Consider the following 72,089-nt stretch of genomic DNA (forward strand, 5'->3'; position numbering starts at 1 on the left):
TCCCTTTCTTTCTCACTTGCACCCATTTTGTACAAAATCGGATTTTGTTTTAAATCTTCAGAATTTTGGTAGATTTTTGTGGCATGTTGAGCATCTTATCCAAGAACATTCGAAAGACATGCCACCATTTTGGAAAGATAAGCTGTGTCAAGGAAGTGTAGAACTTTCTCAATTTCAACATCAATCAATGTCAGACTTTCTTAAGAAAGTTCTTTGGCATCTTGAACACCATCAACCAAGGAAAGTACCTTTCGAAACTTATTGGCCATTCGCACCAATTGATAAAGATCTTTCCGGGAATTTCCATCTATTTTGCATCGAACCATTTAGTGATTTATATATGGAAAATTTCCTTTTAAACCAGATCGCTAAAAGCTCAGCTTTAACGAACAGTATGTTACAAGCCATTGAAATTACAAAATCATATTCACAACCTGGCTTATCATCCTTCCTATTACGAAGTCATCAATCCATAACAGAAGTACATCCTAATTTTGATGATCCAATAGCTATCCAGTTGGAAAGAAGTTTTCGTGAGAAAGAAATATGAGACAGAATTCCAACTGAGGTCATGCATTCTTATCCCACATCCAACATTAATAGTCCAAGGAAAATTAGGATCCTAATACTGATGTTTGGAGGTTACAAACGGCTAGGAATAAAAATGAAGAGATGGTTCCATTGGAAATATCATTTCACCTAGCTAATTTTTTGTATATAGCTAGAATAGGAGTAGGAGTAATTTAGCTAGGTTGTTAGGTTTGCTTTTGATAATTGATAGGCAAAATAAGAGAAGGGATTATCCCTATTCTATACATAACCCTAGAAAATGTCTACCTCTCATAATAGTTAAATATTTGCCTCCATAATAAGGTTTGCTATGGTTAACAACATTTGACATTTACTAAGGACACCTTTTCTCTGTCAAAAATATTAGACTTCTGCTTCTATGAACAACAAATCTTTTGAAAGCTTAATCTTTATTATCACTAGGACTTTAACCCGGATATGATGCTAGTTTCAACTCCAAGAAATCTAAAGAAAGCTACCTCGGTAAAGAAATTGTTTTATGTCAGTACAATGAAAGGTATCAATAATGAAATAAATATTCTCTGTAGAAACAGTGATTTCCAAACAACTCTATCATTGTCGTCCAGAACTTTCTTAAGGAAAGGAAATTTGACTTCCTCCATGCTAAAGGAGATCACAGCATTCAGAGGAACAACCCAAAAAGAAACACTATATCTCAAATAATAAGAGGTCTCATCACGAGCCGACTTATCATGATCACAGATATTATAACTTGCTGACTTTGCCAATACTGTCTACCAAAACAGGGCAACGACTCGAGATTGTTGCAATCAAAAGACAAGGGGTCTCATCATGAGCCAGCTTGTTCAGCAAAAGTGTAAATCAAGTGAATGACTGTGTCATAATTTGGCCACCAAACCAAGACATTGTTCTTTAGAGAATAAAAAGGAAAAAGTGTCAAAATGGGTTTTTCTCTAAAAAAGCTGTAGATAACCTTAAGCAAGATAAAGGATCATTACTGGGTAATAGGTAACCCTGTCGAGGCTATGGACGCCTGCTGGCAGCAGAGGCTCTACCTGCGACAAAGGAGCATATTTAAAAAAAAAAAAAAAAAAAGGCTGCTACACAGGGGAAACTTTATTTTATGTTTTACAAGACCAAGTAATGGCTGATGTAAATGCAAGGACAAAGCTAAGGATGCAAGTAATCAAAATATAAAAAGGTTGAAACAAAACATCATTGACAGGTTGAAGTATGATATGCTCTATCTTTTTATAATAAAGTTTAAGTTCTCTGAGAATTTTTTTTCAGGAGTTTGAAAACGTCAATAGAAGATCAGAGATAACTGGTTCTCCCAAGTGAATCACCAATTGTTGTGGCCAGCAACAACCCCCCCTAGTTCATTTAACTGTTGACCATAATACTTAAATAAATGGGGACCCTTAGTCAATTTTTAGAAGAAAAAAGAGTTTCCTTCCCTCAAGATAAGGTTACCATCATGGGCTTAGGTAAGTCTTTTGAACATTTTAAAACCTAAGTCTATGATAAAGAGAAAATCTTTGAAGTTGCGTTGCAAAAGATAGGAAATACCTCCATTTCTCTTTAAATATCGATATGCGCAAAATCCTCGTGTTAAGAATGTCATCACGCCGCAACAAAGTAATCCTCATAAAGAAAAAACATAAAGATTCACCGATCTGCGATAACGTCGATCGCAAGATCGCATATCGCAGAAATGAACCGACAGGATTTGGCAAACATCAAAGTTCTGTGATCTGCAATGTTGCGATCGCTGCGATATTACAACCATGCGATTTGCGATGGTGCGATTTGCGATGGGCGACTTGCGATCGCGCGCTATACGAGCTTACATAAGCAAATCATAAATCACTTCATTACGAATCCTTCAGGCACGCCATTCAAAGAAAAGCCACTTACCATAATCTGACTCGAAATCATGCACTTTTAATGATAGTAAATGAATTAGTTGTCAGTTATTAAGTCAATTAAAGACGCGTGCCTTTGTAAAGATTTACTTCACGTAAGGTGGCATATTCGATACATCTGTTGCATTTAAAACTCTCCCATCACCTTTCTGGATCAGTCATTTCCATTTCACTCGTAATTTGCAGGAACAAAGAGCTAAGACGATTCAAACACAGACGCAGGAAGAAATGGGAAAGAAACACAAAGCTCAAAGCTCCGAAGCAAAGGAAAAGACGAAGGAGATGGCGCCTTTGTATACAGACACAGCCTGTAAGAAAGACGCGGGAATACCAACATGGTAAAGCATGTACAGGCTGTTGGAAGAGGAAAATCCTAGAATAATGAAGGTTGCTGCTTCCGTGGGCTTGCACCACTCTTCTGAGGCGTCCTTAGAGGACCTAGCATGTTCATTTCTTCACAGAATAGCGGCAAGACCCAAAATCCTACCATATACGGATATGATCAAATGGATACTGGATGATGCAGACATGAACAACAGACAATTCAAAGTTCAAGGACATGGGCTCATCGGATCATTCGCTGCGCAAGACTTGAAGCTTATGTATCATCTTCCTGAACCACAAATGACCTATAATGCTCAATTAGTTAAGAAGTTCGCGGCGGAGAACCCAGACCTATCAGATACCACCAAAGATTGGTCTAGGAAAGAGAAGCCACTCAAAAAGGACAAAAACGGTATGTACAGCACTGGTTCCCTCACCTCTCCATATTGTTTTGCTGCGGCCATGCTCTGTAGGTTATTTGGTATGCGGGATATCAACAAGTTTTCGTCTCAATGGCTACCATTAATTGATGCTGCCACAAACGCCGATATTGTAGATTGGGCGAAAATTATTTCTGATAATCTTTACACGACTGTTATCAGTTACAGGTCTAAAAGATCCTTGTCTCAAAGGGTCTATCCTCCTTTTTATCTGTCTGCATATGTTATGGATTCTATTTTTCTTGTGTCTAAATTCCCTATTATGGGTTGGAAATGGACTATCCAAGACCCATTGCCTATCCATGTCTATCATAAGGTGTTATGGGATTCTCAGTTTGCCCCTCACTTCTATCAGATTTGCCACGGGCTCATTTTGCCCTTGTATAGAATAATGTCTGATAAAGACCCCCCGAGGTGCTCTCTCGAGGTACAAATCGACATCATCCCCATCGCGAGATGGTTCGGGGAAGAATGGTTTACTTATGTTAGAGTTTTTGGAAGCACTGTACCTCGACATGTCCTACCTCTATATATCCCTGATAAAATTTTGGCTCGGGAAATTGCTTATCAAATTTGTTCAGAAGGCGGTCTGACCAAAGACCTAAAAGACAAAAAGAAGGCCATATGGCCTCAATTTCCTATAGCTTGTGGGGCCTTCTCATAGTTTGATGTAGGAAATGCTTTTGGCGAAGTGGAGAATGTGACGTGTCTTCAATTATTTAAATTCCCAGCAAGGCCATTTGACCCAAATGATATTGCCCAAGAGTTCACAACGAACGTCAAAATAAGAGTGTTCTCTGGGAAGAAAGATTTGTTTGATGATCTATTTCAGAATAGAAGTTTGCTCCAAGAAGTTTTGCGAGAAGCTCGGTCGAGGTTGTCTCCAGATGACCTCCAAAGATTCATGTTATACAGGGAAAGAAGGTTGGCCAATATTCCGCTAGAGAAGCTGCGACTGCCTGCTAGAGAACCAACTCCAAGCATTAGTCTCAGCGAAAACTCTAGCACTTCCAAATCTAAATCCAACACTGCACAAGAAGTGCTTGAGCATCCTAAAGAGTCTGGATACGACCAAGGAAAAATCGAAGAAACAACTAAGGATACAACTCAGTCAAGTGCAATGTCTCAACAACAAGTTATCGCCTCCCCGCCAAGAGATGTCCCCCCTCCTGTCATCGAAGCACCGCTCGTCACAACAGAACTGGACAAAGAATGGGAAACCTTCAATGAATTGATCAATCTTGAAGGGAAAGCGCCGAAAACACGTGTGAACAATACACAGGTAGTGCAAGAAGTGGTCCCGACCATAGTCAGCAATATCACAGCAACGGAGCATTTTCCTATCGCTCCACCTTCTGAGCTTCTACTTAATGTAGAAGAAATTCCCCCACTGGATGTATTCTATAGTCCCCAACACAAAGCAGTTGTAAGGAGGCAGAGGAAGAAAAGAAAACTAGAAAATACACTGCCACAAGATGCCGAACAGTTGGATGTCTTATGGAAAGACCCCAATAATAACCCAACTGAAAACCTCACTAAGCTGTCTTAGATCGCAGGAGCATATGCTTCTGCAACTATTGATAAGGCATCAGAAGTTCAGCAGCTATTGAAAGAACAAGAAGACTAGATACAGCTGCTACAACAACAGTTGCAAGAAGCCAATGCTAACACTGAAACTTCCAAACAGCTCGAGAAGCTGCAGGAAGACTTTCAACAGATACAGATAGGCTATCAAAGAAGTCTCGATGAAAAAGGAAAACAATTGCAAACTTTACAAGAAATGCATAAGGATGAGCCTAAGCTGGCAAAATTTGTTTCAGAAACTATTTGCTTAAATGAGCAACTACTACAACAACAGGAAGAGTTGGGACGTAAAATAGCATAGTGGAGTCACTATTGCGAGCTGAGCGATAAAATCACCAATCAGGTGGTAGATTTGCGGAGTGACTATGATCAGAGTGACATAAGGGTAACGGAATATTTAACTTGGCAGGATGATGATGATGAAGGAAGAAGAGCAGGTGCACCTAGGATAAACGAAAACCATAAAGAACTGCTCTTTAAAAGATGGGACGATCAAATCAGGCAGGCGGAGTAGGCAGCGGAGACAGTGGCTACACAGGCAAGCATTCTCATCGACTGTGTAAATGAAAATTTACACAGGGCCAATTTAATCGCAGAAACCACCCCGGGGTATCTACCAAAGAGGTTACAACTGGAAGCAGAATGGAAGCAGAAAGCACAGGCAAAGGAGAAGGCAATCCACGCATTAGCCAGGTTGAATTGGGAATGTTACTGGACGTACTTAGTCAAGCCACACACCCAATGGATGACGGTGAAATGCATCACAAACGCGGCCGAAAAAATAATGCCAGCTCTCGTAGATGTTGTTTTCGTAGCACAGCTTAGCACCGAAATCAGTCAACCGACTCTTCTTAAGCCTATGTTGGATACTTGCAACTTTAAGGACCAAGTTCAGAAGTAGCCTTACTTAGAATGTTGTTTTTTCTTTTTAACTAGATTAGAAAAAGGATGGTCATTTGAAAACCACATCCTAAATTTTGTAATAATACTATTATTAGAATTAGGAAGTAGTATTTTAACCCTTCTCATGCATTTAGAGAAGGGTCCAGAAATTTGTCAAAAACTTGTCCTCAGAACATGCACTTCTGCACCCTCAGAGGAGGTTTTGATGAATGGATGGATCAAGATTTATTAATGTTTGCATTTAATGTCTGCTACTGATGTTGCACTTTTGTACTCCTAGTAGATGTTAGAACAAGTAGAGGTAAATCGTTATTTCTTGAAGCTTATGAGTGGAACCAGTCATAAATGGTACTTTTATCTCTTGGCATGTTTCTGTTCATATTCTTAAAGTGATATGTAGTTTTTAGTTGTTTATATGTTAATGCATGAATGTGTGGGTTACCATTTGGCACTTCTGTACGGTGGAGTCATTTATTTGTGCTTGATATATGAATAACTTATTATGTGATATGTTGTTCACAACTGTTTTGCTTAACTTCTTACGCAGAATGGTTTATCTTAATTGATTTCTATTCTTATGATAGCTGAATGATCTTTATTACCAGTTATTGTTCAAAAGCTTTTTAGATCGCATAACAGAAGAAATACACCCGGGTTAGCGTAGATTAGATGTGTTGTTTCTCATTAGATTACAGTAGCATAGAGTTAGTTTAGAAGTTTGATTTAAATTAGATTAAAATTACCCTTAGATCAACAACATCCAACTCTACACACACACACACCCCTTAGATTGGGAAACTGGTCCCATCATCCCCAGTCGGACCCGCTATACCAAACGGATAAGGAGCTGCCAACCAAGGTCCGGACCGGGTGGGTATCCCCCTTGTTGTCGACCCGATTTTCGGGGCTTCAACAGGTTTATAATATTAATCCCTTATATTTATTAATCTAATGAGTTTATAATATTAATCCCTTAGATTTATCATATTAATATTATGGTTTATAATCTTTGAGTTTCATATATTAAACTTATAATATATCTTGGTTTTATAATATTGATCCTAAGGTTTCTAATATTAATCATAGGGTTTATATTCATAAGTTTTAAAATTAAGCGTATGGTTTATAATATTAATCTTAGGGGTTAATATCAATTCCTTAACTTTTAATTCTTTGGGTTTATAGTATTAATCCTTTGGGCTTATTAATATGAGGGTTTATGTTCCTACGATTTAATATTAATAACTTAGGATTTACTATTAATACTTTGGGTTTATGACTCCCTTGGGTTTCAATCTGTTGGGCTTTTAATGTTAATCCTTTAGGTTTATCAATCCCTTAGGTTTATAATGTTATTCCCTTGGGTTTAAAAATATCCCCGGAGTTTATAGTCCATTGAGTTTATAATATTAATCCCTTCGGTTTATTAATTCCTTCCATTTATAGTATTAATCTATTGGGTTTATAGTATTAATTCTAAGGTTTATAATATTGATCTTAGGCTTATATTCGTAGGGTTTAATATTAATCCTTGTTTTAATGGTATTCATTTGGGTTTATAATCCCTTGCGTTTTTAATATTAATCCAATGGATTTATTAATCTAATCCAATAGTACTAATTTATTTGATTTTTAATATTAATCAATTTAGTTTATTAATCTAAGGGTTCATATTCCTAGGGTATAATATTATTGATAAGGTTTATAATATCAATCCTAGGGTTTAATATTCATCCTAGGGTTTAATGTTATTCCCTTTGGTTTTTAATATTAGGCCCTTGCATTTATTGATCCATTAGGTTTATAAATAAAAACTATCATTAATACTCATAATTAAAAAATATATATTTAATATTTAACGTTATAAATATTTAATATTTTAATATTAAGTATTTATAATATTAAATATTAGCAAAAGGAATCTTTCTTATTGGATTAATATTATAAATCCATGAGATTAATAGACCTAAGGGTTTAATCCCTTGGGTTTCTAACAATCATTGTCACATTGTTACATTACAAAACTTGGATTTAATACAATGTTTATTTTATTAGTACAATGTTAGTAACACCTTATTAATAATATTGATAATTAAAAAAAATATTTAATATTTGATATTATAAATATTTATAATATTCATTATTTATAATATTAAATAGTAGCAAAAGAAATCTATCTTATTGGATTAATATTATAAATCCAAGGGTTTAATCCCTTTGGTTTATAATATTAATCCCTTAGATTTATTAATCTATTGAGTTTATAATATTAATCCTTTAGATTTATAATACTAATATTAAGGTTTATAATCCTTGAGTTTCATATATTAAACTTATAATATATCTTGGTTTTATAATATTGATCCTAAGGCTTCTAATATTAATCATAGGGTTTATATTCATAAGTTTTAACATTAAGCCTATGGTTTAATATTAATCGTAGGGGTTAATATAATTTCCTTAACTTTTAATTCATTGGGTTTATAGTATTAATCCTTTGGATTTATTAATATGAGGGTTTATGTTCCTACGATTTGATATTAATAACTTAGGGTTTACTATTAATCCTTTGCGTTTATGATTTTCTTGGGTTTCAATATGTTGGGTTTTTAATGTTAATCCTTTGGGTTTATCAATCCCTTAGGTTTTTAATGTTAATCCTTTGGGTTTAAAATTATCCCCGGAGTTTATAATCCATGGATTTTGTAATATTAATCCCTTTGGTTTATTAATTCCTTCTATTTATAATATTAATCTATTGGGTTTATAGTATTAATTATAAGGTTTATAATATTGATCTTAGGACTTATATTTGTACGGTTTAATATTAATCCTAGGTTTAATGATATTCGTTTGGGTTTATAATCCATTAGGTTTTTAATGTATATTTCTTGGGTTCATAATATTAATTATAGGGTTTATATTCCTAGGGTTTAATATTCATCCTAGGGTTTAATGTTATTCCCTTGGGTTTTTAATATTAGTCCCTTTCATTTATTAATCCATTAGGTTTATAAATATAAATTATCCTTAATACTCATAATAATAAAAAAATATTAAATATTAAATATTATAAATATATAATATTTTAATATTAAGTATTTATAATATTAAATATTAGCAAAAGGAATCTTTCTTATTGGATTAATATTATAAATCCATGAGATTAATAGACCTAAGGGTTTAATCCCTTGGGTTTCTAACAATCATTGTCGCATTGTTACATTACATTGTAACTTATTCAATGTCACATTGTTACATTACAAAACTTAGATTTAATACAATGTTTATAATATTACAGACTTTTAATATTTGGTTTATAATATTGAAGTTTAATATTGGGTTTATAATTTGTAGTATTAGGGTTTATAATATTAGTCTTAGGGTTTACCATTAATCCCTTGGGTTTATGAATCCCTTGGGTTTTTGATATTAATCCTTTGGGTTTATCAATTCCTTAGGCTTATAATATTAACCCCTTGTGTTTAAAATTATCCCCCTCACTATATAATACATTAACATTATAATATTAATCCCATAAGTTTATTAATTCCTTGGATTTATAGTATTAATATCTTGGGTTTATAATATTAATTCTGAGGTTTATAAGATTAATCTTAGGGTTTGTATTCCTAGGGTTTAATATTAATACTAGGGTCTAATGTTATTCTCTTGGGTTTATAATCCCTTGGGTTTTTAATATTAATCCCTTGGGTTCATATTACTAGGATATAACATTATTGATAAGGTTTATAATATCAATCCTAGGGTTTAATAAGATTTATAATATCAACCCTAGGGTTTATAATCCATTGGGATTGTAATATAAAATTCTTGGGTTTATAATATTAATTATAGGGTTTAATATTCCTAGGGTTCAATATTATTTCTAGGGTTTAATGTTATTCCTTTGGGCTTATAATCCCTTGGGTTTTTAGTACTAAGCCCTAATGTTTATTAATCCATTAGGTTTATAATATTAATCATAAGTTTCATGATATGAATCTTCAGGTTTAATGCTTATTTTAGGGTTTATGATATTTATCATAGGGTCTATATCCATTTAGATTATAATATTATCACTTGGGTTTAATATTATTTGCTTTAGTTTATAATCCTTTGGGTTTTTATTATTAATAAGTTGGGTTTATTAGTCCGTTGAGCTTATAATATCAAGGGTTAATTACTATAAGATTGTAATGGTACAAAAATGTATCCAACATAACATTATGACAAACATTGTCTCAATATGAAACTAAGTCTAACAATCGTTGTCGCAATGTTACATTACATTGTAACTTATTCAATGCCACATTGGTACATTACAAAACTTGGATTTAATAAAAGGTTTATAATATTAGGGCCTTTTAATATTTGGTTTATAATATTAAAGTTTAATATTGGTTTTATAATTTGTAGTATTAGGGTTTATAGTAGTAAACTTAGAGTTTACTATTAATCCCTTGGGTTTTTTATCTTAATCCTTTGGGTTTATCAATGCTAGGGTTTAATAAGGTTTATAATATCAATCCTAGGGTTTATAATCCATTGGATTTGTAATATAAAATTCTTGGGTTCATAATATTAATTATAGGGTCTATATTCCTATGGTTAATATTAAGCTAGGGTTTACAATATTTATCCCTTCAATTTATTAATTTTAGGGTTTATATTCCTAGGGTTCAATATTCATCCTAGGGTTTAATGTTATTCCCTTGGGTTTTTAATATTAGGCCCTTGGGTTTATTAATCCATCAGGTTTGTAATTTTAATCATAAGGTTCATGTTATGAATCTTCACATTTAATATTTTTCTTAGGGTTTATAATATTTATCATAGGGTCTCTATCCCTTTAGTTTATAATATTAATCCCTGGGTTTAATATTATTCACTTGGGTTTATAATCCCTTGGGATTGGAATGGTACAAAAATGTATCCAACATAACATTGTGACAAACATTGTCTCAATATGAAAATAAGTCTAACAATCAATGTTGCAATGTTACATTACATTGTAACTTATTCAATGTCGCATTGTTACATTACAAAACTTGGATTAAATACAAAGTTTATAATATTAGGGCCTTTTAATATTGGGTTTATAAATTAAAGTTTAATATTGAGTTTATAATTTGTAGTATTAGGGTTTATAATTTTAATCCTAGGGTTTACTATTAATTGATGCGGGAGCACCCAGCAACAAAGCGAGCAAACGTGGACCAGAGGAAGCAGAACAAAGGAAAGTCTGCCTTAAAGCAGAAAGTTAGATTAAAGTGGATAAAGCAGATTTAAAGCGGCTTTAAAGCGGATAAAGGATACTTATCTGTCATGCATGTAGAAAAACAAGGATAGGATCGATGCTATCCTTCTAACACTTCTTGTATATATATGTGTAGTGTGATAGGGTGTGATATAGCTGTTTTGTGAGGCATTTGTGAGTGGGCAAGATGTAGCCGAGCGTGAGCTCGTTCTTAAGGCTGAAATGCCTTAATTTTGTAACCGTTTTGTGCGATATATAAAACCTGGGTTTAGTGTTGTTTGTATACCCTTGCGTGTGTGTCTTATAAATAAGTTAAATCCTTTGTTGTGAGCTTGATCGACCATCGATTGATGGCGATCAAAATATTCATTTAATTATTATATGTGATTGTTTGTAGATGGCAGAATACGTAATTTTGTTACAGAGTGTGGCGCAGGGGAATATTTCTCATCGTAACACATAAAATTGGGAGTAGACGTGAAATGCTTATAATACAGTGGATGGAGGATCGGGTCCGATGTATATCGGACTCCTTACGGGTGTGATGTCGTCCTATCCTTGTGATTTCCGATTGATATCACTTCAGAAACGTGGAAATTTTGTGAAGTTAACGCAGAGTAATTGCGTTAAATTGATAAGATGTAGCGTTAAATATGGAGTTCTGTAATTGCCATAGTGACAGCACATGGTTGAAAGCCTCAGTCAAACTGAATAACGTGAAGATGCATTATGAGCTGTAAATTAAATGGAAGCGTGTAATTACCAGCGAACCATACGTGGAGGTAAGTCATATCATGTTTACCAAACATGCATTAAGCTATTACGCGGAATGGAACTGGAGACTTGCAAGGATCGAAAGGCGTGTAGCTTCATGTAGTCAAATGTTGTTTTTAAATGGCTTGTGTGAACAATCAAATCAACTAGATCGGGGGTGTGTTCATATGTATAGAATCGCTGTAAAACGCATTCAACCGCTGTTTTATGTTTAAAAGTTTCAGAACATTTCTTTACATCAGATCGGAGTTGGGTATGTGGGCTGCCAATGCCTATAGCGATGACCTATTATATTTGAAAGACCTTATATTTCTATATGTTGTATTACCATGTGGCGGCAAGGTTTGAATATTCATAGTGCATGATTGTTTTGGGTTAAAAGGATGATCGACATTTAATATAAATCGCTTCCGATGGGACTGAGTGGGCCATAACCCATAGGTCCAGGATCGAGAATTTTATCTGGGAATTGGGATTTTGGGCAACCCCCAAATTCTCGTCCCATCAGTTTGGTATCAGAGCGAGAAAAAGATTCTATGGAAGGAGGTACAGTTCTTAATAAAGTATGTCTGGTCTTTATATTTTGTGTAGGTAGCAGCAGAGGAAGGTGAGAAGATTGCAATAGCCTAGAGTGATTACGAAAAGACCAGATCCGGAGGAAAGGATTGGTGAGGTAAGATGCAACAAGTAGGACTTGCTGTTGCAGAGGTAAATTGTAGCTCACAAGTTAAAGATATTATGAAGACCAGAAGCATATGACCAGAAGGTCATAAATTTTTGTGCCTCGGGAGTATGATGCAGGAGCACCCAACAACAAAGCGAGAAAACATGGACCAGAGGAAGCAGAACAAAGGAAAGTTTTCCTTAAAGCAGAAAGTTAGATTTAAAGCGGATAAAGTAGATTTAAAGCGGCTTTAAAGCGGATAAAGGATACTTATCTGTCATGCATGTAGAAAAACAAGGATAGGATCGATGCTATCCTTCTAACACTTCTTGTATATATATGTGCAGTGTGATAGGGTGTGATATAGCTGTTTTGTGAGGCATTTGTGAGTGGGCAAGACGTAGCCAAGCGTGAGCTCGTTCTTAAGGCTGAAATGCCTTAATTTTGTAACCGTTTTGTCCGATATATAAAACCTGGGTTTAGTGTTGTTTGTATACCCTTGCGTGTGTGTCTTATAAATAAGTTAAATCCTTTGTTGTGAGCTTGATCGACCATCGATTGATGGCGATCAAAATATTCATTTAATTATTATATGTGATTGTCTGTAGATGGTGGAATACGTAATTTTGTTACAGAGTGTGGCGCAGGGGAATATTTCTCATCGTAACACATAAAAATGGGAGTAGCCGTGGAATGTTTATAATACAGTGGATGGAGTATCGGGTCCGATGTATATCGGATTTATTACGGGTGTGATGTCGTCCTATCCTTGTGATTTCCGATTGATATCACTTCAGAAACGTGGAAAGTTTGTGAAGTTAACGCAGAGTAATTGTGTTAAATTGATAAGCTGTAGCGTTAAATATGGAGTTCTGTAATTGCCACAGTGACAGCACATGGTTGAAAGTCTCAGTCAAACTGAATAACGTGAAGACGCATTATGAGCTGTAAATTAAATGGAAGCGTGCAATTACCAGCGAACCATACGTGGAGGTAAGTCATATTTTGTTTACCAAACATGCATTAAGCTATTACGCGGAATGGAACTGGAGACTTGCAAGGATCGAAAGGCGTGTAGCTTCATGTAGTCAAATGTTTTTTTTAAATGGCTTGTGTGAACAATCAAATCAACTAGATCGGGGGTGTGTTCATATGTATAGAATCGTTGTAAAACGCATTCAACCGCTGTTTTATGTTTAAAAGTTTTAGAACATTTCTTTACATCAGATCGGAGTTGGGTATGTGGGCTGCCAATGCCTATAGCGGCGGCCTATTATATTTGAAAGACCTTATATTGCTATATATTGTATTACCATGTGGCGGCGAGGTTTGAATATTCATAGTGCATGCTTGTTTTGGGTTAAAAGGATGATCGACATTTAATATAAATCGCTTCCGACGTGACTGAGTGGGCCATAACCCACATCGAGAATTTTATCTGGGAACTGGGATTTTGGGCAACCCCCAAATTCTCGTCCCATCACTAATCCCTTTGGTTTTTAATATTAATCCTTTGGGTTTATCAATGCCTTAGGTTTATAATATTAATCCCTTGCATTTAAATTACCCCCCTCACTATATAATATATTGAGTTAATAATATCAATCCCTTGATTTTAGAATTATTTGGGTTTATAGTATTAATCTCTTTAGTTTATTAATATTACACTTTACGTTCCTATGATTTAATATTAATATCTTAGGGTTTATCAATCCCTTGGGTTTAAAATTATTACTAGGGTATAACATTATTGATAAGGTTTATAATATCAATGCTAGGGTTTATAATCCAATGGGTTTGTAATATAAAATTCCCTTGGGTTTATTATTCCCTTTGGTTGATAATATAAATAATGGTAAACCATTGTCAATCATAGCCAAACATCGTCAACCATGGTTGAATGTTGCATTGTGACAAGAATTGTCTCGCGTCAAAATGAACTAGGTTTATTTTAGTATTTGTAGTATTTATATTTGGGTTTACCAATTTTGGTTTTATTATATTAGTCCCTTGGTTGAATGTTGCATTTTGACAAAAATTGACTCACCGTGAAAATAAACCATGTTTATTTTAGTGTTTGTAGTGTTTATATTTGGGTTTAACTATGTTGTGTTTATAATATTAGTCCCATGGGCTTAATATTTTTCCCTACGGTTCATAATACCTTGGGGTTTTTGTATTAATCCATTGTAAACCATTGTCAATCATAGCCAAACATGGTCAACCATGGTTGAATGTCACATTGTGACAAGAATTGTCTCACCATCAAAATAAACCATGTTTATTTTAGTGCTTGTATTATTTATATTTGGGTTTACCAATGTTGGGTTTATAATATTAGTCCCATGCTTGAATGTCACATTTTGACAAAGATTATCTCACCATGAAAATAAAACATGTTTATTTTAGTGTTTGTAATATTTATATTTGGGTTTACGAATATTGGGTTTATAATATTTGTCCCTTGGGCTTAATATTATTCCCTTGGGTTCATATTCCCTTGGGGTTTTAGTATTACTCCCTTTGCTTTATTATTCGTTTGGGTTTATAATATCAAAATTTAGGTTTTTTTATTCCGTTAGGTTTATAATATAAATCGTAGCCAAACATGGTGAACCATGTTTGAATGTCGCATTGTGACAAGGATTGTCTCACCATCAAAATGAACTATGTTTATTTTAGTATTTGTAGTATTAATATTTGCCTTTATTCGATGTGAAGTTTATAATATTAGTCCCATGGGTTTAATATTATTCCCTTGGCTTCATAATCCCTTTGGTTTTAGTATTTATCCCTTGGGTTTATTATTCATTTGGGTTTATAATATCAATCCCTTCGGTTTATTATTCCCTTTGGTTGATAATATAAATCATGGTAAACCATTGTCAATCATAGTCAAACATCATCAACCATGGTTGAATGTAGCATTGTGACAATAATTGTCTCACCGTCAAAATAAACCATGTTTATTTTAGTATTTGTAGTATTTATATTTGGGTTTACCAATGTTGATTTTATAATATTAGTCCCTTGGTTGAATATCACATTTTGACAAATATTGACTCACCATGAAAATAAACCATGTTTATTTTAGTATTTTTAGTGTTTGTATTTGAGTTTAACAATGTTGGGTTGATAATATTAGTCCCATGGGTTTAATATTATTCCTTTGGGTTCATAATCCCTTGGGTTTTTCGTATTAATATCTTATTTATATTATTCCTTGCGGTTTATAATATTAATGCCTTGGGTTTATTACACCCTTAGGTTTGTAATATCAATCATGGTAAACCATTGTCAATCATAGGCAACCATGGCCAACCATGGTTGAATGTCACATTGTGACAAGGACTCTCTCACCATGAAAATAAACCATGTTTATTTTTGTCTTTCTAATATTTATATAAGGGTTTACCAATGTTGGGTTTATAATATTAATCCCTTGGGTTTAACATTATTTTCTTTAGTTCATGATCCCTTGGGGTTTTAGTATTAATTCTTTGGGATTATTATTAACTTGGGTTTATAATATCAATCATGGTCATCTTTATGTTTCTCTTGTGTTTGTAATATTAATTGCTTGTGCTTCTTCATCCATTAGGTTTTTAATATTTATCCATTGGATTCACTAATTCCTTAGGTTTATAATATTAGAGAGTTGGGTTTATTAGTTCCTTGGGTTTATAATATTAGTCCTTTTTGTTTAATATTATTCCCGTTGATTCATAATCCCTTGGGATTTTATTATTAAACCCTTAGGTAATAATAAACAAAATGGACTAATATTATAAACCCAATGTATACAAACCCTAAGACAACTATTAAAAATACTAAAACCTGATAATGATAATAATAATAATAATAACAATGATATTTATGATATTGTATGAACAACTGCAACTGGAGCAAGGTTTGAAGTTGGCACTAGGCTTTTGCACTAGGGTTCCACGGCGGGACACGTAGTGTGGAGTGCCGCTCCCTCCTATAGTGAGGTAGTCACAGAGGGAGGCAAGGAAGCAGGAGGGAAGCATTTCAAAAAACTATCGGAAAATATTTTAGAAGCAAGAGGAAAAGAGATAGTTAGAAGAAACGAATTCCAAGATCAGGAAGGGAATCAACATGAAATAAGTAAAGGAAAGGAGAAGGGAGGCGGCAGCAGAAAAATGACCTCCTTGAAAACTATGGGAGTCTATAAACCCAAATCAAGCATCATTCCCCAGGTCATATTGAGTGATCCAGCGATTCAAGCGCATAGGTACCATATGAAATAACATGTGATCATTTGCAAGTTCATGGGGTTATGTCCAATGGAGAGGGCATTACATATCTAGATTAGGAGTCATTGGAAGCCAAAGGCAGAAATACATTTACATCTGGGTTATAAGGGCTTCTTCACAGTGGTGTTCACAAGCCTAGAGGACAAAGATAGAGTGTTTGAAGGGGGGCCTTATTTCTATGCTATGGTAGGACTCTACATGCGTCCATGGGTGATGAACTTTGTCCCGGAACGTGAAACATTTTCATCTGTACTGGTTTGAATTAGACAAAATTCATTACCTCTAGATTACTAGCAACCAGAATCTTTGAAAACCATAGGCAACAAGCTGGGACATTTTCTGAAGGTATCAGAGGCAACTCTTAAAGGTAAATATACCTCCTTTTCCAGAATATGTGTGGAAATGGATCTATCTGGAGCCCTTCCAGAAGAAATAATTTTAGAGGTATATGATGAAGAATGGGTGCAAACAGTGGACTATGAGCACATACCATTCAGGTGCTGCAAATGTCATGAACACGACCATCTATTCAGAGACTACCCAACAAATAATATGGAAGGAAATGGGAAAATCTCTTTGGATAAAGATCGTGAGGGTTTCACAAAGGTTTGGGGGCAAAGGGAAAGGGGGTAAACAACCACACAAGAAGATTATTGAAGACAGATACATAAAACACATTAGTTTCAAAATCCTAGAGGAATTAAAGGAGAACATGGAGACATTCTAAGACAGGGAGAATGCATTTAAGGAGCAGAATACGGAAGCTGAAATGGAGGATATCATAGTCAACAAGCAGCAGAAGGAGGAGCTACAAAGCTGCATGGAGATTAGTAAGGACCATGAGATGACTCCAAGTGAGGAAGGAACGGAGGACCATGAACTACAGGAGATTCTAGACAGGGAAAATCTAGATCTAGAACTATTTCTGGAACAAGGAAAGAACAAAGGAGTGGACTCCTTGCAAAAAGGAGATTATGATTGAGTCCAACAGCTCTTTCTATGGAGGGAATAATTGAAGGGAACTGGTGTCAAGAGAAACCACGAAAGCCACGAGCCAAGTGGGGTCAAAATGATGGAGAACTCACAGGCATAATCTCCAAACAACTTAGGAAGGAAAAGAGGAAGGAAAAGACAGAATGAATTCCTAAACAAATGTGGAAAACTACTGATTAACTCAGGTAAGGTGAAAGATCTTACCAACTATTCCTTTACTAACCTTTCTTAATGAAGCTCACAACCTGGAATATTAGAGGTATAGGTAGTAGAAGGAAAATAAAGGAATCTAAGTAATAGAATAAAAGAATAGAAACCAGACGTGGTCTTTATCCACGAGACCAAATCTTCAATGAAAAAAATAAGAGAAATTTATAATAAATGGTTAATCAAGTATGAAAATTTAGAGTTTAAGGCAAATAACTCGGTAGGTGGGATTCTTACACTGTGGGATCCAAAAAAATTTGGAGTCCTAGATGTTGAAGCATCCAGGAACTATCTATCTTGTGTGTGTAGTCCTGTAGGTGATAAGGAGACATACATGATAACAAATGTTTATGGACCTCAAAAGTAAGCAGATAAACTCAAGCTTTTTACCACCCTAGAAGGTCTAAGAGCACGACATCCGAATATGCCTTGGATAGTTGCAGGTGATTTGAATATGATAAGATCTCTTTCAGAAAAAAAAAGGAGGCACTAGATAGCTAGGTAGAGACTCTGAAGCCTTCCAAGATTTCATCATGAACATGGGACTAGTGGACACTAAGACAATAAATGGAACCTTAACTTGGAACAATAAAAGGGAAGGCGTTTCTCAAGTGGCTTCAAAACTTGATAGATTTATTGTTTCTAAGGATCTCCTCCTGAGAGGACCAACCATCATAGCTTCCATTCTGCCCTTTGGAGGTTTGGATCATTGGCCAGTTCAGCTAGAAGCTACCTTTATGGGCACTTCGAGAAACAGGCCCTTCAGATTTGAAAATGCATGGCTCTCACACCCCAAATTCACCAGTAACATTGACAGATGGTGGAAAGAGGATTTGAATATTCAGGGTACTAAAATGTACATGCTCCAGCAGAGATTGAAACATATTAAATCCAAAATTAAAGTTTGGAACAAAAAGGAATTTGGTGATATCCTCAAAGCCAAAATAGAAACTGAGCAGAAACTCCAGGAAATCAATCAGATCAATATCATAGAGGGCTTCAATGACGAGAGGCAAAAACTAACTAACTCTTTGCAGGAAGAATGGGAGGATCGATGCTTACAAGAGGAAATTTTTTGGAGATAGAAACCTAGGATTCAATGGATCAAAGAGGGAGAAAGAAATACAATGTTCTTCCACAAATCCACTATGGCCCACAGGGCACATAATAGAATCGAAAATATTAAGGATTCTCAGGGTATTGAGCTTGCGGCTCACAAGGACATGGAATCGAGTCTAGTACAACACTTCTTCAATATTGTAAAGGAGCCAATGGAGGATAGATCTAGGTTCATTGATCAATTCACCCAATATATTCCCAAGTTGGTCACCAGAGAGGACAACTATAATCTCAACAGGCCAGTCTCGGAAGAGGAGGTCAGTGAGGTGATTAAGGAAATGCAAAGTGGAAAAGCACCAAGCCCAGATGGATTCAATGTAGACTTCTTCAAAGCCTGCTGGGAGACAATCAAAGAAGACATCCTCAAGATTGTGGAAGACTCGAGAAAATCCAAAAAGGTTTTGAAAGCACTGAATGCTTCCTTCATATCTTTAATCCCCAAAAAGGAAAATGTTATGAATCCGAATGGATTTCGACCCATAGCCTTATGTAATGTGGTGTATAAAATCATTTCCAAAGTGATAGCCAATAGACTCAAGCCCAAAGGAAGACAAATTCTCAACAATATTATCCAAGCACGTGAGTTGGTACACTCTCTCAAATGTAACAAGCAAGTAGGTGAAAGCCTGTGACAAACTTAGCTAACCTTATATCAGAGCTATTCTAAAAGCCTATGGCTTTGACCAAAATTGGATAAGATGGGTTATGGCACTAGTTACCATGACCAGTTTTTCCATTCTGCTTAATGGAGCTCCTTAAAGTACCTTCACACCTTCCAGAGAGCTCAGACAACGCGATCCACTCTCACCTCTCCTCTTTGTCCTCATGATGGAAGGGCTAGGCAGCGCAATCAAAATGGCAAATGTTGAAGGGCGAATTCAGGATATCAAGCTCACCCTAGATGGAGAGGCTAACACTCATCAACGATTTTTGGATGAGACTATGTTGCAGGGCATGCCCATAGTTAGGGAAGCAAGAGCAATAAAAAATATCCTAAACGAATTTGCTGTGACAGCAGGTACAGAGGTAAGCCTCAACAAGTCTAAAGTTTTTTTCTTTCATACTAATATTGCTATATAGAGAAACATTACCAGGATTCTTAGTTTTCAAAGGGAATAGTTATCTTCCAAATATCTTGGGATTCCTCTTACTGACAAACCTTTAAAGCAAGAAAATGTGGGAGCCAATTTTAAATAAAGTTCAGGACAAGATCAGAAAATGGACATGCAGATCTTTAAACATAGCAGGGCGACTTGTACTCACATAGGCAGTCTTGCAAGCCATTCCCATTTTCATGTTTGCAACTATCCCTGCTCCTTAAGGTATTAAACAACAGATAAGGAACATACAAAGGGACTTTCTATGGGGTAGAGGGGAAGAGAAAAAAAAGTGGTCTTTAGTTGCTTGGGAAAAGCTCTACAAGCCCAAAAGCCATGGTGGCTTTGGGCTGCATGATCCAGAGACTCTCAACAAAGTTTTGGGAGCTAAGATTTGGTGGCGATGGATCAAGGAGCCGAATGCCCCCTGGGCCAAGCTTTGGAAACAAAAGTACACCAAGCACTCGTAGGAGAAGGATCATATTAGAATGTTAGGACAAATCAGGGGCTCACACATTTGGAACCTTTCTTGGGAGAATAAAAGAGTTGTTCAACAACATTATTTTTAGGAAATCTGAGCAGGGGACCGTGCTCAATTTTGGGAGGACAGCTGGCAACTAGAACCCATCCTGAACAGGAATGACCTGGCAGCCCTCAAGAGAGACATAGATAACAAAGGTCTATTATTGGTAAAAATTTCTTGGACTAGGGAAGGATTAATGTAAAATGAAGGAAATGGAAGGATCTAAGTTACAGTGATGAGAGTCCCTTGAAGGCCAAGGTCGATTCTCTTACCTAGGATTTAGAGAATAGGCAGATTCTAGTTTCCTCCTCACTTGACCAATTAAGATGGGGGAAGAATAATGAAGGTAACTTTAACCTAAAAGAGGCAAAACAGGTAGTCACGGGTTTTAACTTTGTGAACATTGATCAAGTCTGGAAGGAGCTTTGGAAAACTCCTCACTAGATGAAAATAAAGTTATTCATCTAGCTAGTGCATCAAAGAAAGATCCTAACTTGGGAAAACCTCCTAGAGAAAGGCTTCATTGGCCCTTCAAAATGTCACCTCTGTGGCTCATATGAGGGAACAATTGAACACCTTCTCAACCACTGCCCTTTTATAGATAAGGTGTGGAATTGGGTGGTCTCAATCTTCAAACAAACCGACAAGGACAGTCTCAACATATCCAACACTTTGAAAAACTAGAGGAAGAACTTCTCAGGGAATGAGATCATTAACAAAGCCTGGATGTTGGTACCAGGCTTTCTCATTTGGAATGTTTGGAAAGAGCGCAACAGGTGGATCTTCAAAGATAAAGCTAGCGAGCCCCAGCACATAATCGATCAAATTCTAAAACAACTTAAAGACATAGTAAAAATCCTATTGAGGTCACTTCCTAAGGATCCTCCTCTGCCTCAAGAGGAGAATATTATACTTAATTTGGGACTCCAGTCCATCAGTCCTCAAGGAATAATAAAGGGAGTGAGAACAATAAATACAAGGGCTAGTAGTTGGAAGCCCCCTCCATAGGGCGTCTTCAAGGTAAACATTGATGGAGCTTCTAAGGGCAATCCAGGGGTAGCTAACTTTGGGGGTGCCATAAGAGATAATTAGGGGCGGACAAAATACATCTTCCATGGCCACTTGGGGAAGGGTACCAATAACATGGTTGAACTCCTGGCATTAGAGAAATGCTTAGAGATCCTGGTGGAGGCAAATTTACATAATGCTATCACTGAAGCAGATTCAGAATTGATCATTAGAGCAACCAAGAAAATACACAATGGAACTTCGCCAAATAAAGTGTCGAAGCATTGGAAGCTACTGTAGGTTTTTTACCGTATCCACTCTCACCTGCAAACCCTTAAAACGATAAGATTAGTTCATGTGAAAAGGAAAGAAAATATGTTGGTGGACCAGTTGGCCAACGAAGGAGTGATGGATAGGAACAGGGATTCTCGGCATGCTTGGGAGTCATTACCTACCAAAAAACTGCGAGACGATTGTTTCTATCCGGCAACCAAAGATATGGAATCATGGATGAATAGATCTGATCGACGAGATTCAGGAGACAAGTGGGAGGATGGGGTCACCTAAATCGTCTACACTTCTTGGTTTTGGCTGCTCTCCAAAACTCTGATCAGTCTCGGTTGAATGATGAAGGTAACAAATAAGGCAGCACCACAGTTTTGGTTGCCTAATTTCATTGGGAACAACAGGTTTTTAATGGAAAATCAAGGTGGAAGGCTTATAAATGTCCGTGGGAATGTTCGGACAATCATCGCTTGGTGACAGAGCGCTCTGGTCTTTTCTGCGAAACTTTGGACACAAAACCACAAATGGTATATCGAACGGGATAAGAATGGTATCTGGTTTTTCGTAATGTGCCTCCGATTCCACTCATCATGTGACGTGTTGTGGCGAGAGGTGAGAGAAAACCGCCCTCATCAGATGGTTAACCCCTGCGTTTCTCGTCTGCCCGATATCTACGATGGTCATTGGATCGGTGTTGAGTAATCAACGACAGGGATTGGTTTGTGCTTGTTGCTCGAGAGATTTGGACCCGAAATTGTTTAGTGATCTCAACATGTAGCTGTGTTTGGGTCCATTTGTTGGTTGTAGTGTGGTCTGTTGTGGGTCCCTTTGTGGACCCTCGGTGGGATGCTTGTAGGCTTTTTGTGGGCCTCGGTCCTTGGATTCCAAGGTTTCTTTGGGCTACCATTGGGTTTCTGCTAGCCCTGCTAATTGGGACACTTTCTCAGAGCGGGTGCAATTTTTTGCAAATTATATAATTTTGGCTAAATCGGTAGAAGGTTCTACTCTTACTTATCAAATAATAATAATATTATTATTATTATTATTATGAGCTTATATTATTATAATAATAATAAATAAATAAATATATAAGAATATAGTTGTTATTATTTGTATAGTTATTAATTATCATAAATAATTGGTCTTTATTGCTATTGTTATAATAATATATTATAATAATATTGATTATATTTATTTATAATAATAATTATGTTTATATATTATTATAATATTATAATAGAATATTATTATTACTATTATTATTATTATAATAATACAATATAATTGTTATGATTTTTTTTATAATTTTATAATATTATATTATTTTAATAATATAATGATAATCTAATATTATTAGGAGTTATTCTTATTATTAATTAATATATATTAGGAATTTATATTACTAATATAATAATGGTAAATATATAATTATATAAGAATATAGTTGCTATTATTTGTATAGTTATTAATTATCATAAATAATAAATAATTAGTCTTTATTGTTCTTATTATAATAATATTGATTATATTATTATTATTATTAATAATTTTATATTATTAGATTATTTAAATAATATAATGATAATCTAATATTATTATGAGCTATTCTTATTATTAACTAATATATATCAGGAGTTTATATAATTATTATAATGTTAATATAATATTTATAAAGTAATATATATAAATAATCTCGTTGTTAATATTTATATAGTTATTAATAATCTTATATAGTTTTTATATAGTTATTAATAATCCTAAATACTAATAATAATTAACTCTATGTATACGAACCCTAAGATAAATATTAAAAATACTAAAGCCTGAGAGTAATAATAATAATAATTAATAATACTAATATTATTATGAGTTTATATTATTATAATAATATTAATATAATAATCATAAATATATAATTATATAAGAATATAGTTGTTATTATTTGTATAGTTATTAATTATAATAAAGTATAAATAATTGGCCTTTATTGTTATTATTATAATAATAAATTATGATGATGATGATGATGGTTGTGGTGGTGGTGGTGGTTAACGTTCACCGAGACCAAACTTTGGTCTATCGGACCTAAAGAAACAAATTATTTAGTTTGATTTAAGATTTTATTCCTATGCTCGAAAAGCTTGGAGAGAAACCTCTCGAGCTCACTATAATTTTGACATCGTAAAAGGCTAGGAAGGTCAATATTGCGACAGAGATTATGAAACTGAGATCTAATGTGGTTGTATGCGGGGCACTCTAAGAGGAAGTGGTTTTCATCCTCGATGTTCCTATTCTCATAGAGATGGCAGATCTTTTCCATCCATGGTGTTTTAGGAACTACCCAATGAACTGTTTCACTATGGAGCTCATGAGAGTTCGTTCTAATCTTCGCTATATTAATTTTCTTATTTGAGTTAGTTAAAATAGAGAGATACTTTTGATCTTCTAGGGTGGGGTTGATGACCTTCTTATAATAACTTAATTTTATTTTAGCTACTAAATCTTTCTCACACCGCATTTTTTCTTTGAACTTAGAAGTAACAATATTTTTAATGTCATTAATGTTTTGCAAAGCATCATTCTCGTTGATCTCCAAATGGTTTAACCAGGCCCTCGTGTCTTTATCCCACCCAAGCTTGAGCCTTAGGTGGTTTTGGCTGGAATTTCAAGCTAGCTTAGGAAGTCTATGATCTCCTCTATTATTGATTTTGTGCTGGTACAACTGAAGCCTAGTCATAGCTAGGCTCTCGATATGTTATAGCTCTGATACCACTTGTTATAGCTCTGATACCACTTGTTATAGATCTGACCTAAAAATATATGAGAATACAAATAAACCCAGAAATAATAAGATAAAATACAGAAGTGCTTCACTTTATTAATCAAACCCTTAAGGTAGGGCAACACCATACATTCACTCCTTAAGGAAGGAGAGCACTCCACAAGCCATATGCCTGTTCATACAATAATCCTTTACATCTCTCAATGGGGAGTCTCTAGCCTCTATATAGGCCTCATACATACAATACCATTGGTCATTACCATGGTTCTCTCAATGCCATCTATCTAATACCATGGGCCCATTACATTATTACTAACTACTTGTGGTCCCTTACATGATACAGGTTAACCACCTTATTTATTACTATGGCCCATCCCATTATTACATTATTCCCTTGGGTACCTCCCTTTGTACCCCATATTATCCCCCTAGGTATACTACACGATAGGGGAAAGACCTACTTCTATAAGGAGAATAGGATAGGGTGTATTGCTTTTAATTTTCAGGTTATACGTTATAAAATGCTTCTGGATTTGCTCAATCTTTTTCCAGGATTCTCTAGAGATGCTGCAACCCCATGCCTCATATCCATATAAGATAACAGGAGTGACTAAAGTTTCAAAGAGGAACTTCTTTTTATCCCACATTACGAGGTTTGCCCTTTTACAATTATTTTCAGGACCAAAATAAGCTTTCCACCCCCATTAATCCATTTCTCAATGCCTTAGTTCTAGCTGAGCTTGTGATGAATATCAATTTCTAGGTACTTGTAGGAATACACTTCCTCCAAGTTATTATTGTCATACATAAAATTAGTGTAAGTGTCCTTCTTGGATTTGATAATCATAACTTTTGTTTTGTCAATGTTAACAGTCATACCCATGGTAGAGCACAAACCCTTAAGAAGCTTAAGTTGCTTATCAAGATCAGATGGGCACCTTGTGAGAAGAACAATATTGTGAGCATAGAGAAGAAGAATGATGACTATCCCAGCTAAGATCGTGCCAGCACAACCTGCTTCCTCTAAATAACCTTGAAGCTTGTCGATGTAAATGCCAAATAGGGTAGGGGAGAGGGGCCAACCTTGTTTAACTCCAATATTACATTTAATATCTTTCAACCACCCCTCATTGCTTTTTAACTTGGCAATTACATTCTCGTATAATCTTATAGTGGCAGCTCTCAACAATATTATTATTATTATAATAAGAATATAATTATATTATTATTATAATAATATAATATTATTATAACATTATAATAAAATATTATTAATAACTATATAAATATTAACAACCATATTATTTCTATATATTATTATATAAATATTATAATAATAATATAAACTCCTAATAATATTATAATAATATTAATTATATTATTATAATAATAATTATATTTGTATATTGGGATGAATGGTTTAGGTTTTGAGGGATGGGAATGAAGGAACAGGGGAGTCGGCTGCAGTCGGTGGGCTAGGGTTTACAAGAGAAAACGCGGAGAGATCTGGAAGAAACGTGCGAAGGGGAAACGAGCAGGAGAAGCCGAGGTTGGAGCGAAGGAGATAGCAAGAAATCTCAGCATAGGAGCGGAAGTTTTCAATACAGTCCGTGCTGAGGGCAACAATGGAAAATCGGCAAGGGAGGGGAGAGATCCCCTCCTATAAAAATATTGTTGCAGGAGAGGCAAGTGGCAGCGGCAACCAGAGTAATGCCAGGGAGAATAATAAAGAAGCACCAGTGATGGGCAATTTGTGGCAAATGAAGACCAGAGGAAAGTGCTTACCAAGGGCTCAGAAAAAACCTAGGTACGTAATACCCAACAACAAGTTGGAGGAATATAACAGCTACATGAAAGATCATGCATTGATCTGCAAGTTCGTAGGGTATTGGCCTTCTGAAAAAGAACTACACAGGTGGATTTACCAAAGATGGAGGCCAAAAGGGCACATTGAGCTGAAACTAGGAGCAAAAGGGTTCTTTACAGCCATATTTGCGAATTTGGAGGATAAAGAAAGGGTTTTTGAGGAAGGGCCATATTTTATGAACAATGCGGGACTGTTCATGAAGTATTGGGAAGAAAGATATAACCCTGAAAATAAAAGGATGCTGGAAGCCCCGATCTGGGTCAGACTGTTTGGATTACCAGTGGAATTTTGGGATCCTGAGATTATGGAGGGGATAGGCAACATGATTGGTGCTTTTGTCAAGGTAACGGAAGCAACGAAAAAAGGCAAGTATACATCATATGCAAGATTATGTGTATACATGAATATAGCCGAACCTCTGCCAGAATACATAGAACTAGAATACCACGATGAAGTATGGCAACAGCCAATAGACTATGAGCATATCCCTTTCAGATGCAGAAGATGCCATGAGTATGGACACCTATACAGGAAATGTCCATTAAATAAGGAGGAAGAATACATTAGGAAAAAAGAAGAACAACAAAGGGAAGCAGAGAGAACTGAGGAGACAGACAAGGGTTTCCAACAGGTCACCAGAAAGAAGAAAGCCGGTAAAGAAGGTCTAAAAACACAGACACAAGCGAAACCACTGAACATCGAAAGTCAGAACAAGTTCAAAATCCTCTAAGAAAATAGTGAAGAGTGTGAGGACAAATTGGAAGAGGAAGAAGATCCAGAGAATGAACCCATGGAAATAGTCAAGGAAACTAAAGAGAAAGACACAGGAGCAAGAGAAATGAATGAAGAAGAAGCTAATGGAAAGATAGAAAGACTGACTAACCAAGCCCAAATGGAGACGGAAAGCCAGAAGGAAAACGAGGCAGAGGAAGAAAGAATTATGAGACAACTAATTCAGGAATGGAAAAACTTGGACGAAAGATTCATACCAGACAGTAAAAAACAATTATATAAAGAGGCATTTCAAAAGTACAAAGATAAAAAAGGGGAGAATATGGATAAACAGGATACCACATCAGGAGAGCAGGAAAGAGGTCAGATGGGAATTGGTGGTGATGGCAAAAGCAGCAGAAAAAGAGGGAGGAAAACGATGAATGAAACTATCCAAACAGTCGGCCAAATATTGATAAATTCAGGTAAAGTGATACTTCTGTGAGAGGTATTTTTCAACTCCTCCAAAAGTTTAAAATGATTGTTATCAGTTGGAATATTAGGGGTCTGAATAGTAAGGGAAAGCAGAGATATATGAAAGAGAAACTTAAAAAAGACAGACCAAGTATTATGATCCTTCAAGAGACAAAGATCATCATGCAGCAGATGGAAGGAATAATCAAAAACAACAAATTGCAATATGAAGTCATGGGACAAGATGCAGTCGGATCAGCGGGGGGAATTGCAATATTGTGGAACCCAAACGAAATAATTTTTGAAAGGTGGACCAGCATGACCAGAATTCTTACAGGTACAGGAAGAATAGCGGGGACGAAGGAAAGGGTTATTATCTCAGGGGTTTATGGTCCTCACACTCCGAGAGAAAGAGAAAATTTCATTAAAAATATGCAAGCAACTCGAAGATTATATCCGGAGACAGCATGGGTTGTAGGAGGAGATTTCAATTTAATCCAGTCTCTAGAAGAGAAAAAGGGAGGTATAAGAAAATCAGACCAGTATATGGAAATGTTCAATGACATGATAAATGGTCTGAGGTTGGTAGATTTACCAACTATCAACGGAGTCTATAAATGGAATAATAGGAGAGGGGGAAGGAATCAAATAGCGTCCAGACTAGATCAGTTCTTAGTATCAGAAATAATTATGAACAGAGATGTATTCATAGAAGCAAAGATCATGCCATCCCTTGGCTTAGATCATTAGCCAATTAGACAAGAAGTGGATATTAAAAATAACCTTGGCAAGAAGCCCTTCATATTTGAAGCCTTTTGGCTTAGAGACCCGGAATTTATCAAAAAAATGGAAGAATGGTGGATGCAAAGCACAGTACAGGAAAAAAGGAAAAATGCATACCTTCCAACTAAAACTTAAAGAGTTAAAAGGAAGGATAAAGAAATGGAACAAGGAAGAATTCAGAAACATCATGGAGGAAAAATAGAAGTTGGAAGAATAAATGGAAACTTTGCAACAAAGGATAATAACTAAAGGAAGGACAGAGGAAAGTAGCAGAGAAGAAGGGATAATTCTAGGAAAACTGGAGGAGAGGAGAAAGCAAGAAGAAGTTTTATGGAGACAGAAATCTAGAATAAAGTGGCTGAGGGAGGGGGAAAGGAACACTAGATTTTTTCATCAAGAAATGATACAACACAGGCAAATAAACAGGATACTATCTATCAAGAACGAGAGTGGAGAGAGGATTGTTGAACAGGAAGGAATTGAAAAAATACTGATGGAATACCACAAAGGAATATTGACTGAACCCCAGATGGACAGGTCCGAAGCTATAAAGGAAGTTTACAAGGCCATTCCCCGGATAGTAACTGAAGACCAGAATAGAGCCCTAATGAGAGCAGCTAGCTTTGAAGAGGTGGAGGAAGTGGTGATGAGCATGAAGAAGGTACAGCGCCAGGACCGAATGGCTTTACGGTTGATTTCTATCAAGCGGGATGGCATTTTTTGGGAAGGGAGATTCTGGACCTGATAGAAGAATCCTGTATGAATCAAAAGGTATGGCCAGCCATTAACTCTACTTTTTTCACTTTGATTCCAAAAAATGACAATTCAGAGGATGCTAAGGGATTTAGACCCATTGCCATATGTAATGTTATCTACAAAATATTTGCAACGTTGATGGCCAAAAGACTGAAACCCCTGCTAGATAGATTAATATCCCCTGAACAAACTGGTTTTGTAGAAGGTAGACAAATTCTAGATGGTTTAGTGGTTACTCAAGAAGTAATTCATTCGTTGAAGGTGAAGAAGCAGAAAGGAATGATGATTAAACTAGACTTATCGAAAGCTTATGATAGAATCAACTGGCAATACTTGGAAGAAATCTTGGAAAGTTTCGGTTTTGGTATTAGGTGGATAAAGTGGGTTCACAGTCTCATATCAACTCCAAATTTTTCAATATTTGTCAATGGAACTCCCTAGAAAACCTTTAAGGCATCTAGAGGAATAAGACAAGGTGATCCTTTATCCCCTTTCTTATTTATATTAGCAGCAGAGGGTCTCGGCAGATATCTTAAAAAAGAAAGAGAAGCAAATAAAATCAAAGGGCTAAGACTATGGGGTAATGAATTGCCTATAACCCATCAACAATTCGTAGATGATATCATGTTATTTGGGGAACCAACCGCAAAAGAAGTGAGAAATCTGAAGAAGGTTCTGGATTTATTTGCGGAAGCATCTGGGTTGGAGATCAATAAGGAAAAGTCATGCGGCTTTATATTCAATACCATGGAGTCAGTCAAAATCCGTTTGACCAGGATGCTGGGATTTAAGCAAGGAGAACTCCCAACTAAATACTTGGGAAACTTACTGGATTTCAACTCTAAAAGACAGAAAAATTGGCAAGGAGTCTTAGAGAAATTAAAAAATGGAGTGGCTAACTGGGCCTTCAAAACTTTAAATATTGCTAGGAGGGTTGTATTAGTGAAATTAGTGCTGCAAGCAATTCCCATATATCCACTATCGATTATGGCTGTACCACAAGGAGTCTGCACCAAGATCAGAGAAATTCTGAGGAAATTCATTTGGGGAGGACCAACTCAACAGAAGAAGTGGGCCTTAGCATCATGGAAACACCTGACGAAACGAAAGGAGGAAGGAGGCTTGGGTCTGGGCGATCCTGATAAACTCAACAAGGTGGTTGGAGAAAAACTTTGGTGGCGATGGCTAAGAGGGGGCAATGAACTATGGAAAGCACTATGGAGACACAAGTATAATATGCCCAACACTACGGAGGGTATTTACCGGTTGAATGAAACCCCGAAAGGCTCGGCAATCTGGGATCTAGCTCGACAAAACCGAGATATAGTAGAAAAGAATGCCTTCTGGGAAATACGAGGAGGAGGAGAAGCCAAATTCTGGGATGAGAAATGGCAACAAAGAGGGAAAATGAGCAGAATTCAAAAAATCCAAAACATACAGGAAAAAATAGGGGATAACCGTAGATATGTCAAAGATTACTAGAAAGAAGACGAATTGGATGGAATTTGGCGGAAATGGATAAGACCAGAGGAATGGGATATCGAGATAGATCAAGAACAACAGGAAGCATTCATGGAAGAGGTGGATTCCAGGAAAATAAAAGCTAGAACGGGTAGGGATATTCTCAGATGGGGGAATTCAATGAAAGGATCCTTCACCGTTAAGGAGGCATACTATCTGGCAGACCAACAGGCGACCAACGAAGAAAACCAAGATTGGAAGGTCATCTGGGGTAACAATTGGTGGCCGAAAATTACCTTATTTGCATGGCTAGTAGCTAAGGGTAAGATCCTGATGTGGGACAAACTCCAAAAGAAAGGTTTCAGTGGGCCTTCAAAATGTTACCTGTGCAATAGTGAAGCTGAAACACAAGATCACCTTCTAATCAAATTTGTATATACCAGGAAGCTATGGATTGAAACGGGAAAAATATTCCAGAAACTTGAGAGGCCCCCGAGAGACATAAATGAAGTGATTTTTCATTGGCAGAAGGAAAAATGTCAGTGTAAAGTAGTCCGAAAGGCCTGGGATCTCATTGCGGGTTTTGTGATTTGGATGGTTTGGAAAGAAATGAACCACAGAGTATTCCAAGACAAATCTAAAGATTCAGAAATAATATGGAATAGAGTAGTGAACTTAACTAGAGAAACAATTCTGGTGGAAAAATGGGATGCGGATGATTGGAAAGCAGATCAGAGTGAGGAGCAAATTTTAAAAAACCTAAATTTGAAATATGAAATGGTGAATATCAAAAAAATCAGCAGAAATAGTACGAGAGCTCAAAGCTCTGACAATTTTTCATATCCCAGAGATAATTTTATGAAGTTAAACTTTGACGGGGCATCGAAGGGGAACCCAGGTAATGCCGGATTCAGAGGTATCTTCCGTGATAGCCAGAGAAACACTAGATGGATCTATGCAGAGTGGGGAGGGGAGATGACAAACAATGAGGCCGAATTATGGGCGATTCACCAAGGCTTGAGAATCGCGATTAGAAATGGCTATAGAAACCTGGAAATAGAAGGAGACTCTCAGATAGCAATTGAAATTCTGAAGAAACTTAACAACGGGAAGAACTGGGAGCAGATCACCAATAGTTGGAGAAAGGTAGGAATTGTTCAAGAAATGGTGTACTTACTAAAAGGGATTGATTATAAAATCTTTAACCATGTGAAAAGGAATGGAAACCGAGCGGCAGACTTCCTTGCGAATTGGGGTTGCAAGGGTCGAAACAGTAAAATAGACAATCAGTGGAGAATGTTGCGACCCAACAGAGAATGGGAGGACCTGGCCGGTATTATTAATTATGACCATGAGCAAGCAACAAATGAGAATAATAACATCCGTGTGACGGACAGGTGAGATGGATCAGCAATCCCAGAAATTAAATGAGTGTCAGTCAAGGTGGGGGAGTGGTATAATGGGCAGGCAAGGTACATTACAGCAGAAGTGTGTGACGACGGGTAAGAAACAACCACCCCACAACAAGATAATTAACTCAAGTGATCGGAGAGGGGGAAAAAACGGTATGTCAGAGTCCATAAATGGAAATGAGGATAGAAAGATAATTGATAGGAAAGGCAGCAGGCAAAGTAACAGGTGGCAGCGGAAGGCCAAGCTGACAGGTAGGCAGATCAGAGCAAGGAAGATTATAAACGGGCGGCAGCGAAAGGATCGACGACGAGGAAACTTGTTAGGAATTCAGAGAGCGAGGGGAGGAAAGGTGGTGGAGATCCACTACAGAGAGAATTTGTGCCGAAACCTCACTGAGGACACTATGGAAACCAGGAAGAGAGCAAGGGCTGTAGAGGAACTAGAAGCCACGGAGCGCAAAGACAGGGACAGAAAGGGCAAGGCGTTAGCGAAGGAAGAAACAGTGGAAGAGATATATGAAATATATGACGACTCTGAGGATGAGGAGGACCTGCAAGAACAAGGCAGGCAAGGTAAGGAACGAGGTGGAACTGTAGGAGGCTGGGATACCCAACAAACCAGTGACGAGCAGCAAGGACAGCGGGAGGGAAAGGTAAGGCAACGCGGCAGACAGAGGGGAGAAAGAGGCGCGGGTAGCAGGTTGGAACCGGGTAGCAGGAGAGGCAGAGGACCGCACAGATACAGAGGAGAAAGGGGAGGAAGACAGGGGCAGAGAGGGAGACCTGGCAAAAGAACAATTCGATCGTTAGATAAGAAAATTCAAAAAGCAGAAAGGGCTTACAATCAGAACACTAACCCAAGAATCAGGAGAATTGTCCAGAATATGGAAGAAGATGCGCTTCAGGCTCAGTCTGACATAGAGATGGAAGATTGGGAGTTTTTACTCCATGACCCTGGTAATACTAGAGGTAGAATGTCTCTATTTAAGCAGTCCCTGCATATCTACTGGGTGATGAAGAGATTGTTGGCTAAAGCCTTGGAACAAGCTGCAACAGAGATGGCAGAACTGGCGCAAGGAGTCCCCAACCTAAGGAGGGAGCTGAGGATTATTCAGATTACATTGGAGATGCAAGAAAAGAAGCTTGAGGAGATTCAGCAAATGATAAGGGAAGGATAACAGGGTGCAAACAGGGAGACAAACCAGCGACCAGCGGCAAAAGCTGTTTGAGTAAAGATATGTATTAATTTTGCTGAAGATGCATAGTATAGATAATTATAGTTTGCTTCAAGTATTAGAAGAGGAAAATCGATATATGCATACCAGTAGAATTAGAAATCTGCAAGATTGTTTAGTTTATTTAGCATGGATAATCAGAATCTGGAACTTCTATTTTTGGTCGGCTATTAAGAACTTTAGGTGGCTGAAAAACTCGGTTTCCCCAAGAGGGCCAGTTGAAGTCAACCATATATATATTGTTTTGTTTTTTATTTAAACTAATAGAAAAAGAAGAGCAACACTGCAACTTACAAAAAAAATTATATTTGTATATTATTTTAATAATATAATATTATTGTAATATTATAATCAAATATTATTATTATTATTATTATAATACAATATAATTGTTATTATAATATAATATTATTATGATCTAGTTTTATTATTAATTAATATATAGTAGGAGTTTATATAATTATTATAATATTAATATAATATTTATACAATAATATATATAAATGATGTAGTTGTTAATATTTATTTAGTTATTAATAATTATATATAGTTATTTATATGATTATTAATAATCTTAAATATTTATAATAATTATTAATATGGTTGATATATATACCTGATAAATATAATTGTGCTATTATATATCTATTTAAATTTATGATAATAAAAGTAAACATTTCTTAAATGTAGCCATAAGCCATGTATTAAAAACCATCGAGCTCGTCTCCTTTCCTCATCTCCTTGCATAAATTGTAATAAGCTGAAAACTTTTGAAGACGATTTTTTTCTTATAGTGTGTAACAATACAATATTTCACGTATGTATATAATATTTATGAATAAGGAAAAGCTACAGTAAAAATCAATGACAGAATTAATTTCGTATAGCGTGTAAGAATACAATATAGCACCGCACCTATGTATATAATATTTATGAATTAGGAAAAGCTACAATAAAAAAAATAAAAAGAGATGCATGAGTTGTAGACTGCGGACTGTGCCGCCCCTCTACGGCTTGGAATCTCCCGAGGCTTCACTGCCATGCCCACGAACACATCTGCCTACCTAAGAACTTAATGCAACAGATCACGTTAATCCATATTAATGTATCAAACTCGGTCCAACTGGGACCTGTGTCGAACTCGAATACCGCCGGTCCCCGCCAAGGTGCTACCTTTGACGTAATCAAAGGTGTTCTGCGAGGATAACGCCGGGCTGCGAGGCTAAGCTTTGTGCAAGGTAAGTGTTGCGTAAGTTCTGTGCGAAGTAGAGAAAGGTGTTTGTTGTGATTTTTCTGTGTTGTGGTGTTCCAAAGATTAATTGTATGGCTATAACATTGTCGTGTTGTGTAATTATTACCCTTTTCCATATATATGTTTTTATTTTTATTTTTTTAATAGAAGAATGTATCTGTGCCTCTAGATTTACAATGTCATTTTACGTTGAATTTGCGCTAAAAATTATAGAGGTCTGAAGATATAAAAATGAAATAATGATATATAAATAAAATAGAATAAATAAAATAATAATATATAAATAAAATAGAATAAAAAAATAAGATATAAAAATAAAATAATAAAATAAGAAATAATAATATATAAATAAAATAAAAATTTCAAAATATTACATTTTATACTTAGAAAACACCTTTTTCTTCCAACTGGAGATCAATAAAATAAAAATTACAAAATATTACATTTTATACTTAGAAAGCCCTTTTCTCTCCCAACCTCAACGAGACCAGATTTGTTGGCCATAATAGCAATGGGATGACCCTTCCTTATCACATAACTACTTAGCTCTGGCTAGCCCCCTCTTCTATTGCCTCAGCTTTTTTACAGCTACCGATGGTATTGGTGCTTATTCAATTGAGTCAACTTATGTTAATGCTTATGCTGGTCCTAGATAATAAGCAAGGTAATCATGAAATGAACTGCTTCATTTTACTCTCTTTATGTTGGGGCCCTATCTCCTATCCCAAGAATGTAAACTAGCCAGCAAGATAGCCCGAAAAACCAAAAAAAATTGAACATAGAACCAACCAGCATCACAAAACTGGAGGTACATTTACATTTGGTGCATGACCAACATTACGAATAATAAGATGATCAAAATCCTGATGGGCATAGAACTCCACATGGGTGAGATGCATAGGACATGTAATATCATGATAATAGTAGTGATAGTAAGGGATAACTATCAACACTAATAATTCATCACATCCATAACAATGAACAAACCCATATTACATTCAAGGTAATTCCTCTGGAATAATATACTTATATAAACTATATATATATATATATATATATATATATATATATATATATATATATATATATATATATATATATATATATATATATATATATATATATATACACACACACATATATATATATGTGCATACATATACCTCAATAAATGGATATATGCATCCACACATATACATATTTAATATCCATTTTATATCCATAATTCATAAGGGACATACGATTACGTATATTGGAGGCAAATATCACTATATCCTCCCTCATGTTTTTAATATAGGACTTTCAATAGTGAGATATAATTTAACAAATGATATTTCAATTTCAAGCACATTGAAGAAGAAGAGACCAAACTTGAACATGGAAAGTAGTATATCACTGTTCTTCTTTTAAGAAATTGATGTGCAGTTCTATTAATTGGTGTTCTATATTTCGATGATCGATCATTATGAACTTGTTGTGAATGACTCTTTTTGTGTTTGTTGTATGTGCTTGAAAATAAAGGTCTTCAATGGCTTGGATGATGATGGCTCTAAGTTATTCTTCTTGCCTTTTAATATTTTTTTCTTGTTGGATTTTATAATGTGTCATGTTCTATTTTTTTATTATGATATTTTATGGATTCTGAATATTGATGACATTCTTTTTTGTAAACTATGAAGATCCTCTTGCCACTAAAAATATTAAGAAGATTGATGAAATTCAACATATAGTGGAGTGTAACGATCCAATAAAATAAAGCAATCAGCTCACTAAAGTAAGCTGACATGAAATAGTACTCGTCCTCATGATGTTCAGAAAAAAAATCCTCATGATGTTCAGGAAAAAACAAACAAAGAGAAGGGTAATATTAATTTGAAAATAAATTCTTCCCTAAAATATTGGTTAACAAATAGTTAACTATTTGTTGGACATTCTATAACAATAAAATTGTAAATATATTAAAAAAAATCTTGTGTAAAATATTGGTTAATCATTTGTTTGGTCATTCTATCACAATAAAATTGCAATTATATTCATGAAAGGATTGGTACATTCAGCTATTTATACATAAATATTATTGACCTAAATACCAAAAAATATATTTACTTGAATACCAAAAAAGAGTGAGAATATGCATACTTAATATCAATTTTTAATAATAATAATAATATACTTTTACTTTACAATATTTTGTATTTTTACAAGCCTTATCACTCATGACTGTTACCCTACATTCGATATGATTTCAAATTTGAAGTTAAATTAGAATTACGTATTTTGAATATTTTATTATTTATTTGATATTTTAATTTAAAAATAATTTTTTTAATTATTTAATTAATATGTATATTGTTAAAAGTTTTGGATTTAAATTTATAGAAGAAATTTGGGTGTTGTAACTTTAGCTGAGACATTAGACCACTAGATATGTTTGAGTTGTTATAAGTCAATTTTAGTTCAAGAGGCTTAATTAAGGGGAGTATTAAAATAATTTAATTACACTTGCATGAGGAGTTGGCTAAAATTAGAGAGATAGTTAGTGTTGATTGTTGAGTCAAGTCATAATCAAATTAAGTGTATGATTACATATCAAGATATGTTAAACAATAGTTAGTTGAAAAACATTAAATACTTTTTACCAACTTCATTATAATTATCTTGTTTTTTTTTCAATATTTTATCTTCGATTTTTATTGTAACCTGTGTATTTTTTAATTAAATTTTAATGTTTAGTAAATAATTTATTTTAGTTTTATTTTATTTAACTTGTGTTTTAATATAATGTATTTTGTTTAAAGTTGTTAATGATAATGGTTAACGTCTATTAAGACTAAATTTTGGTCTATACCTAAAGAAACTAATTATTTAGTTTGATTTAAGATTTTATTCTTATGCTCAAAAAGCTTGGAGCGAAGTCTCTTGAACTCACTGTAATTTTGACAACATAAAAGGCTAGGAAGGTCAGTATTGCAACAAAGATTTTGAAACCAAGATCGAATGTGGTTGTACGCAGGGCACTTTAAGAGGAAGTGATTTTCATTCTCGATGTTCGTATTCTCACAGAGATGGCAGAACCTTTCCATCCATGGTGTTTTACGAATTGCCCAACTACTCGTTTCACTATGGAGCTCATGAGTTCGTTCTAATCTTGGCTATATTAATTTTCTTCTTTGAGCTAGTTCAAACAAAGATATACTTTTGATCTTCTACGGTGGGGTTGATGACCTCCTTATAATATCTTAATTTTCTTTTAGTTGCTAAATCTTTCTCACACCACATTTTTTCTTTGAACTTAGAAGTAACAATATTTTTAATGTTATTAATGTTTTGTAATGCAACATTCTCGTCGATCTCCCAATGGTTTAACCAAGCCCTAGTGTCTTTATACCAACCTCGTTGGAGCCTTAGGTGGTTTTGGTTGGAATTTAAAGCTAGCTTAGGAAGTCTTTGGTCTCCTATGTTATTGAGTTTGTACTTGTACAATAGAAGCCTGGGCATAGCTAGGCTCTTGATATGGGAAAGACCCACTTCTATAGGGAGAATAGGATAGGGTGTGTTGCTTTTAATTTTGAGGTTATACATTATAAAGCGCTTCTGGATTTGCTCAATCTTTCTCCTGGATTTTCTAGAGATGCTACAACCCCGAACCTCACATCCATATAAGATAAACAGAGTGACTAAAGTTTCAAAAGAGGAACTTCTTTCTATCCCACATTACGAGGTTTTCTATTTTACAATTATTTTCAAGACCAAAATAAGCTTTCAATCCCTGATTAATCATTTTCTCAATGTTATAGTTCCAGTTGAGCTTGTGATGAATATCAATTCCTAGGTACTTGTAGGAAGACAATTCCTCCAAGTTACTATTGTCATACATAAAATTAGCGTAAGTGTCCTTCTTGGATTTGATAATCATAACTTTTGTTTTCTCAGTGTTAACAATCATACCCATGGTAGAGCAAAAATCCTTAAGAAATATAAGTTGCTTATCAAGATCAGATGGACACCTTGTGAGAAGAACAATATCATCAATATAGAGAAGAAGGATGATGACTACCCCAGCTAAGATCGTGTCAACGCATCCTGCTTCCTCTAAACAACCTTCTAACTTGTCGATGTAAATGTCAAATAGGGTAGGGAAGAGGGGGCAACCTTGTTTAACTCCGATATTACACTTAATATCTTTTGACCTCCCCTCATTGCTCTTTAACTTAGCAATTACATTTTCGTATAACCTTATAGTGGCAGCTCTCAACTCAAAAGGAACCTTTAGCTCTTCTAATATGTTCCAAAGGTTGCTTCTCCCATAAAAATCATTTTGTAATTACTATAAATAGTTAAGATTTACGTTTTAAAATATACAACTAAAATATTTTACAAGAAGGGATTAATACTAATGTTTTTAATTATTAGAATTTATAATTTTAAATATCTTCTTAAAGAGCAATATTTTAGCTTCCTTTCCTACATCAAGAATCTATTATCATTTGTTTTGTTTAGTTATAATTTTTATAACACTGTAATTTCTTAGTTTAATTGTTGTTAAATAGTTCTCAATATATTTTTCTTTTTTTTGTGACTTACTTTCACTCATAGACATTATAAATATAGAGGTTAACAAATTTAAATTTAACAATAATTAAAATAATACAAGAATTAATAGATGAATGAATGTTTTCCCTTTAAATTTTATGAATTATAACCATTTAACATTCTTTTCTCAAGAGAGTGTTTATTTAAAATCTTATATCTTGTATTAAAATGAATATTGTAGTTTATTTCTTGTATATTGTAGGGTTACAGTTAGAATAAGTAGTTAATTGTCTTTTGTTTTTATTTTCTTTCTTTCATTAAAGTTGTTAGCTTGAGGATTGTTCTTTGAGGGCTATAACTTTGATCAAAATGAGGTCATGTGTTCTTGGATTCTTCCTTGTGGGCATTATTCTTTGAGGCCTATAACTTTGATCAAGACAAGGTCGTGTGTTCTTGGATTCTTCATTTTGGACCATATTCCTCGCTATAATGGGATAGAGTTGTGCTAGTCTTGGTGTGGATTGTCTTACTAATCCAGCATTAAACTCGCTAACCCCCACATTAATTTCCTCTCATGTACTTACTCTCCCATCACGTCAATGCCTTGACTTTCTCACTCCATTCTCATTCCCCTCCACGAGCATCCAATGGTAAAATAATTGTCTCGGTTTACATGGTTCAGTTATTCTTAAGAGAAAATAAGGGAAACCATGCTTCAGATTTGAAGAGAGAGGAAATAGTCTGGACGTTCTTTATTGCAATTAAGTTTTCTTTTACCACAATTAAGTTTTCTTTTAACTTCAAGGAAAACTAGGTTCACATGTATGTTTTAATTGGCTTTCTCTCATTGATAAGTTGAATTATTGTTCTGAGTTAATTTTCCCATTTCACTCCTTTTTTAGTTTACATTGCTTGGTATAGTCTCAATTTTTAAACCGAGAATTTTCTTCCAATTGAGCTTTCAAACTATTCATTTTCACGGATATTTACAATGCATTTTCCACTTTACTCTAGTAGGTAGATTTTAGTTATCTCTCATAGTATGGATGGTCTTATAAGATGGGGAATTGTAGAGTCATCCATATACAAGGACACAGGATTGGATCCACAACAGTCGAAAGAGATCTTATGCGCTCATGCCTTTGACAAATCTTATCCAGATGTGGGTTTTGAAGAAGTAGTTAGTCTATTTGTGGAAGCCTGTAATAGATTGTCGCTTTATCTCACGGTGATTGGGGCACATCTGCATGGTGAATAATATTTGAAGTATTGACATGCCCAATTCCACAAAATCTCCAAAGCACTTCCCACAGGTATCCAAAGCACACTTGGAGTTTGATAAGAAGTATGGAGAATTCCATTGATTCAAATGTTGTGATCTGTATATTATTTCATTCAATTAAGGTTACATTTATACTTGAAAAAAATAACTGAGACAATTATAACTATAAATACTTAACTCATAACTAAATTCCTAAACTAAATCATTAACTATATAGAAATCCCGAAGGATTACAACATTTCCCCCCTTAATATGAAGGGACATCTCACATACCAACTAAAGATCTAAATTTTTCAAACTTTTCACACCCCAATACTTTAGTAAAGATATCTTATTTATTCTAATGTTGGACAATGTGTTTGATGAATTATTTTGGCCTCTACATGATATTGAATCAAATGATACTTGGTGTTGATATGTTTGGTTCAATCATGAAACTTTGGATTCTTGGCCAATTGAGTTACATAAGAGTTGTCACCAAATAAAGGAGTTGAAGGTTTTTGTTTCCTTGCAAATCTTCAGGTATTTTCCAAAGCCAAATGATTTCCTTAGTGGCTTGAGTTGTTGTAACATATTCGACTTCAATGGTAGAATCAAAAGGAACAGATTACTCGCGTGATCTCCAACTGATGGTTGATGGTCCAAGATTCATCAAATAACCAGAAGTAGAGACTCCATTATCTTTATCTCCATCAAAATCAAAATCTGAATAACCAACAAGATGGAAGTCTAAAACTTTGGTATATTTGGTGCCGTAAGTTTGGGTTCCTTTTAAATATTTCAATACTCTTTTTACTGCTACCCAATGCCTGTCACAAGGATGATGTATAAATCTAGAAAGTATTCTTACAACAAATGTTATATCAGGATGAGTCATAGATAAATAAATCAAACTTCCAAAAGGTTTCCTATACTTTGTTGGATCTTCAAATGGTTTTCCTTCATCTGAAGTAAGTTTTAAATTTTGTTCCATTGGTGTAGCAACATGATCACAACCCATCATACTATATTTGCTCAATAACTTACCAACATACTTCTTGTGAGAGATGAAAATATGTTGCGGTTTTTTAGCAACTTCAATTCCAAGATAATAATGAAGTAAACCTAAATCTGTCATATCAAAAACCTTTTTCAATTCCTTCTTAATAGATGATATATATTCATCATTGTTTCCCGTGATCATCAAATTATCAACATATACAACTAGATATACAACTGATCTTCCAACTTTCTTAATGAAAAGAGTTGCATGATCTAGGTCAAACTATTTATAATTTAACTTTAGAAGATGTTCAGTTAGTTTCTCATACCATGCTCGTGGCGCTTGTTTCAAGCCATACAAAGACTTCATTAGCTTTCAAACCTTTTTTTCTTTCCCTTTAACGAAAAAACCTTCTGGCTGAAACATGTAAACATCTTCTTTCAAATATCCATTTAAGAAAGAATTTTTGACATCCATATGATCAATTTTCCATTCTTTCTAAGTTGCAATAGCAAACAAGGATCTAATAGTGCCCCATTTAGCTGTAGGAGAAAATGTGTCTATATAGTAAATACCCTCTTTCTGTGCATATCTCTTCGCTACAAGTCTTGCCTTGTGTTTGTCTAGTGAACCATAAAATTTATACTTAGTTTTATAAATCCATTTACAACCAATAGGTTTGATGTCGACAGGAGGATCCACCAGCCTCCATGTGCCATTTTTTATGAGAGCATCATATTCATTTGCATTGCATCTTTACATTGATCATAACTAGTAGCTTCTTCAAAAGAAGTAGGTTCACAATCCACAAAAAAGTTAAATTCACAATGACAATAGTTACCTGAGGAACTTCATATCTTAAACTCATCATATTTCTTCAGAAATATTCAAATACAAGATGATCTTGGCAAAGGTTATGCAGGAAGTTTCTCTTCTTCTTCATTTGTCTGAGTTCTTGCCATTTTTGTCGTTGTCAACTCTGTTGCCATTTCTATCTTTGTCATGTCTGTAGAAATGATTGCATCAACCAATTTCTCATCAATAATAGAATTATCATCATTGAGAGAAGGAAACTCCACATACTGATCTAATATAGGTATCCCCCCTTCAGGATGTGGAAGTATATTATCTGATTCATAATAAAAATTTTGAGGCACAAATGTTTCCATCTGATTAAGTTGTCTATCAACATTGAGGGAATATTTATCATATTCAAGAAAAATTACATCTCGTGACAAAATAAATATCTTGTTCTCTTCATAATTCAATTGATATGCCTTAGAAGTCATAAAGTACCCTAAAAAAATACATTTTCTACTCTGTTCACTCAACTTAGTCCTTTGTTGTTTAGGAATCAAAGCATAACATTGAGAACCGAAAAATTTGAAATTTTTAACAGTAAGAAGACGAGTATACCACATTTCATATGGAGTTTTGTTGTTAATGGTAGAGGATGGGCACATATTTCTAATATATGTTGCAGAGAGCATTTTTTCTCCCCAAAACATCAATTTTACATTCTTAAAAAATGTCATTGGTCTTACCATATTAAACAATGTTCCATTCATTCATTCTAAAACACCGTTTTGTTGTGGATCATATGGTATTGTGGTGTGGTGTTTGATGCCATTCTCTTGCAAATAATTTTCAAAGACATGTGAAGTATATTGTGCTCCATTATTAGTTGTTATAGTCCCAATATTTAATTGAGCTTCATTTGCAATCAAGAGATGAATTTTTTGAAACACATCAAAATCTTGTGATTTTTCCTTAAGTAGATAAACCCAACACATCCTCAAATAATCATCAATAAAAGTTAGTATGTATTTATTGCTATTTGCATTTGGTACAAGCATAGGTCCACATAAATCGAAGTGTATGAGACTTAATTTTCTTGTAGCGCGAGAAATAGAATTATGAAAAGATTGTTTGTGATGCTTGCCCAATATACAAGCATTACATGGGGACAATTTTCTAGGAACTGTTGGAAGTCCTTTAATCCCCTGCTGTCTCATAATTCTAATGCTTTCATAACTAATATGACTGAAGTGTGCATGCCACAATAAAGAAGATAACAAAATATAGGTTTGTTGAACCAAATAACTAGTATTCAATGTAACAGACAACACACCTTTCAATTTCAACAATTTATATTCTTCTACACAAGTCATTACAATTTTATTGTTAGTTGCTCTTCGAATTTCCACTTTACCATCAAATATGTGGATGGAATGTCCTAGTTGTCTTATTTGTAGAAGAGATAATAAATTTCTTTGGAACTGAGGAATGTATAGAACATCATTCAAAGTATAATCAGAAAGTCCATGAATTTTTAATTGAATAGAACCAATCCTCGATGGTTTTATTTGAGACTTCTCAACAAAATACACTACTAACATAGTTACCGATCAAACAAGAAAATGACCTAGTACCTGTTTTTTTGAGGTAGCAAAAAAATCACTGGATTTTCAAAAATGGTGATTCTAGAATACACCTTTCTTTTGGGAGCTTATTTTTTCCACTTTATATTTTTTTATCTATCAAGTGTGAACAATTTTTTTTAAATGTTAGTGATTTTCATGCTAATTTTGAAAAGTGTTGATGCAGCATCAACACATTTTTTTAGAGGGCTTATTTTTGACACCTTTTTTTTTAATATGTATCAAGCGTGAACATTTTTTTTTTGTTAGTGATTTTCATCTTGATTTTGAAAGGTGCTTATAAGCATCAACCCTTTTTATTTAAAGGGCTTAGTTTTTACACCTTAAATTTTCTAATCAATTAAGTGTGGATAAATTTTTTTAAATGTTGGTGATTTTCATGTTAGTAACAAAAAAAACATGACAAAACAAATCATTTACAAAAAAAATAAAAACAAAATAAAAACAAAAAAAAAACCTATAAAAATGTAAAAATAAACATAAAACATAAAACATGACAAAAAAATAATAATAAAAACATGTTAGTAAAATAAAACTACTTAGTAAAAAAAATAACTCGTAAAAGTAAAAAACATTAATGAAAAAAAAAAAAAAAAAAACATTATCTATATATATATATATATATATATATATATATATATATATATATAATTTAATAAAAAACAAATTTATCCACCAAAAAAAAAACCAAATTTTTAAGTTCAAAAAATAAATAAACAAAATAAGAACCTCATTTAAAAAAGAAGAAGAAGAAGAAAACTTAAAATAATTAAAGAAAACAAACAAAAAAGTAAAACATAAGAAAAAAATAATTAAAAAAATATTTAAATTAAATAATTTAAATAAACAAAAATAAAATAAGAATTTAAGAATTTATTTTTAAAATTAAAATTACAAAAATAAAGAAATAACATAAAAAAAATTAAAAAACAAAAAAACAAACAAACAATTTAAAATGACTATAAAATTAAAACCATTAAAAGAAAACAATTAAAATAAAATAAAAAATAAAAGCATTTGCAAGGGGTAGCTGAAGTGGCAATGGCAATGGAATGAAGTCTCACCGAACTGGAGATCTTGGGTTTGATTCTTGTGCTACCCTCCCTGAAATGGGGTGAATAACGGACATGTAAAAACTCGAAAATGAAAGGGTCCTACCATGCTTACAAAAATAAAAAATAAAAACAATTTAAAAATAAAACAATTAAAAAAAAACACTTATAAAAAAAATACAATTTTAAAAATAAAAACAATTTAAAAAAAAAAGTAAAACAAAAAAAAAGTAGAAAACAATTAAAAAAATTAAAAACAAAAACAATCTGAAAAAAAACCAATTAGAAATAAACCATTAAAAAAAACAATTAAAAAAATTAATTAAAAAAAAAAAATAAAAAAAAAATTAAAACACAATTTAAAACTACCTTGCCCTCCCTCATCCCTGTTCCGACCAGTATCCTTTCCCCTCCCTCACCCCCGTCCTCTCCACCCCCACCATCAACCCTCCCTCTCCCCTCTCTCCTCCCCTACTTGACCACCACTCTCGGCCCTTCTCTCTCTCCCCCCTCACCCACCTTGCCTCCCTCACCTAACCCACAACCTCCCATCCCCTCTCCCCTCCCTGTCCCCCACCTGCCCGGGAGGAGAGAGGGGTGCACAGGGATAAGGGGGAGAGATGGGGGGGAGGGACGAGAGCGCTGAGGGTAGAAAGGGGAAGGGGGTGAGGTAAGCGTCGAGAGGGGATGGGATGGAGCGTGAGGAGGAGGGGATAGTGAGTAAAGGCGGGGGTTAGCGTTAAATTTTACTATATATATATATATATATATATATATATATATATATATATATATATATATATATATATATATATATATATATATTATTTCTTTTTTAAATTTATTTTTTTAATTGTTTCAAATTTTTTGTTTTATTTTTACTTTTCATTTTATTTTATTTTTTGATAATTAATTAACATTTTTTAAATGATGCTTTTATTTTGTGTAGTATTTACTGGATTATCCACAATATCATATTCATCATGTCGAAATTTCAAACCCCAAAGGGGATCCATCATCAGGACTAAAAAATGGTAGATATTGTTCTTTGAGAGAAGAATGGTTATTTTTTGAATTTTTTTGAATTTTTTCTTATATTATATATATTTTTCAAATTTTTTGTTTGTTTGTTTATTTTTATATTTTTTTATTTAAATTTTTCATTTTAACAAGTTAATTTTTATTTATTTATTTTTTACATTTTTATTGTTTTTATTGTTTTTATTTTATTTTATTTTATTTTTTTGAACTTAGTTTATTTTTTGTCATGAATCTTCCCCTTGCTACTCTTGGCCAACTAGGCCTCAGGTGCGCCCGAGAATTTTTTTTTTTAAGTTTTTAATTTTTTTAATGTTGTATTTCATTTTTGTAATTTTTTTTTTAATTTGATTTTTATTTTATTTTACTCTTTTAGTTTTATTATTTTTAATTTTACATGGTATGGTTAATTTTTTTTACATTTTATAGGTTTTTATTTTTATTTTTTTTTCAATATTTGAATCTTTTTTTTTCTTATGTATCTTTCATATATATATATATATATATATATATATATATATATATATATATATATATATATATATATATATATATATATATATATATATATATATATATCTATTGTAGAGTATGCGTCTATGCTTGTCTAGCAACCTAATCCCATTATGTGCAATTTGATAGTTGATTTTCAATTTTTTCGTTATAATGAATAGAGTCTGCCCCACAATGTGTTAATTTCATGGTTAGCCTTTGAGTTTTCATTACAGTGGGTTGAGCTCACCTACACTACGTGTCTATTTTATAGTTGATTTTTAATTTTTTTTTGCAATATATCAAGTTCTCTTAGGCTAAGATTTCAAAATCGCTATACATTTAGCATTTTAAAAAAAATTATTCTTTGGTATAATAACTCTTTCATGCAAGTGTTCATTTTTAAAGGTTTTTTTAGTCATAAATTTTTCCATAATTTCATGGTTGAAATATTTTAAAAATTTAAGATTTTTTTGTAGTCATAATCTTTGGTTTTAATTCCATGGTTGAAAAATTGTCAAGATTTTAATGTTTTTCTGAGTCGTGATATTTTATGTTTAACGTTATGGTTGAAAACAATTATGAATATTTTTTCTTACTACCATGCTTGAAAATTGTTAGAATTTTAAGGTTTTTCAAAGAAGTGATATTTTAAATTTAATGTCATGCTTAAAAATCGTTGGAATTTTAAGGGTTTTCAAAGACATGATATTTTATTGTTAATGTCATGCTTGAAAATCATTGGAAATTCAATTTTTTTCAAAGTCATGATATTTTGTTTTTAACGTCATTATTAAAAAATGTTGAAAATGTACCCTGAAAAGAAAAGAAACAAAAAAAAAAAAAAACCGTTATTCCGACATCAACACTTTTTGATTTCAAGGTGTTTTTTTCACCAAACAAAATTACTTTTATTGTTTAAAAAAAATGAAAATTTACTCAAACAATTTTTATTACAGCATAACACATTTCGATTTCAAGGTGTTTTTTCATTTTTTTTTGGATTTTTGAGATCGAGTAACCGTTTTGAGGTAATAGTTCCCGTTTTACTGGTAACTATGTTTACTCCATTAATATGATCACTGAATTTTTCAAACAAGTCTCTTCTAAAGGTCACATGACAAGTGGCACTTGTGCCTAAAATCCAACTATGATGCCATGAAGAAAAAGAGGTACTAAATATATCTTCCATATGAAAATTACAATGAGCAACAACATAATGTGCATTCTCAGAAGACTATTATTTTTCTGGAATTAGATGATCTTTCTTTTAAAGAATTTGTTCTCTTCTTTCGGTAATTTTCTCCCAAGGAATTCTACAATTTGCAGTTGTATGTCCAATTTTACCACATCTAAAGAATTTTACTGTTTTTTTATCGAGAAAATTACTTTTCTTACCATTCTGTTGTCTATCTCCCTGAATTTTCTACCCCCATTGCTTCTATAATTCTTCCTACCTCGACCTCTATTACCCTCAATATTTCTGTCAGATTCTTGAGGATTTTGGTCTTTTTGAGCAAGACATAGGGTTTCAATATTAGAATTGTGTGATGTTTCTTTCTTGCCAAAAGCCTTCTCTCTTTTTGTAATTTTCCCTAATAATTTATCAAACTCTAAATCTTTTAGGTGCCCACTAAATTGGAGAGATTACAAGTAGTGTGAATAACTAGGGTAAAGAGCTTTTATAAAGGCAATGAGTTGCAGATCAACTTTAACTCCAATAGATTTAGTTTCATGATTGATGGCTTTAATTTCAGAAGCAAGTTTTAGAGGATCATTATATTTCATTTCCAAATTAAATAACTTCAACAATAACTGAATTATCTCCAATTCAGAATGTGAATCATAAAGTTCTTTTAGTTTTGTTATGGAATCATATGTTGTTTTATTCTGAGCAATGTATCTTCTTACCTCTTCTAAGACTGAAGTGGAAATTAAGGCATAGGTCTTTTTATCCTTACTTTTCTAGATTGCTAATTGTTTCTCCTCGTCATGTTGATCTAGTGAATTCCATTCTTTTCCTTCACAGATTCCATCCGGTAGATCATTAAAAATAAGTGCATTTTTAACCTTCGTGAACCATTCCTAGTAATCTTCCTTTCTGCATAGAACAATCCCAATTAAAGATACCAAGGAGTTCATCTTTTCTTCATATAATGAAAAAATTCTTAAAAAAAATGTTATGATTACAAGAACAAAATCCTTTTAAAAAAAATATGTTTCAATGATTACAACATAAATTTCCTTTTTTTTGTAATATTTTTTGTATTAAGTTACAAATTCAATAGCCAACTATCTGTATGGTCCAAGGCACCATATGGTAGTCTTAAAAAAATATTAACAAATTCGTCAATTATGTACATAGTGGGTTTCAAAACCCAATGGCTGTATATTAAAAAAACTGCTAGAGCATAGTCTCTACCAAGGACGCCTCTACCAACGCTGCTGAGCACACCAATGTTGTTGCACACACAACCAGATCACGCCCCTACTAATGCTACTAACAGTTAAGTATTTAGGTCAGCAAGCACAACTTCTTCGCTGGTTTACAGTAATGGAGGATCTATACATTATGGTTCAATGGAGCTCGATTCAGAATTTGATATCACTGATAAGAAGTCTGGAGAATTCCATTGATTCAAATTTTGTGATCTGTTTATTAATTCATTCAATGAAGATTACATTTATGCTTGAAAAAAATAATTGAAACAACTATAACTAGAAATACTTGATTTATAACTAAATCCTTAACTTTTCAGATATCCCGAAGGATTACAACAGAATTAGTTATGACGGTCTCGAGGAAGAGGAGAAGCATATATTCTTAGACATTGCTTGTTTCTTTCTACACAAAGATAGAGATACAACAATAAGAATATGGGATGGATCTAGCTGGGAAGGTGTGAAGGAGCATTGGGTTTTAATAATCTACAAAACAGGTGTCTTGTGGAGGTAGACGAAGAAAATAAAATAAGAATGCACGAACACCTCAGGGATATGGGGAGAGACCTGGCGGAGAAAGAGCCTCCAGACTGCTGGCGTTGTATTTTGGGGTCCAATTGACAACCTTCTTTCTCAGCACTCACTTGCACGTATTTTGAATATTTAGAGCGACACTGAAAATAATGTTCTAATATCAAATTTTGAAATACTATTATGGTGTGAATTGTCTGTAAATTTTGAGTTTTTCATCTAATTGGCATAAATATTGATCAATCATTTTTTTAGGTGCATGGAGTTATCATTTATCTAAGTGATGGCCTGGAATGGTCGTCACAACAGTTCAAAAACCTTGTGGATCTCATGGTAGGTTGCAGCTTCTTGGGGCTAAAGGTGATTGTGTGGAAAGCGTATTGAATGTTGCTCAGCCACCAGAGATAATATGGCTCCGCTGGATTAACTGTCCGTATTCCTCCATGGATTTTAATGAAAAATTTAGGAGTTTTACAAATAAAGGGGATGGAGTTTGAAACAATCTAGGCAGATGAATAATAGGTAATTATGTGCTTTTGTTTTATTGTCTAAAGTTTTGCAATTTATATCCCAAATATATAAAATGGGTCTAATCATATATATCTATTGCCCTTAATGATTTATTGTTTATCATAATCATATATTGAGCTCCTATATGACTTATTAGTTAATCACTAATAAGTTATATAAAAACACATAATGATTCCTTCCATAGAGCAGAAGGAATGCATATATTGAGTTCTTATATGACTTATTAGTTAATTGCTTCCTTCCATAGAGCAGAAGGAATGCATATATATTGAGTTCTTATATGACTTATTAGTTAATCGCTTCCTTCCATACAGTGGAACGAATGCATATATTGGGCTCTTATATGACTTATTAGTTAATAGCTAATAAATCATATAGGAGCTCATAATGATTCCTTCCATAGAGTGGAAGGAATGCATAGAGTGATCAGTTAGATTCGACCCGACCTCAATCAGGTAACAAAATTTGAATGAGGTCACAAAAAAACTCATAAATTTGGGGTGAAAAAAAGCTAATATTGTTGTATAAACAAAATATATTTTTTATATTACATATTTAATGAATAAAAGTTAGGATGCAAATTGCTTAAACAATATATTTTTTATATGACATATTTAACGAATAAATGTTAGGATGTAGATTAGAAGGTTGGATTGGATGAGTTTAAATTGGGCATCGCTGCAGCCGCCATATGGCATTGCTACTTTTCACAACTGGAAAATGGTTTTCATTAGCAGCCCAATTATTTTTGCAACTCGACATTGCTATTGCTAGTCGCTGAATTTATTCAAGAACCTTTCTTATTGCTAGTTTCTTGAGACACAATGGGAAAATAACAGAACTTTCCAATTTTCGTTAGCAACCCAATTATTTCTATGCTAGGAAGCGTCCATCCTCTAACTGCATTGTGGTGGTTCAATATTGGTCTGGTTCAATATTCATCCTGACCAGAACCCACCATATTGCCAGACTAATATCAACAAAGCATTAATCCTTATAGGAGGGTTTTGCTTGGATACATTGTAATCTAAGCCTATAAATTTTATCAAGAAAATAATTTATCTATGATGTTGAGGAGCATGCTCCTAATTTTATCAACTTTTCTTTAGTACTTGCCTTCATTACTACATTACTATGATGTTGACGATCATGCTACTATTTTTATCAAATATTAATTTTATGGTGGCTTTTTGAGGGAGGGTTATTCAATTATGCTTCACTCTGAACTTATTTATTTTTGTTTGTTAAGGAAATTCTCAAATTAGTTATTGAGATATTCATCGAATTTCTTTTTAAATAAATGTACCGTGAATGGAGAGTGGAGAACATCATTTTTCAAGCTTTTTAAATAAATGTAGTGTGAATGGGTAGTGTGGGAAATGTTAGTTTTTCAATAAATTTGTATTGTGATGCTTTTGTTTCATTAAATAATTAATTTAATTTTTGTTATTATTATTATTATTATTATTAATTTATAATTAAATTAATAATATTATTATTATTAATATAAATAATATTAGTAGTTTATATTTAAATTTATTATTATTATTATTGGCTTATAATTATTTAATTTTTACTATTATTATTATTGATGATGATGATGGTGGTGGTTAATGTCCACTGAGACCAGACTTTGGTCTATCGGACGTAAAGAAACAAATTATTTAGTTTGATTTAATATTTTATTCATATGCTCAAAAATCTTGGAGAGAAGCCTCTCAAGCTCACTATAATTTTGACATTGTAAAAGGCTAGGAAGGTCAGAATTGCAATAAAGATTATGAAACTGAGATCTAATGTGGTTTTACCCGAGGCACTCTAAGAGGAAGTGATTTTCATCCTCGATGTTCATATTCTCACATAGATGGCATATCCTTTCCATCCATGGTGTTTTAGTAACTGCCCAACAACCTGTTTCACTATGGAGCTCATGAGAGTTCATTCTAATCTTGGCTATATTAATTTTCTTCTTTGAGCTAGTTAAAACAAAGGGATACTTTTGATATTCTAGGGTGGGGTTGGTGACCTCCTTATAATATCTTAATTTTTTTTTAGCTACTAAATCTTTCTCACACCACATTTTTTCTTTGAACTTAGAAGTAACAATATTTTTAATGTTATTACTGTTTTGCAATGAAACATTCTCGTCGATCTCCCAATGGTTTAACCAAACCCTCGTGTCTTTATACCAACCTCGTTTGAACCATAGGTGGTTTTGGTTGGAATTTAAAGCTAGCTTAGGAAGTCTATGGTCTCCTACGTTATTGAGTTTATGCTTGTACATATGAAGCCTAGTCATAGCTAGGCTCTCAGTTAGGGAAAGACCCACTTCTATAAGGAGAATAGGATAGGATGTATTGCTTTTAATATTGAGGTTATATGTTATAAAACGATTATGGATTTACTCAATCTTACTCTAGGATTCTCTAGAGATACTACAACCCCAAACCTCACATCCATATAAGATAATAGGAGTGACTAAAGTTTCAAAGAAAAACTTCTTTCTATCCCACATTACGAGTTTGTCATTTTACAATTATTTTCAAAGCCAAAATAAGCTTTCCAACACCCATTAATCCTTTTCTCAACGGTATAGTTCTAGTTGAGCTTGTGATGAATATCAATTCCTAGCTACTTGTAAGAAGACATTTCCTCCAAGTTACTATTGTCATACATAAAATTAGCATAAGTGTCTTCCTTGGATTTGATAATCACAACTTTTCTTTTGTGAGTGCTACTAGTCATACCCATGGTAGAGAAGAAATCCTTAAGAATTCAATGTTGCTTATCAAGATCAGATGGGCACCTTGTGAGAAGAAAAATATTGATGGGACCAGCCCAACACTTTACAGTCTGTCCGAATTAAAATGATTAATGTGATGATTATATGTTTGGTTGAATAATTCGATTGTGATTATGCGTGGAAGGAATGCGCCATCAGATATTTTGGGTTTGTATTATGTGGCATTCAATTACACAATAATGAATGGGTACTTGCCTCAGATTTCATATTCCCCCTCATTCCTATGCCTAAACCCTTTGTTCGTCATTCATTTTGGTCATTTGTTGTTGGCTTGTCGAGGGTTTGCTCCACTGTGCTCTCCAAGTGTTGGTGGGTGGCTTTGCTGCAAGTCTTCGGCGTACCTCTGGTTGTTTCCAATACTGGCTCCTTGCTGTGTGCATGGGTGTTCTTAAGCCTTCGTTCATTGGCAGTTGTGGTTTCCCTGTAGCCACCTAGGTAAGTGATACTTTTGTTGTGGTTTGTTTTCCTTCTGCTGTTGGTTCAACAGGCTGCCATATTTCAACTTTTGTGCTCGTATTTCTCGTTCCGATTGGCAACTTAGTGATTGGCTTATCTCCAGGCTCAATTCGATGGCATTCTTTCATCCTCGGCTTAAACGTAGGTAGTCTTCCTTCTTTGTTTCAATTTGTGATTCTCTTTCCACAGCTTCTGACTTGGTTCGCTCCTTCGTCGCCGCAGTTAGTCAGAACTTTGCGTGGAATGTCTGTCTTCGGTTCTCACTGCAAATTGTCAGGTAAAGTGGATGTAATTTCCATTGGTTGTTCTCTCCAGGATCTGTAATTTCACTTCGGAAACAATATATTTTCTAATACCTGTGTGTCACTCGCTATGTAGGTACTAAGGGTTTGCGGTTGGAGGTCTCAGCACTGTATGCCTCGGTCTCGTCCGGTAGGCTCTACTTCTTTGTATTTTCTTCAGTCCTCGATGTGGTTTAAATTTAGGCTGTCTAGTCGTATGGCTTAATACTTGTCATTTGACTCACGCTGTGAGTGATCCTCTATCATTTTCAGGCCTCGACTTCCACTGTTTTGTTGACTCCCATATTTTGTATGTGGATGCAATTTTCTCTCGAAACCCTCACCTAGGGTTTGCCATTCAAGGGTCTGCATGTCTATAGTTGTGTATGAGTAGGTGTTTGAAACCCTCACCTAGGGTTTGTTGTTCATGGTTTGAACGTTTACGGCTTTGTTTTATAGTACTGCTATGTAACTGTTATACATTGGACTTTGTAGTTTTGAAAGAAAAATCCTTCAAGAAAGTATAATGGGATTTGGTTTTGATTTATGTGAATGACATTTGCTTTTGGTTTACTCCGAATGCCTAGCCTAAACTGCAATTATGATTCTTCAGTTTTTCTTGTCATTATATGAATGTGCACGAACGCTGTAGATACGTTGGTAATTTGTATGACTATCAATTTATATGTATGGTGGAAGTTCTCATTGGGCCGTGTGTGCTTGGCCTATACCGAAATTGGTTGTATCACTCTTGGTCTATCCTCACTGTTGGCTACAAATGAATTATAAACCCTCGTATTGTATCTGTTCTTCTGTATCGTTATGGGAACTAGTTATTTTTCTTAGGAAAACAAAAAGAATTAATTTCAAGAATTTGTGTATAGTTAGTTGTCTACTCAGATAGTCATCAATTGGAAAACACAATAGACTACAGTAGAACATACAGATGGACAGAACTTTGTTTCTCTGTTATTGTTATTATTCAAGTGCGAGAGGTACTAAACCCTGTACATGACTTTTGCTGTTACATTTATATGTTTATGTTTCCAGTTAATGAAACTGTACAGTTGCTTTTCAGTTATAGACTTTACAGTTACATGCCTGTTAGTCATTCAGTTATATCCTTATGACAAATTTTCCTTTTTAGACACATTTGTCTTTTTCTTTTTAAAATAATAGGACAATTATTAATCCATGACTTATTAGCGCTTCACCTTTCTTTCAGTCCAAGATCCCCATCTGCACTTCACCTTTCTTTCAGTCCAAGATCCTGCAACTCATGCACTCCGCGAGGATGCATGCCGTACAGGATTTGAAATGGACTGAAGCTTATGCTGCGGTTAGGTGAGTCGTTAAAAGCGAACTCTGACTGTGCCAGCACTCAATCCCACATCCGCGAATTCTCTCCAACCAGGCTTCGTAGTAGGTTTCCTAGACTATTGTTTACAACTTTTGTTTGTCCGTCAGTTTGCGGATGATAAGCAGAACTGTAACTCAACCGTGTATCCATTTTCTTCCACAGGATACGCCAAAAGTGTCCTGTAAACTTCGCATCCCTGTCTGACAGAATAGACCTAGGCAACCCATGTAACGTGACAATATCTGTAAAAGACAAGTGGGCCACGTGAGTGGCATCACTGTTTTTTCTGCAAGGGATGAAATGCGCCATTTTCGAGAATTTGTCCACTAATACCATCACTAAGTCGTAACCTCGTTGTGTCTTAGGTAGACCTAAGACAAATTCCAAGCTGACTGAGTCCCACGGTTTGCCTAAAATAGGTAACGGTGTGTACAGTCCTATGTTTTGACTGTGACCCTTTGCCAACTAGCACACTTTACATCTGGCCACAAATTGTTGCACATCCCTTCACATATTTGGCCAAAAGTAGAAATGAATGAGTTGCTTGAGTGTCTTGTCCATGCCGAAATGTCCAGTTAGACCTCCACTATGCTTCTCCCAAATAATATTCTCCTTCATTGAGCAGTCAGGTATGCATAATTGTCCTCCCTTAAACAGTAGTTTCTCCTATAGGTTGTAATCCAACCATGGACTGTTATCTCTCACCAAGGGATTCTGGCATGCCTCGTAGGCCTCCTTAAAATCAGTATTAGTCTAGTATAAGTCTTTTAAGTGCTCAAAACCCAGCACTTGCACAATTATTTCCTGCAAAAGTAGAGCTCTCCTACTTAGTGCATCCGCCACCTTGTTGGCCTGCTCGCTAATATGCTTCAATACGAAGTTGAAACTCTACAAATAATCCACCCATTTGGTGTGTTTGTGGTTCAACTTGTGCTGTTGCATTACATATGATAGTGCAGAATTATCGAAAAATAGCACAAATTCATTTCCCAATAGATAATGGCTCTAGTGTTTTAGTGCCTGTATAACATCATAAAACTCCTTATCATACGATGAATATTTCTATCGACTTTCATTTAGCTTCTCACTAAAGAATGCTTCAGGCTTATCCTCCTGGATAAGTATAGCTCCAATAGCCGTACTGCTAGCATCACAGTGAACCTAAAAAAGCTTCTTGAAATCGGACAATATCAGGATCAGCCTCTGAGTGATCTTTCTGTTTAATAACTGGAAACTTCTCTCCACTGCATCTATCCATCGAAAAGGCTGACTGGCCTCAAATAAATCTTTCAGAGATGGCCAATTAACTATCACTGCAACCTTCTTCGGTTCCAGCTTTAGTTCATTTTCTACTATTAAAAAGCCCAAATAAATTAATTCCTTCCGCAGAAAGGTACATTTCTTCAAGTTTATTAGCAGTTTATTCTGTTGTAATTTTTCCAACACCTTTCGTACATGTTGAAGGTGTTCTTCCCTTATCCTGCTGAGAATTAGTATGTCATCCAGGTACACTATCACAAATTTCCCAATGTACTCCTTCAGCATCTCATTCATCAACCTCATAAATGTACTGGGTGCATTGCTTAGTCCAAATGGCATGACCAACCATTCGTACAGTCCCTCATTTTTCTTAAAGGCTATCTTCCATTCGCCCCCCTCTCATATCTGAATTTGATGGTACCCGCTCTTCAAGTCTATCTTAGAGAAATGTGCTGCCCCGCTTAAACAATCAATCATGTCATCCATCCATGGCAATGGGACATGTACCAGATGGTGATTTTGTTGATGGCTCTTGAGTCTACGCACATCTGCCACTCTCCTCCCTTCTTGGGGGCAAGAACCATTGGGATTACGCAAGGGCTCAAACTTTCCCTTATCAATCCCTTTTCTAGCAATTCTTGCACCTGCTTCCTAATCTCTTCATCATCCTTGGGGCTAATTCGATATGCTACTTTGTTTGGCAAACTAGCTCTGGGTATGAATTCAATATGATGACTTATACTCCTTTTGGGGGTTAATTTGTCTGCTAATTCATCCACCACTATATTTGTAAATTCCTGCAACATCTGCTGGATTTCTGTAGGTAAATTTGATACCTCTATATGCAACAACACTGTCCTTGCTTTCTTTACAACTGTATAACCCATCTCACTATCCTCAACTTGTTTCAGAAACTATTTTCCACTAACCAACAATGGTGTTGGTTCACTTGTCCCTGTTTTCCCTTCTTCTTTGATGGGCACAAGCGTATGCTTGATTCCATCCTTGAAAAACTTATAACAGTTCATCAATCCATCGTGTACCACTTTCTTGTCATACTGCCAAGGCCTGCCTAGCAGTATGTGACATACATCCATCGGCATGATGTCACAAATGACTTTATCCTTATATTTGCCTATTTGAAACTCCACCTCGCACTGTTCATCCACTAGCAACTAATGGCCTTTTTGTAGCCACGAGACTCTTTAAGGGTTGGGATGTTTCAAATGCTTCAACTCCAAATTTTCTACCATCTCTGTGGACACTAAGTTATCATTACTACCGTTGTCAATAATTAACTTACAACACTTACCTCGTGACTTACAAACTGTTCTAAACAAATCCTTCCGCTGTGTTTGTTCGGTGACCTCCTTGACTGGTTTTAACAACACCTTGTGCAACACCAGGGCTTCCCCTATCTCTGGAGCATTTTTTGTTTCTTGGGGAGGTGCCGCTGCTTCTTCTGGTTGTGAAACATATGCATCCTGTTGTCCAGCTTGATCTGCCACTGGACATTCAAACGATCTATGTCCCCATTTATGACACCTGTAACATTGATAACCTGCCCCTCCTCCTCGGTCATTTCCCCTGCCTCGCTGGGATGACCTACCACCTCTCGCATTATCACCTCTGTCCGTTGATCCGGAAGTTCTGGAATTGTTGCCTTCCTCATTACTACTAGCAGTCTGCCCTCTGCCATATGACTGGCCTTTTCCCCTGCCAGCTCCTCGTCCTCTCCAGGCATTCTGCCTTCTAGTAATTTTCTCTTCAGCTTTCATCGCACTCTGATATGCTTCTTCAGTGTTCTTTGGAGATAAAATACTGATTTCATCTAAAATTTCTAATCTTAACCCATTTACATACCTGGTTGTTCTTTCCGCGGTATCCTCTATATATCCGGCTCATAAGTTCACTCGATAAAACTCCTCCATGTACTCCCTTACTGTCATTCCTTTCTATCTCAGATTCTCCACTTGCCTGTGTAGTGCAATCTGATAATCTTTAGGTAGAAATCAGCCCTTAAACTTGGCCACCATCCTTGATGAGGTTTTAATCGGCATCTTGTTCAATCTCTTTCTCTCCGTCTGGACACTATCCCACCACAGGGCTGCGTGTCCCTTCAATTTCGCGCAGCGAACCTAACTCTGCGGTCTTGGCTGACTTCCTCACACTTGAAATACTTATCCATCTCGCCGATCCAATCCAATAAAACCTCTATGGACAGGCTGCCATCATAGGTTGGGAGTTTTGGTTTGGGTTTATTGCTTGCCACTAAAATATACCTCAACAATCTCACTTCTAGGGTCTCACCTTCCGGTCCATCTGTTGTTGCTTCAGTTTCCTATTCGCTGTCATCGCCTACCTCCGGGTCTCTTCTTCTCCCTGCCTCCACTGCCTCCAAACAGGCAGCAAGAATTCTGATCTCCTCTCTCAGTCCTTCCTCTGCTATCCTTTGAACACCTCTGCCATGACCTCGCCTTCCTCTTTCCATGTCTTCAATCAATTTCACCTACTCTGATACCACTTTGATGGGACCAGCGCAACACTTTACATTTTGTCATAATTAAAATGATTAATGTGGTGATTATATGTTTGGTTGAATAATTCGGTTGTCATTACACGTGGAAGGAATGTGCCATTGGATATTTTGGGTTTGTATTATGTGGCATTAAATTACACAATAATGAATGGGTACATGCCTTGGATTTCGATTCCTGCTCATTCCTATGCCTGAACCCTTTGTTCATCATTCATTTTGGTCATTTGTTGCTGGCTTGTCAAGGGTTTGCTCCACTGTGCTCTGCAGGTTTTGGTGGGTAGCTTCACTGCAAGTCTTGGGCGTGCCTCTAGTTGTTTCTAGTACTAGCTCCTTGGTGTGTGCGTGGTTGCTCTTAAACCTTGGTTCATTGGCAGTTGTGGTTTGCCTTATAGCCGCTTGGGTAAGTGATACTTCTGTTGTGGTTTGTTTTCCTTTTGCTGTTGGTTCAACAGGATGCTGTATTTCAAGTTTTGTGCTAGTATTTCTCATTCTGGTTGGCAACTTAGTGATTGGCTTATCTCTAGGCTCAATTCGATGACATTCTTTCATCCTCGGCTTAAAATGCAGGTAGCCTTCCTTCTCTGTTTCAATTTTTTATTCTCTTTCCACAGCTTCTAACCTGGTTCACTCCTTCGTCGCCGCAATTAGTTGGAACTTTGGATGGAATGTTTGTCTTCGTCTCTCACTGCAATTTCTCAAGTAAATTAGATGCAACTTCCGTTGGTTGTTCTCTTTAGGCTTTTTACTTTCACTTTGGCAATGATATATTTTCTAACACATGTGTGTCACTCGTTGTGCAGGTATTGAGGGTTTGCAGTTGGAGGTCTCGGCACTGTATGCCTCGGTCTGGTCCAGTAGGCTCTACTTCTTTGTATTTTCTTCAGTCCTCGGTTTGGTTTCAGTTTAGGCTATTTGGTCGTATGGCTCAATGCTTATCATTTGACTCACGTTGTGAGTGATGCTCTATCATTTTGAGGCCTGGACTTCCACTGTTTTGTTGACTACCATCTTCTGTATGTGGATCCAATTTTCTCTCGAAACCCCCACCTATGGTTTGTCATTCAAGGGTCTGCATGTCTATAGCTTTGTATGAGTAGGTGTTTGAAACCCTCACCTAGGGTTTGTCGTTCATGGTTTGAACATTTACGGCATTGTTTTTATAGTAATGATATGTAACTATTATACACTGGACTTTGCAATTTTGAAAGAAAAATCCTTCCGGAAAATATAATGGGATTTAGTTTTGATTTATCTGAATGACATTTGCTTTTGGTTTACTCTGAATGCTTGGCCTGAATTATAATTATGATTCTTCAGTTTTGCTTCTGATTATATGAACGTGCAAAAACACTATAGATACGCTGGTAATCTTGTATGACTGTCAATTTATATGTATGGTGGAAGTTTTCGTCTGGCCGTGTGTGCTTGGCCTATACCGAAACTGGTTTTATCACTCTTGGTCTATCTTCACTGTTTGCTACAAATGAATTATAAACCCTCGTATTGTATCTGTTCTTCTGTCTCGTTATGGGAACTAGTTTTTTTTCTCAGGAAAACAAAAAGAATTAATTTCAAGAATTTGTGTACAGTTAGTTGTTTGCTCACATAGTCATCAATTGGAAAAACACAATAGAGTACAGTAGAACATACAAATGGACAGAACTTAGTTCCTTTGTTATTGTTATTATTCGAGTGCGAGAGGTACTGAACCCCGTACATGACTTTTTCTATTACATTTATATGTTTATGGTTCCAGTTAATGAAATTGTATAGTTTCTTTTCAATTATAGACTTTACAGTTACATGGTTATTAGTCATTCGGTTCTATCCTTATGACAAGATTTTCCTTTTTAGACACATTTGTATTTTTCTTTTTAAAATAACATGACAATTATTAATCCATGACTGATTAGCAACAAACAAACAAATAACCCTAACCGATCAAACCTACCCTTGACTAATTTAGAGATTAAAATAAAAATAAAAATCCTACCTCCTTTTTTGTCAACTAACATAAAGACAAATAAAAAGTTAACTCAACTCTTCAACGTGGCGGAGACTGACACCTGGTCATGGTGCCTGAGCTAGATGCTCCTGCATCAAATATCATCAGAATAGAGAATAAGGATGATGACTATCCGAGCTAAGATCATGCCAGCACAATCTGCTTCCTCTAAACAACCTTCTAGCTTGTCGATGTAAATGCCAAATAGGGTAGGGAAGAGGGGAAACCTTGTTTAACTCTGATATTACTCTTAATATCTTTCGACCACCGCTCATTTATCTTTAGCTTGGAAATTACATTCTCATATAACCTTATAGCGGAAGCTCTCAACTCGAAAGGAACCTTTAGCTCTTCTAATCTATTCCATATGTTGTTTCTAAGAACCATTTTAAAAGCCTTTCTAAATTCCACAGAGCAACAAAAGATATTGGATTTATCATTGCAACATTCCTCCATAATGATCTTAAGCGTAATGAGTTGGTCCATTATTGAGTGTTGCCTTCTAAAACCCACTTGGCCTTTAGCCCACTTACCTTCACTTTCAAGCCATATGCTCAACTTCTTTTCCAAATTAATACCATATAACTTGGCTAAGAGAGCATTGATCATAATTGTCCGATAATTAGAGGGGTTATTTGTATCTCCACTTTTAAATATAGGGATAATGAGGCTCTGAGTCCATGGTTTAGGCAACCCTTGCTTGACCTCTTGAATGAAAATCTTGTGGATGTAGGGGATGAGGACAAGACCTCCAATTTTTAAGATTTCCACCTGGTAACATTCAATGTCCATAGCTTTCCCATTTGCTAGGCATTTAACCCCAAAATCAATGTCTTCTAATGAGAAAACTTCCTTCGTCGTGAGTAGGGTTTCAAAGTTAGCCATGACATTTGGAGATTCATAAAACTTTTTAAGATATGAATTCCAGTCGTATAAAGAAATCTTATTATTATCTTTAGTTTTCCTAGTTAGAATTTTCCTCCAGAATTTCTTAGGAGCTACCTTAGAGAGGTGTAAGAGATTCTCTTGTCTTTTACGAATATATTGCATTCTTTTCCTTTTAGTTAGGGCTTTGTGTATTTTATCTTGCTAATTTTAAGAGATTTATCAACAACTTCCTTCATTTCTCTCCTCGCACTTTTACAATCTTTGTCACACCATGGATTGGTTTTCCTATTTCTTTTATTACTTGAAACTTTTGATTTCACATACATTCCAAGCTTTAGTTCATCAGATTTTTTGTTACCACTCGCTCTCGCTCTCGCTCCGTGAAGATCTTCTGGCAGGGTGCTTTAAAATTTCATAATCAAATAAGGGAAAAAATAAACACAACGCACTCTGTTTCTATGCCTAATTTCAAAGCCTCCGTCAGCTATTTCATATGTAGGATTCCAACTAACTAATGCTTCCACAAGACAACAAGTCCTCAAGAAAATACTCGAACTGGGTGTTGTAGAGTAGCAAGTGAATGTTGACTTAAATGGTTACATACAAGAGTGAAATGGGCATCTTCAACCAAATATTCGTTCTAGGTGTTCCAGAGCATCGTGCTTCCTACAATAAAAGTCAAAATTTATTATTTTAAAATTCGGGATTTATTAAATTCCATACCTTTCCAAATCTCGACCCAAGGCCTACTGCACCATGGCTTGACGCATGCATGGCATCTTCTACTTGTCATATCTATGAGTGCATGGATGGATGGGTCTACCAAATTGTTGAGTTGCTTTACTTCCACTTGCCATCCGATCTATAGGCTGATGGGCCTTAAAAGTTATTGGATTGTTTATTTTTACCACAATTAACACACTTGGAAATAATACAGCACTCGTCACTCATGGGATGATTCACCTTGATTTTAGGAGCATAAATAAATATAATAATAATATTAATGGGTTATAATAATTAAATTAAAAAACTGATGCTGTTATAAATAATTAATTAATAGAAAATCATTTTATCTCCGTGGTAACACATTTCTAAATTTAAATTTAGAACCTAGAATTGGAATTTAATTTTAGGTGATGTTTTCATATTTCATAATTTTATTTTAAACCATGAGGTACTTAAAAATTATCTTGACCATGAGGTAATGGTTAGCTATCGATTTTATTTTCAATTGCATACATGAGCCTATTCATTCTATTTCTCAGTCTTTATTCAAATTATTAGGCACCCTATATACATTGCAACTTTCTACTTTTAATAGAATTGTGTACTGGTAGTAATTTTGAATTCTTTCTTGGGTGTTCATAACTTAATGGCCAATATAATTCAATCCTGTGATAAGTATAAAATTTAATCCTATGATAAGTATTATGTATTGAGATTTTCTCTTTTAACACAGTAATGATCAATTTAGCTTAAAATTTAAAATAACATATTATAGTAAATGTGGTGTTGTCGAAAGTTAAAATAACATATTATAATAAATGTGGTCAGACAACAAAGTACATATGATAAAATAACATGCTATCTATCTTTTCAATATATTGACTTGTGTCAAGCCATTTAGTTCGAAAGTTAAAATAACATATTATAGTAAATGTGGTAAGACACTAACGTATATATCGTAAAAAAATCATGGTATAGAGAATGTGTTTCTTCTTAAGAGGTTACAAGTTCAAAATCAGAGTATGTATGCTTTCATAGACTTAGCAGTCAAATCGTTGCTTGAAGGTGGGTCCCTTGTCCCTCAAATCTCATACACCAATTTGGCGTCTGGCTTGATTGTGACTTTAAAATTAGATAAGATAAGAGAAAATATAATTAATGTAGAGTTTAAGGTTAAATACATAATATTAGTGTTTTCTAATCATATAGTTTTAAAGTGTTATTAGTTCTATAGACTCTCACACTAATCTTAGGTTTTGGTAACAAAAATGTCTGTGTAATGGCTAAATAAAACCTAGACTCAAAACTTGTTTAGACTAAATTTTATAATGATGAATAAAAAATTTTGTTGATGAACAAAATTTGTTTTGTTTTGCTTTTTTTGTTTTTTTTTTTATATATATATACATTATAACATATTTAATTTGGAAATTTCAAAATTCAATAATCAAAAAAAGGCGCTTATCCATGTGGCTTTGTTAAATTCAAATTATTAAATTTTACATGCCAATAGTAATGTAATAGTCTTCAATAAAATTGTTTTATTGCCCTAATTGGTATCCACATTAATTACAATAAAACATCAATAAGAATGTAGAGTGTTCAAAAAAATTATTTCTTGATAATTGATAACGATTATTAATTACAATAAGAATGTTAATAAGAGTATTTAAAGAATTATTTAGGCTAATATTTTAGTTAAAAATGTTTAATAAAAATTGTTTTAAAGTAAAGTTCAAATTTATTATTTCTAAATGATAAAAGTTTTTTTTTCCCTTTTAGATTATAAGGTTTTTAAGCATAAAACCAATTATGTTATTTTAACTAGACACTCATGGTAAGAGTTCATCCTATATCTTATTGGAGTTGTGATTGAGTTATGATAAAAATATAAATATTAATATAAATTTATTTTAAAAAATCAAATTTTGATTATAAATATTATTAAAAATATATATATATATGGGAAAAAAATTTAAAATGTCCCTCATAATATTGTTGAAAAGTCAAATATAATATTTTTATTTAAAATGATATTTTTTGTATTAAAAAACACATCATAAAAACCTTGTGTCTGGAACATTTGTTTGAGTGATGACAATGTTTTCCATAAAGGTGAAGTTCAAAACAATGATTTTTTAGGTGGTAAACTCTATCATAATGTTGGTATTCTAAAATATGAAGTGAATGTGGAAGAGGAGCAAGAGAAGATGGGTTTTCTTGAAGAAATACAATGCTCTAAACCTGTATTGGTGTAGTCTAGTATGTGAAAGGTCACATCCTTTTTGTATTGGTTGTGGATGAATTCTTCATAAGGTCTAACAATAAGCTTGGGAGGTGTAAGCTGAACTTCTACACCTTCATTTGAATATGATCTAATCATCTACTGGTTATTGATGACAATCAATGTCAAACACAAAAATGTTCTAAACAAGAACTAGCTCAAAATGTTTATATTCCATATCTTAATCACTTATGAGTCATTAATTATCTCATGATGAGAATATATGCTACACTAAGGAGGTGTTAGAGTTGAACTTATGAAAAAGGAGATAAGTTTTCCTCAATTACTTTGGTTTATCTAACTTTATGGAAAATGATAACAAATTAATTATTATGTTTAATTAGAAATTTTTTTCTATGCTCATAAATATTGGAGAGAAGTTTTCCTCAATTTTATACTTTTCATGAGTATTCTTAACTACATTATTCTGTGAAATGACTACTGCATTTATAATGACTATGTCATTTATATTTAATGATATTTTATATCTCATAATTGAATTTATGCCTTAGGGCATTTCCTTTGCAACATGTGGTACAATTGCTAGTTATTCTTTCGAACCTAACAAATTTATTGATGTGATGCTACAAAATGTAGATTTAAATAACATATGATTGAAAAAATATTTGGAAGAAAAAGTTAAAATATTTTATTACCTTAGCTAATGCCTGGAAATTAAAACTAAGTTTAGAAGCTTTTGATTCTCGATAATGTGAAAATAAATAGTTTTTTCGATTTGTTGTGGATAAATCCCATTTTATGAGCAAGAAATGGAAGTCAAATTTTGTGGGCATGAAAACATCGAAATTAAAGCATTTTTTAACTACAGGAGTTCTAAAAATTGTTGACTTTATGGCTTGAATAGTATTGCTAAGTATTAATTAGTATATAAAATTAATGATTTTTTCTTTTCAAATAGTAAATCTTTATTGTATAATAATAATAAATAAATACAAATAAGAAAAACAAATATTACTTGCACTTTTTTGAGTAGGTAAGGTAACATGGACATCAGTTCACTGAGCCATTAAAGCAACATGGGCCTTGCCGATAGGCCATGTGTATCTTTCTGAACCTTAGATATTAAACTATTCTTACTTAAAACTATTTTTTCAGTAAGAAAATAACTGTATACATATACAAAATAGATACCATACATATCATTCTCAAGATGATTGGAACCTTTTACTCCATTTCTGATAAGAGGAGAAAGGGTGAGCTATCAAACTAAAATATATATTGGCCATCAAAAATATCATATCACCCTAAGTGCAAATATTCTTTAGTCTCCAGGGGCAGAGGTAACATCCCCTTCTGTAAGACAAAATTGCATATATTGTTCAGAGCAACAAATCAAAAAGTGACATAAACAGAAACAAAAGGAGACATATACAAACTTTGTAGAAAAAGAGGGAGGTTTAGATTTAACCTAGAAATAGGAATTCCCCCATGTCATATGTATTGTGCTCCCAGGTGATCTCTAAATACCATTTACCAAACATTCCAAGCAATCCTTTTTTTGATAAACTATCTGCTTCCATGTTTTGGGATCTATCAATATGCTGGATTGTGGAACCTTCCTGAAGCTGCCAAAGGAGCTCTATCCTCTTCAACCATCCTTGTAGCATATGAGTGTTAATGGAGGCTTTACCCAATACTTGGTCAATAATGATATTCGAGTATTCGTACATGTGCAAGTAAGGAATATTATGAAAGTTGTTGAACCACGAGAGGTCCCATAGAGCTATTGTCTCTGCCTTGTTGTTGGTTTCATAGCCTTTGTTCCAGAAGATCCTATAGGATAGTTCAGTTGATATAGTTATCCAAACACCACATGCACATGAATGCCTTTGTGCTTCCCCGTCAAAAAAAACCATTGGATACAAAAGTTATGTATTGTTATGCATGTGTGGGTTGTTGTTGGGACAAGTGGGTTGTAAAGAGAAAACTGAGAAATTAGATATGATTCTATCTGTGACATTATGGAAATCCTCCATTGAGTTCTGAAAAAGATACTTGTTAAGTGAGTTCAAGATGGCCCATAAAATAAATAGTGGAATGGCTCTCCAAGAGGACTTCTGAGTGCTCCACCATTTTAGGGACTCCTTGATGGAGGAATGAAGGATATACTTAAAACCAATTTTTTTTTACTGTTTCTTCCATACTTGAACAGTATGTCGACAATGAAGGAAAATATGATTGTTTTCAGTGTCACTTTTACAAATAGAGCATATACCTTTCCCATGCCATTGTCTTTTTTGTAGGTTCTCCCACATCAGATTCTTATTGTGGAAAACTAGCCACAAGAAGATGATGATTTTATTTGGAATTTTTGTTTCCAAAGGGAAAAAGGGAATTGTAGTTCTGCTTGTAATGTCATCAACCTGGAAAGAGTAGAATATGTATCTGCAACAATGATATTTTCAACTGACGTTTTTTCTTTCCAAGTGATTAAGTCTCGAGAATCTGTCCTATAGATGCCGATGTGTTTGATAGAAACTATAATATCGTTCCACTCTAAAGCCATATGGCCATTAAGGCCAAGAGAGTGAGCCTTTTTCCAAATGCAAAGTGGAAATTTCCAATCCGTTATGGTTTGACCCCAGAAATAAATGCCATTTCCATTTAGGTTATTTTTTATGTTCTGAGGGATGGCGCATTCCTCCCTAGCGCCAAGGATTGGATCAGCATCAATGAGGATATAATTCCCAGTTTGAAATTTCCACGCAAGTTGTTGAAAGAGGATTTTATCCATCTTCTGAAAATTTTTCAAACTGGCAGATCCCTACTTGACGCCTATGGTTCCATTTCTGTACCAAAACCTGAGATCTTTATCTTTGAGGTATTTGTGTTGAATGATTTTACTCCAGGAGCCATCCCCAAATAAACCCCTCCATAAAGATTTCATCAACAGTGCTCCACCAAATCTACGAAGATCCATAATCCCCCATCCACCCAATTCCTTAGGGAAAGTAATGCTGGATAGTTCGGTTAGATGATATTTTTTGCTTTCATGGTTCCCCACCCAGTTGAAGTTTGTTGTTAAGCGGTCTAGTTCATTAACAATGGACGCAGGGATGTGATATAGATGAGCCCAATAAACCCCCATTTGTGCTAATATGGCTTGGGCGAGGATGCCTCACCCCCCAATGAAAGGCATATAAACTCCCACCCAGATATCCTTTTGAAGAAACAGTCAATAATCCATTTCCAAACAACAGTTTTGTAACAACAGGGTTTTAAGTGATATCTAAGGTATTTCATTCCTTTTTGAATTGATGCCAAATAAACCTTCTATATATGTGGTAACACCCATGTTGCAATTTCTATGATATATTATAGTTTTGCTATTATTTATCTACAATCATGTAGCATTTGCAAATTTATTGAAAATATTAAAGAGACATAACGAGGAAAAGCGATAGAGCATACCCAGGACTAGAATATCATCAACAAAAAGACTGTGGGAGATGCTCATGTTGTTTCCCATCTTTAATGGCTGGAACTGTTCCTCCAGAACTACTTTTTTTTATGTGTAGACTTAGGCTATCCACTACCAGAATGAAGAGAAGGGGGGAGAGTGAGCATCCCTGCCGCAGACCTCAAGCAACCCGAAATTATTTTGTTGGATAACCATATATTATGACAACACAATTTACATTCTCCACACATGCCATTATCCTATCTACACATCTAGGTCTTAGTCCAATTTTTATAAGGACGCACCTAAGGAAGCCCCAATCCAGGTAGTCCTATGCCTTCCTCAGGTCAATATGGAAAATAGACGCATTTAGTTTCCTGGTGTGGATCAAATGCATACTCTCCTGCGTGTTTGCAACATCATCATGGATGAGACCGTTCTGGAGAAATCCATGTTGTTCTCGAGAGATATATCGTGAAAGAGTATTTCGCATTCTACCTGTAATAGTCTTTGAAATGATTTTGTATATAATGTTGCACAGGGAAATAGGCCTAAATTCCGAGAAATATTTTGCGTTGATGTTCTTTGGATTGAGGGTGATATATGTAGAAGTGATGTATTGATGTGTTTTTCCCATGGACCTGGACTCCTCCACCATGATCAAAAGATCTTTTTTAAAAAGTTCAAAAAAAATTGTAAAGAGTTCAATCATCCATCCATCAAGACCCGGACATTTATCACTCTTAAAATATTTTAGCACATTCAGAAGTTCTTCCTCCATGACTTCCTTGTAGAACTCTTCATTTTGTTTGTCCTCATACATAGTGGGATAAGGCTCTATCCCCTAAATTAGATCCTCCGCTATTATATTATCATTTTTGTCATATGCCTTTTGAAAATAATGAACATCATCATTACAAATACCTTCTTGTGTTTGATGAATTTGGCCATCCTCATCCATAATCTCCCAGATGGAGTTTATGTTGCGCGATGATTTGCATACCGGTGAAAGAATTTAGTATTGCGGTCACCCTCCTTTATCCAGGTCGCCGTGCTTTTCAATCTCCATGAAGATTCCTCAATAGAAAGAATGTTCTTCTTACGGAGTTCAATTTCATGTATTCAGAGCCAAATCTTCACAGGAAGGTAGTGGGAGGACATTTTAGGCAGGATCCGATCCATTTCATTTTGTATATCAACAAGTTCTTTCTTGAGGTCCTTTTGCTTTTGTTTCTGCCAGAGCTTGACATTCCCACGGAGGGAATCCAACTTGTCAAGGAGATTAATCATGGGGGGAGTATCAGGAAGAGTTTGTCGACCCTAGGTGTCTAGAACAAGCTTATTAAAATTTGAATCTTCCAACCAGGATTAGTTGAATTTAAAGGGAATGCCCATACGGATGCCTGTTTTCCTCGATTGCAGTGAGATAGGCCTGTGGTGAGAAATGGAGTTACTGATAGTTCCAACGCGAAAATCCCCAAGTTGCTCTAACAACTGTTCATGGATCAGGAAGCGATCCAGTCTCTTGGCCACATATGCCATTCTAGCACGACCATTATCCCATGTTAGAGCAATTTTTGTCGGGCATATGTCCACAAAATTATGCATGAGGATAGTATCTTGAATAAATCAGGCCAAAGGGTCTATTTTCTTCCAGTGGCCCCATACTTCATCATGCCTTATGGTATAGTTCAGGTCACCTACAATAATAAGAGAATCCAATTCCATCATTCCAGAGGAGAAAAGATGATCCCAAAAAATGAATCGGTCTTTGTAGGGGGCATAAATATTGAGAATGTGAACATGGCCAGGTATTCTGCGAAAGCTCGCTTCCAGCAGAATACCTGCAAAACACCAAAAGTACTTTACAGAAACCCAAGGATCCCACAAGGCCACGAGGCCCCCAGAGAGACCTGAAGAAGTAGTTGCAGAAATGTGCCAAGTCGGGAACATTTTCTGAAAGTATAGAACAACCTATGTGACATTACGCATATATTCCTGTATGAGAATGATATATGGGTGAAGAGAGAAGAGTGGGTCCTTGAGCACTAAATATCTTGGGCGAGCCCCCAGACCTTGGATGTTTAGGGATATGATGCAAGTCATGGGAGCAGATAATCGTGCTTCCGTGCTCTAAGGGCCCCAAAGGAAGAAAAATTTGCAATTGGAGCATCAACAAGGGAATGGTCCATTGGAGAGGTGGATGAGATATTTTCATTTTGCCCCTGGAAATGTCAGCTACCTCAGTTTTACTTCCGACGAACAGTAATGTTTCCTGCCGAGGTAGGGTTGATGTGTGGGGAGGTAGACAGAGCAAACTATTCTTTCGCCTTTTACCTAAAACCATACTCACTCTCGTGGTAGCCCATTAATTTCTCATTCTATTTGTTTGTTTGTCTAGTTCATTTGAGCAATGGAAGCCAATGTCTAAGTTAACCTTAGTTCCATGGTCAACCATTTCTTCACTCACCCAAGTAACAGTTCAGATTCACAGTGGGCTTGGGAACATGAGCTTAATGTACTCTAGACTTCAGTTGATAGACACAAATCAAGGTGTGAAATGAGCTATTGTTTGGCTAAAGTAAATGGTACTAACAAAACGATTTGGAGATCTCCAAAATGCATCCCGATGACTAGTTTCTTATTTCTAAGTCAGAAAATGTGGTTTCCAGAGCTGGGCTTCAACCAAGGTGAGAACATTGTTGTAGATAAAGGCTATGATAATTATGATCATATTATTTTTTGGCTAATGCAAATGGTATTAACATCCAGGTAACTAGTTTTCTTATTTCTAAGTCAAACAATGCGGTTTCTAGAGCTAAGTGAAGAGTTGGGCTTCAACCAAGGTGAGAACATTGTTGTAGATAAAGGCCTAGCCTTATCAAACCATTTTTTTTCCTTTGTGGTTCGGTTATTTTATCCTCATAAGGGTAACTTTTTCAAGGGTTTTGTTAGTATCACTGTTAGATAATGGCCGCAACTCCTATTTGTTCTTGTCTTCTACAATGTTTTAGTTGTTGAAATTTATCTCCTTCAAAAAGAAATATTTGTTAAAAACATTGCATAAAAATGTAAGCACTCTTGCTCCACCTGCTGCTTCCACAAATTCATTGTTATCACAACCACCACCTTGGTCTGTTGTATAAGTATTAGCAAGGGTAGTGGGGAGGCCTATTGGCTTGGCAACTAGGCATATTGGGTCATATAGCTAGTTAGAACAAATCGTCCAATTTCTTTGATCAATGTCAATGCCATACTTCATAGGGTTGATATTTCTATACAAGATTAATGTGGATTTTGGTCACAACTTCCCTGGGTCTCGCAACTTCCTCACATCTCTCGTAAGAGATGCATGGTGTATTTTCTCTCGGAAATGAATATACCAAAGTTTGAAAAAAAATTGAACGTGTTAACTAGGATTTTTTTATATTATTTATTTTTAGAGATTTTGAAAGAATTTGGTTTTTATTTAAAAGAAAATTTAATTAATTTTTTATTTTATTTTTAAAACTACTACCTTATTAAATTTTCCTCAATATGGATGGATATAATCCATGCTCACAACTTCCCTCCTAAGAGATCCATGGTGTATTTTTCGGGAAATGAATATACCACACTTTGAACTTGTATGTGTTAATTGAGATATTTTTATATTATTCTTTTACAGATTCGCTTTTTGAGAGAATTTGATTTTTATTTTTATTTTTATTGTTATAACCACTAGAAGATAAATTTTGAGGGTCACCATATTACATTAGGGGAAATGAATTTAAATGAGATTTTTGTAATTTTTGAGTAAAATTTTCGAGAAATTGTATAGATAAAAAATTACCAAAAAAATGGAAAAATCATAATTCCAATACGTAAACAAAAAATTCTTTAGAAAATTAGAGATTTCACAATAATGTTATGAAATTTTCGAGTAAAATTTTCGAGAACTTGTATAGATAAAAAATTACGAAAAAAAATGGAAAAATCATAATTCCAATACGTAAACAAAAAATTCTTTAGAAAATTAGAGATTTCACAATAATGTTATGAAAATTTGCTAACCCTATGAAAAAGTGAGCTGAT

Source organism: Pinus tabuliformis, chromosome 6, assembly GCF_031772625.1.
Source record: "Pinus tabuliformis cultivar Carrire ecotype Pingquan chromosome 6, CPIR1, whole genome shotgun sequence".
Taxonomy (NCBI): Eukaryota; Viridiplantae; Streptophyta; class Pinopsida; order Pinales; family Pinaceae; genus Pinus; species Pinus tabuliformis.